Genomic DNA, 72089 nt, shown 5'->3' on the forward strand with positions numbered 1-72089 from the left:
CATTCTAGATACCAAGATCATCCAAATGTATGAATACGTCGGCCCCGGGTCAATTAAGGCAATAACATTTATATCGAAAAGAGAAAAAGTACCTGTGATAAAATCAGGAGCAGTGGCTTCCTCTCGGGCACGTATCACATACGTTCTTTCCAGGGCTCGAGCCTCTAGTTTTGTAGCGTCTTTAGATGCAACTCGACTGCCACTGGCACCTCCAGGATATCTCAGTGGTTTACCTCATGAAATGGGAGTACTCGACTTCGGGGCTACTTCCACTTCTTTCTCGACTCGCTCTGGGCAGTCCCTGAGGAAGTGGTCAAGAGATTCACATCTAAAACATGCACAGCTCTTCACTTGGCATTATCCATAGTGAAATTTGTTGCAACTCTTACACTTCAGCTTTTGATCATCTACACTCCCCACACTAGTTAACATCGGGGAGGAAGACTTTTGGCTTCGTCGTTTAGAGTCTCTCGCTTTACCGGAATATCCTATTGATGAAATGGAGCGTTCATGCTGGCTCCTTGATTTCTTTGTGGGAAACAAGAGTGTTTTACCACTGAACCTCTTACTCGCGACTTGGGCATCTCTCTTTGCTTGCTTTCTTTCGTTGTTAAGCTCCTCGGCCTTCTTGGCCTGATCAGCTAATGCGGCAAATTCCCGTATTTCCAGGATCCCAATCAACAACTTAATTTCCTCATTCAGACCTTCCTCGAAAGGTTTACACATTTCTGACTCAGTTTGGACCCATTCAGTTGCGTACTGACTTAGCCTCATGAACTCTCGTTCGTATTCTGCTACAATCTTGTTCCCTTGTTTGAGTTCCAGGAACTCCTTTTGCTTCAAGTCTAGAAATCATTGGCTAATGTATTTCTTCCTAAACTCTGCTTGGAAGAAATCCCAAGTGATATTTTCCTTTGGCACTACTGAAGATACAGTCTTCCACCAATGATGCGCAGTATCTTTCAGGAGGGACACATCACACTTAAAACACTCCTCAGGTGTACACCCGTGTGGTGTTCTCGAGCCAAAACTCAGCTCTTTCAGCATCATCATCAACTTTAGCTTTTAATTCCTCAGCCCCATACTTTCTAAGCTTATCAACAGGGGCTTTACCAATTCTTACTGATGCTATACCTTGTGGCACATCCTCATCAGGTTGGTTAGGGGGCGGGGGAGGTCTTGGTATATTTGGGTGATTTCTCAAATAATCCCCAAACCATTCGTCCATCATATCAAAGAAGGTAGCTCGGGCCTTTTCCCAGCCTTCAGACATAAGCCTTCTACTACTACTAGATACAGCTCGTTGTATGGAAGCTGAAGCATGGCTCTCGGCTCCCGATTCCCTTAGGCTCATCTTGTACTTGATTGGAAGACATTTACTATATTCAAAACAATTTAAACAGTCAGGGGACGTCACACTATCAATATTCGAATAATAAAATGTATAGCAAACCTCAATACTGTAACGCCCCCATACCCGAGACTGTTGCTAGAGTCGAGCACGATGTGTTAACGAACTTAATTCATTAATTAAACAGCTCAAACAATTTATTTTTAAAATTTCCAGACAAGCTGGCTAACTGTGTCACAGTCACTTAAAAATTCATATCTTGAGTTCTGAAACTCGAAATTAAGATCCATAAATTTTTGGTAGGGCAAATTAGTACAGTTTATTAGTTAAAGTCTCCCTTATTTCAGGGTTCGACTACTCTGACCCCTGTGTATTACGAATCAGATATCTCCCTGTACAGAGTTTCAATGATTATGACGTTTGTTTCTCATAAAACTATACTCAATAAGGATTTCATACATGTAAGATAAAACTCCTAATTATTTTTTTACAATTTATGGTAAATTTTTAAATTTAGAATAGGGGATTTAGAGACCACTCTGACCCTATTCCACCAAAACTTAAATATCTCATAAAATATAACTCATTTACCTGTTTTGTTCCATCCATATGAAAATATACTCATCAAGATTCAATTTCATAACTTATTCATCATTTAATTCCATTTATAATATTTTTAGTGATTTTTCAAATTCACGTCACTGCTGCTGTCTGATTCTGTTTTGTGGCCAATTTTCCCTTTCCAAGGATTTTCATGGTTTAGTTAAGACATAAAGCATACATGTTATCATATATAAACTTGATTAGCCATTCCAATAGCTAATCATTTACAAACCCTTTTCTTACCAAATCATAACCATATCATATGATCATTTACACAAAGTGGGTATAGTGCTATACATACCACATTCAAAATATACAAGCCATTTTACCAATTTAGGTCTTCGAATAGTGTGAACGAGCCATCGACCTATCCAGATTCTCAAGCCATCTTGTCAAAACTACAATAAATGAAAAGGAGGGAGTAACCATAACTGCTTAGTAAGTTCACATGCAATTAATAAGTAACATGATCATGCAATCCAACATAAACATCATTAAGACACACATAACATAAGAATACTTACTATCTTACCACAATTTTGTCTCACTAAGTTCTCGACCAAGAATTAAACTCATACCTGTCCATTTTCACTTCTTCAACACATTCATCATTGAATCACTTTCATTTTAATTATTCTCCATATTCTCTTAGGATTCTCCCGTTGAACACATCGGAATATAATTTCGGATACGCGGATAGTGTGCACGTAAGTGCTATACTCATAACTGAACAAGCTCAATAGCTTTTGAAATCTATGTAGCCAAGCTACCATGTAACCCGCCCGTAAAAGAACTCGGACTCAACTTAACGAGCTCAAGCGTTCGCATCCATAAGTGAACTCGGACTCAACTCAACGAGTTCGGATGCCTAGTTACATCTCACGAACTCGGACTCAACTCAACGAGCTTGGAACTCAACCGTCCTAGTGACATGTCACTTATACCCTAATATATTCCCAAGGTTCAAACGGGATTCTTCTCAATTACACATTTTAATCACCTTCTTCGAAATGTAGAAACCGATACTTGCTAGCATATCATACATATCAATCAAGTTATTCACATAATTTGCATATTACAAATTAATAATTCACAAAGCATAATATTTCATGATAATAAGTATCATATCATATAAATATCATTAAATCACTTAAAATAAAAATTATGTTACCTTATTTACACATGAACTTACCTCAATACAAAATATTAGCAATCGAGCCTATTCCTCGTAAACTTTGTTTTTCCCTCGATCACGACTTGAATCTTATTTCTCTTGATCTATAATACCAAATTAATTTTATTTAATACATACATTCATCAAAATAGCCCTTAGTACGAACTTTGACAAAATTACCATTTTGCCCCTAAACTTTCACATATTTGCATTTTTTCCCCAAGGATCGTAAATTAAACCTCGTCCTATTTTCTTATGTTTTATGAAATGCTGATCATTTTTTCCCTTCTATGGCAACATCAAATTCACACTCTAACATGTACTTGTGAATATTAGGTATTTTTACCGATTAAGCCCTTTTACTCGTTTTCAACTTAAAACCGAGTAGCACAAGTTGTCTAACATAATTTAAAACCTCATATTCTATCATAAAACACCAAAATACACAAATTTCACCTATGGGTATTTTTCCAAATATGAACCCTAGGTTGAATTATTGCTAGCATAAGCTAAATCGAGCTACCGGGATTTCAAAAACATAAAAATCATTAAAAACGGGGCTTGAAATCACTTACTATGAATCTTGGAAGTTGAAGAAACCCTAGCTGTGGAGAGAGGTAAGATTCGGCCAAGGCTTGATGAAGATGAACACATTTTGGCCTTAATTTCCATTTTAATTAATTTTAATTACAAAATGACTAAAATACCCTTAATACCTTTCTTTGAAAATTTTCATGTATAAGCCCATTTTTTTCCAAAATTTTAGAAATTGGTCAAATTGCTATTTAAGACCTCCTTATTAATATTCCAAAGCAATTTCATACTAAAAACTTCTAGAATACAAGTTTTGCAAATTATTTGATTTAGTCCCTAATTTCAACTTATGCACTTTATACATAGAATTTCGTCACGAAATTTTCACACAATCATCCAGTCATATCATAAACCCCAAAATAATTATAAAATAATTATTTCTATCTCAGATTTGTGGTCACAAAACTACTATTCCGATTAGGCCCTAATTCGGGACATTACAAATACTCTCTACGGTAGTCCTAAAACCGACTAAACCGTAGCATTGATACCACTAAATGTAACACCCATCACCCGTATCCGACACTGGGATAGGGCTCGAGGCGTTACCGGGATGATTTCACATTCATAAACATATTAAACCAAGTCACTAAGTTGCGCTCTAATTTAAAACTTTTCAAATATGTATATCATTTCCCTTAAACAGGCCTTCGAGACCTAAAACATGCCTAGAGGCAGTGCGAAACAAAATCGAGAATGTTTGATAAACTTTGGGCACCTTGGAAAATTTCTTTTAACTTGAAGTGTCACACGCCCGTGTGACTTGGGACAAGCCCATGCAATCACCCCGTATCCAAGACTTGAGCATCCTGTTAAATTCACACGGCCAAGACAGACGCCCATGTGTCTAGGCCGTGTTCATTTAACAGACTTAATATTTTAGATGTATGGGACACACGACCATGCCACAAGCCCACGGGTGTGGCCCGTGTGTCACACACAGCCTAGGCACATGCCCGTGTACCCAAACGTGTAGACCCTATTAGGCTATTTTCTAAGCCTATGGTCACCCCCTTTTAACACTTATACTTAAGGAATATTAAAACAAAGTAAAACATAATTATTCTCTTATAAATGATCTTTGCAAAAACTCATTGCATGGAAACCTCATATCGTTGGTTTCATGCATGCTAGGTTATTTCCCATCTTGTATTTATGTGTTGTCATACCACTTTAATACATCAAGATTGGCTCATTCTTATGACTCATTGCCAATTGGAATTCAACCATCGCACATGATTATAAACTTGCATGGAAATTTTATAGATCATAACCTACTTCAAAACAAGTCAATCTCTGGTATTCGTTTCGGTGTCGTGTTTCGGTTATTCTGAAACCTTTCGTTTCCTCGATCGACCTCCGGAATTTGTTCCTCAGGGTTAATGAGCTTGAAAAGCTTGGAAACCCTAGCTATGGTGGCTTAGGAATTTCGGCTGGACAAAGGAGAAGAATGACTGATTTTTTCCTTCTTTTTCCCATTTTATTTCATTAATATGCCAAATGACCAAAATGCCCTTAAGCCCTTTCTTTGAAATTTCATCCATGCAAGCCCATTTTTGTCCAAAAATTTAGAAATTGGGAAAATTACTCCCCAAGACATTCTATTTTATAATCTAAAGCAATTTCATGCAAATTACTTCTAGAATCCAAGTTTTGCAATTTATTCAATTTAATCCCTAATTTTCCAATTGGGCACTTACTCAAAGAATTCCTTCATGAAACTTTAACACATGCATATTCTCATATTCTAAGCCTCATAATAATCATAAAATAAATATTTTAATGTCGGATTTGTGGTCCCAAAACTACTATTTTGACTGGACCCTATTTTGGGATGTTACATGCAGGGAATACACGGCCAAACCACACACCCGTTCTCATGGTCGTGTGTCACACACGGCTGAGACACACGCCTGTTTGGATAAAATAAGGTCATTTCCAAGCTTTATTTCTCACCTAACCTAGCATCAACCTATCCAACCAATTTTTGTACCACTACAAGTCACAATAATACCTTCAATTCAAGCCAATTTCAAGTTTAATACATGTCATAACATCCTATTTATCTAAGTATTTAATCTTACTTAACTAGCCATATAAACATATAAGTATATTTATGTAACTTCCACCATTCAACCATTTCAATACACACATCAAGCATGATAAGGCCTTATATAACTACATCAAAATATGATTAACACTAGCCATTCCTATGGCTAGTTACAACCAAAACATTTCATCATTATGCCTACTTAGCTTATACATGCTATTATACCAAAAGTTAGCTTGCTTTATATACTGGGAAGTCCGAGGGATAGTTTGATATGTCTTCGACCAAGTTCCAACCTTCACGAGCTTCCTAGTACTATAAAACAGAGGAAATAAAATAGAGTAAGCATATTATGTTTAGTAAGTTCGTATAACGAAAAATCAACTTACCAATCATTTATATTTAAGATCAGCATACAAAATTTATCCAAAGAAATTTGGCAATTTGTCTAAACACATATAATCTCAAGAAATTTGTTAGTCATATATTACATATAAACATCAAGAATCAAGGATGAGCTCATCATTTAATAACTTTCATAAACATATGCTTTTCATATCATATTTCCATTTAACATGTGTCTTTCCATGACAAATCATCTTAAGCTCAGTTTAACCATGTCAGAACTTTACTCGTTGAATATATTTGAAATTTTGATGGATACACATGTAGTACACTCGAACTGTACAAAACTATAATCCGTCAATTCATATTCAGGGGTACCCATTAGGGCACATAATCAGGAAGCACTCTCTCAAGCCATATAACAGGATGCTCCTGTGAGCCATGTAACGGGAAGCTTATTCAGGCTATAACAGGAAACTTGTAAGAGTTTAACATAGGAAGCTCATTAAGCTTAACAGGTAACTCTGAAGAGTTATTTTCAGGGAGCTCCAGATAACCATATAACATGAAGTTCAAGCGAGCTATATCAAGAAGCTTAAAAAGAGCCTATATCAGGATGCTTATATAGAGCTGCATTTGCGTCCGCAGTATATGCAGGATCACAATCGATCATATAATAGGATGCTCACAAAGAGTTGCGTTAGTCCGCAACATATGCAAGATCACTACCGGTCAAGATGCTCGCAGGAACCATATAACGGGAAGCTTGAGAGGGCTTCTAACGGGATGCTCGTAGGAGCTGTGGTGTGTCCACAACACCTGCAAGACTACAACCAATTCAGGAAATCCTGTATCCATCGAATTTCAATATTCAAACGGGATTTAATATTTATCGGGCTTTGTCGGATATGTAACCAATTTCATAAATTTTGCATTTATACAATTCACATACACAACATTCAATTCAAACATATTAAAATACATAATTTATTTATACGAACTTACCTCGTCACTTGCTCTTATACGAAGATTTACTAATCCGATAGTTTTTCTTTTCCTCGATCTAACTCTTTATTTGATCTTTTTGGATCTATATAAATGAATTTAACATCAATTTAATACCTTTCATATTCAATTCAATCCAACTTATTTCCTAGGAAAAAGTATCATTTTGCCCCTATACTTTTAATTAATTATAGTTTCGTCCCTAGTCTCGGAAAATGAAATTCATGCAATTTAATCCTTATTCCAAGCCTAACCAAATTTTTTCATATAACATTTACAGCCCATGAAATTCATAAAATTTAGAAATTTTCCATGAATTTTACATCTTTACAATTTAATCCCTAAATTATAAGTTCATGAAAATTTCATTTACAAAAGTTGTTTATCTATCAAAAACCTTTAATTTTCTACCATAAATTTCAAAATTTCAGCATACTCATCCATGAAAAAAAATTTATACTTTGAGAACTTTACAAATTAATCCCCAAAATAGGTAAATTAGGTTACTACGATCTCAGAAATATAAAAATTACTAAAAATGAAACAAGAATTCATACCTAATTGAGTCAGAACAACTTGCTTGAACTTACTTTCTCTTAGGTAGGGTTTTCATGTATTTTAATTTGGGGAAGATGATGAAATAAGATGATATTAGCTTATTTCCATCTTTAATTAATTCAATTTCCAATTTAGTCCTTTTCTTTTTCTAATTTTCCATCGATGAATCATCATAAATATATACTAACTTTTCTTAATGGTCTATTTGCCTTATAAGGACCTCAAATTTTGAATTCCATAGCTATTTAATCCTTCTAGCTACTAGAATTCAACTTTTTCATTTTATGCAATTTGGTCCTTTCTATAATTAAACATGAAATCGGTAAAAAAAATTTAATGAAATTTTAATATGTCATTCCTATCATAATGCAGACCATGCAATAATATTAAAATAAATTTCTTTCTGACTCGGATTTGTGGTCTCAAAACCACTGTTCTGATTTCACTGAAAGCGGGCTATTACAGTTGTGGCCTTTGGGATGTAAAAAAACATAGCTTTTTGTTGGTTTCCCACATATGAAACCATTGTTATAACTCTAAAGTTAAACAAGATGTTGGTTAATGTAATTGAGGTCCATAAAAGGTGTGATGAGACACTAGGCTAGGGGTGGTTCACAACGTAGATGGTATATTGAGTCGTTAGAATGGTGGTTTGAGAAGGTTAAGCTTGAGTTTTAGTATAGGGTAGACTATATAGGTTTTTTGTCCTTTTGTCTTAATGCTTTGGGGGTAGATGCCAACTATTGAGTTCCCTATTCCATTTAGTGAAGTGGTAATGTGGTGGATGTAAACTAAAAGTACTATTAGAGTGAACTTTGAAGGACTAGGCGAGGCATTCGTTAGGTCGGGTTGTGATGGATTGATTAATTATGTTAGGAACTCTTCCCTAAATATCTTCTTAGTGTTGTGTGGGCTCACTTGGTGTGACAAGATGTTTAGGCAAGGAATATTGCTTTCTTAGCAAGCCTATAAGGCTAAGCTTCACTATGTATAAGGTTATGCTTCAACAAGTTTATGTAGTAGTTGAATGATTCAACAAAGAGGTCTAAGACAAGAGTATAATAGAAATAATTGCATACCTAGTATAAATATTAAAAACTGCATTTATTTAATGTTTACAATTTAAAGTAAAATTATATACTTAAAATCCAATATAAATGAGGAAGCAGGGGCGTAGCTAGTGTTGACAAATGTACCCATATTGTAGTAAACATGTAATTATTTTCTATTTATTTGAACGATGAATAAATAAATTAAGTTAATTTCACATTTCACTATTATGACTTTTGTATTTGTCTTTTATATTTTGCATGCATAGCGAAATTATGACAAGCAAATATTAGCTCATTGATTGTCTAAAGTTCAAACTGAAGATAAGTGGCATTGTAAAGAACATTTATATTACAAGAAAGACAACTTACTTCAGTAGATAATGTAAATAAGTCTGTAATCCTGTTAAAGAGTCAAACTGGGCATTTGATTCAAATACTAAGAAGGATTATTATGTCGTCTAAAATTTCAATTTGGGGGATGGCTAGTCTTGGCTATCGGAGCAGTTGACTCCACGAGTAGAGACATAGATGTATTCATTGGTAGAATTATACATTGGACTGAACCCAAGATGAATTAATTTTGGATCCAGTTGTGAATTAATTCACTTGTGTGGTGTGATTTACCTAAATCCCGAGTTAGTCACTGACCATATGTATACAACTCATGTCCTTTGATATAAGTGGAGGCTTATACTCTAAACATGATTGAGCCTATAGCCGGTATGTTGGGTACATGACCTGTGTATAGCATGGCTTTACTAGCAACAGTGGAACTCATAGCTCAATTAAAAAGTTAATGATATCCTCTCATTGGCATTGCGTGGATTGATAAATATGAAACGTGGCCACGGGATGCTTGTTCTCGAGCGAGCAATTTATTACAGTCATTTGTTGACAGTGATCATATTAGTCATTAAGAAGACACAATGGTGACAATAAGATAAAATAGGATTGTATTAAGTGAACAAATTTAACTCAAACGAATCAAAGATATCATATAAGGGTAACATACGTATGATGAGGTCATTGGACAAAGCAGTAGGATGAATTGTTTTCATAAATAGTATACAATAAAGAGTTTTCAATCATGACACTTCTTGTGAACTGACTCTATGATTAAGTAATTGCAAATTATTGGAACAATGCTTATAGACATAATTGCAATCGCTAGAGCCTAATTGTATATGTATGACTGGTCCCTCTACCAGCTCAACAAAAGCTCGATCGGACTGCATTTCAATCAGAAGAAAATTCTACAACTTTGGGAATAATTTAATTGAGTCGATTTATTCAATGTGGAATTAAATTAGGTGGTCGTGAGAATTGTTCAACTAGAGAATTTGATTAAAGAATTTTCTTGAAAAATTAATTTGGAAAATCTAAGTGATTTTTGGAAAAATTAATTTTGATCAAGTAAAATTAAATTAATCAAATCAATTAAAATTAATATGATGTTTTTGAAAATTAATTTTCAAGTCAGGCAATTGGCCCAATAGGTAATTGAACTTGAAAATTGGACTTGAGATTGTAAATTGAGCTCGGGAGCCCAAAACCGAAACCAAAACACAAAAATTGGTCGAATCGGGCCCGATATGTGAAACTAGGCCGACGGTCCAACCGGTGGCTAGACCGAACTGATCAGGTTGTCATTAACCCAAATCGAACTAGTCGGGTTGTAATTAACCAAGACCGAATAGGTTTGAGTGCCGTAGGGGTGTCACACCGCATCACCAGACATGGCAGTGTCGATGGCTGCGACGACAGCGTCCCAATGGCTGGCGGTGGTTGGTCATCAGTGGTTGAGTAGTAGAAGAGTTACACTCTTATTGGGACTCTAGTAGAAATTTTGGTTTTAAATTAATTATTCCAGAAATAATATTATTTTAATAGTTTAATATTAAATTTAATTTAATACTTATTTTAATAGTATTTTATTAATTTAATATTAAAGTGGTTATCTTAATATTATATTTAATTTAATGTTTATCTACAAGATAAAGATTCTATTATTTTAACAAGATTTAATATTAAATTAATAAAATTATCTATTATATTAATTTAATATTAAAGTGATTAAGTTTAATCATAGTTGAAATCTCTAAACTATCCCTATATAAAAAGAGTATTATGTCATTATTTACACACACTTGAATTCAAGAGAAAGTTGTAGAGAAAAAATTCTTTGAAGAGACTATTCCTGAAAATTTTTAAAAATATTTTTTTATTTACAACTTGACCCAAAAGTTTAGAGAAATTGTAAAATTACCCCACTGATAATTTTTGTGAAAAATTTACTGATTCAAGGCGAGCCCACACTCAGCAGACGTGAGCTTGAGGATAGCGAAAAAGACTACTCGATCGAAGCGCTTATCTTAGACGAATCGAAAAGGTAGAATTTTGATTATGTGTTTATTACTTTAGATATCACAACCAAGATATTTTTTTGGAAAAAAATTAATACTCTAGTTTTTCCCTAAATTTATTTTCCACTGCGTTTTTCAAATCCCCTTTTCCAACAATTGGTAAATAAAGGCAGGTTGTGTTCTATCTAAATGTATAAACAGATAATCAAAATAAATTTCTCTTCTTCTTGAATGATTTGATTATATAGAAAGTGGCATTCTTTAGATCTTATGCATATTTTGAGTTACATATGGGAATGGATACGATATTATATATTTGTTATATAATTTTTTTTGCCGGTGTTGTGGTTCTTAGGAAATAGACCACGGACTATCATCTCCATGTAGGGGCTTTTTTAAAAAAATCCATAGGATTCTTGTGAACTGGAAATGAACATATGGCTTAAATGTAATTTTTCCAAAAGGAGTCCATGACGAGAAAAAGATGTGATGGTGGTTTAAGACCCAAGGAATGCCTTCTGGTTAAAAATGATGTAATTTTATTTTTCCATTTATATTCTAGAAAGAGAACCATGGAAACCTTAGACAATTTTATTTTAATTACCTATCTCATTATATATATGTTTTATAATTGTCTATAATATTTATATTATGCAATGTTATAATTGTGATATATATATGAGATGATCCATAGTTGATCGATTAAAAATAAAAAGTGTGGTAATGAGAAAATACATGTATTGTATTGCTCTATTAACTTATTTAGGTTATTCGATAATTGTAAGAAATGTTGTAATGAGAAGGTGCATGTCTAGGATTGGCTCTAGCTAGGAGAGGCTTGGTTTTTAAGTGATCAAATTTGACACACCTTCATTTCCTGGGACCCTACCTGGTGTATAGTTCTCATTCACTTCTTCGGTTTTTCCCTTAAAATAAAAATTTTGGAAAATCAAAATTGGTTAGATATTATTACCATTGCATATCATGCATATATTGGAAGCATGTTTTTAGATTAGGTAAGAATGTCACTAGGACTATTGTACGATCATTCTTGAAATTTGGGATAAAAAAAACCCTTGCATGTTTTTAAAATATTGAGTGGGAGAAGGTCCCTGAATAAGACCTACGGCCTCCATTGATGGTCCCTAAGTGATAGCATGATAAAGTTTCGAGCGGTTCCTACCCTGGCTGCACACTAAGGTAAACTTTGTCATGTGGGTTCACTAAATGGGATTTCCTTTTAAGGACAACTAGTCATGTATAACTTTCAGAGAGATTGTCCTAAGATGACTCACAAATGAGAGCATGTTAATGATGGGTGTTAAGTCAATGGTTACACATTCAAGATCATCTCTTATTAAATAGATTCCCAAGAAACGATATTTAAGCTAGAGATGATGGTTAAACGTTAAATGGTCATTAGTTCGTGTGGAGTCTTGAGAATTAAGATTTACGAACTAATTGGATGTAATCTATGTTCTTGCTGGTTAATCATGGACCCCAAGGCAACATGGTTGATGAGTGTGAGAATGATTTTAGCGACAATTTTTTTTCAAGGTTTTAATACAAGACACATGCATCATACTACATTCTTGATATGTTGCTAAAATGAAAAATATTTGCTTAACACAAAGATATTAATTAGTGAATCTTTATTCTTTTTTTCAGTTCAAATATGTCTCCTACTCTTCTTATTAGCATTGTTACTGAGAATAAATTAAATGGGGATAACTTTCAAGATGGAACTTGCTAATATTTATCAACTGTGAGAAACACAAATTCGTTCTTGACGAAATGTGCCCTCCTGAAGTTCAGCCTAAAGCAAGAAATCATTGTAGAGATTCTAACTCAATTGCTTGATGTTATATGTTAACGAGCATGATTAGTGTGTTGTAAAAGCAAGATGAGAAGTTTTGTACTGCCAAAAAGATCATGGAAAATTTGGAGGATTTGCTCGGAGGCCAAGTTCATTGTCTCGACAATCTATTATTACAAATTTGATGCATTCTCAACAGAAAACCAGCACTCTCGTCAAAGAACATATGCTTAAGCTTATGGGATTCTTTGCAAAAGCAGAGAACAATAGGGCTGAACTAGACGAGAACACGCAAATTGAAATAGTGTTCAAATCCCTAACCACGGAGTTTGTTGGTTTTAAGGTCGCTTACAACTTGGGGAACAAGGCACTTACCTTGACTTAGCTCATGAAGGAATTACAATCCTATGAGTTGATGTTGACTGGTGGTAAGCCGGTTCAAGAGAAACTTGAGGCAAACTTAGCTATGGGCCCCTCGTCTTTCAAAGGGAAATAAAAAGCTAAGGGAAAGAAGAAATAGACTAAGCCTTTGGTTCCACCTCGTGTGAATAGGAAAAAGGTTAAGAAGTCAAAAGATCCTAAAAAGGTCAAATATTTCTTCTGCAACAAGAAAGGGCATTTCAAATCAAACTGCAAAGAGTATTTGGATTACCTAGACGAAAAGGGCAAAGGTATGGAACTCTTTGTGGTTGAAGCTTGCTTAGTGGAAGAATCAATTAACAATTGAGTTATTTATTCTGGAGCCACTAACCATGTGTGTGTTTCTTTACAGCGGTTCAATAAAATGAGAAATCTGCACGGTAGGAGCATCTCGTTGTAGATCGAAGATAAAAGCTATGTTTCAATCGAAGTAGTGGGAGAAGTTATTTTACACTTGGATAATTTTAGGAAGATTATTTTAAGGAATGTGTTTTATGTACCTCATTTTTAGAGGAATTTAATTTCTGTAGCATGTTTATTTTAAGATGGTTATACCATGACATTCAATAAAGGTATTGTTATTCATAGAAAAAAAATTTTAATCTATAATGGATGAATGGAAAACAATCTCTACTTTATCAAACCAAATAACTACTCGATGCTTCAAACTTAAATAGTGAATAAAAAGCTTAAAACTTCTTACTCTAATGAGGGGTACCTATGACACTGAAGACTTGGTCATATTAACCAAGAAAGAATCATTAGACTCGTGAAAGAGGGTTCCTTAAGTATGCTTAAGGAAGTTAATCTTCCACAATGTGAATTTTGCTTAGAAGGTAAAATGACTAAGAAGTCTTTTAATGTGAAAGGTACAAGGGCCAACCAACCTTTAGAACTTGTGCACACTGATGTATGTGGTTCCATGAGCATCAGTTCCCAAGAAAGTTATAATTATTACATGACTTTTATCGACGACTATTCTCAATATGTATCTAACGAACCACAAAAGCAAAACCTTTGATAAATTTCGAGAGTTTCGTGCGAAAGTGGAAAAGCAATTAGGTTTATCCATAAAGAATCTTTGGTCTGACCGAGGTGGGGAATATTTGTCCGATGAGTTCTTAGAATACCTCATAGAGAATGAGATTTTATCCCAATTGATTACGTCAAGCACTCCACAGTAGAATGGCGTAGCTAAGAGAAGGAATAAAACCTTGCTTTACATGGTTCGTTCAATGTTAAACTATTCACAACTTCCTACTTCCTTCTAGGGATATGCGATACAAATGACTCGCTATATTCTGAATGATGTTCCAACCAAGTCTTCTTGTAAGACACATTATGAAATATGGCATGGAAAGAAACCCGCTCTAAATCACTTTAGAATATAGTGTTGTCCAGCACACACTTTGGATAAGGATGTAAAGCAGTTGGACGCACGAACAGAATTATGCATTTTTGTAGGATATCCAAAAGGAACAAGAGAATGATTATTCTAAAATCCAAAAGATATGCTACCTTCCTTGAGGAAAGCTACATGGATGACTTTAAGCCCCAATGTAAAATGGTACTCGAGGAACTTTTAGGGGTGGTAGACCAATCATTAAATTCAATTCTCGAGAAAGTTGTATAAAGACCTACAAACGATCAACATTATAAGGGAATTCATTGTAGTGGGAAAGTTTCTAAGAAATCGAACTTCTTCATCTATGATGGTAGTATTTATAATACAGAAGCTAATCATGAGGATGATGATCCATTCACTTATGAGGAGGCTATGCAAGACGTTGATTTCAAGCTCTAGAAACAAGCCATGGATGCCAAGATGGATTCTATGAAATCCAATATGATGTGAGAACTTGTAGACTTACCAGTTGGGATTAAACCCATAGGGTGTAAGTGGACCTACAAGAAGAAGAGAAATACGGAAGGGAAAGTGGAAACATGCAAAGTTGGACTTGTAGGAAAAGGCTACATACAAAAAGAAGGCATCAATTACAATGAGACCTTTTCTCTGGTAGCCATGCTCAAGTCTATCTGCATACTCTTATCCATTGTCGTTTCTCTCGATTACGAGATTTGGAAAATGGATGTCAACGTACTAGCTATGTTGTTAAAGGAAAGGAGCAAAAAGTTTGCAAACTGCTAAGACCCATTTATGAACTTAAGTAGGCGTCCTGCTCATGGAATAAAAGATTTGATCAAATGATTAAGACTTGGATTTGAGAAAAACATTCATGAGCCTTGTGTTTATAAGCGTATAAATGACAAAAAGGTCATCTTCCTTGTTTTGTCTATTGATGATATTATACTTATCGAAAATGATGTAGAAGAATTATCATCGGTTAAATTGTGGTTAGTTCAACAGTTTAGCATTAAAGACTTGGGTGAAGCTAATTTTATTCTTAGAATTCAAATCCTAGGGATCGAAAGAATAAAATGAGCACTATCTCAAGCTTCATACATCGATAAGGTATTGGAAAATTCTGCAATAATCAATGTGAAGCTAGGCATTCAGTCGACTGCATCAGGTTTTCCATCTTTCTTTAGATGATTGTCCTGAGACAGCGAAAGAAAGAGAGCATATGAATAAGATTCCATATGCTTTAGTAGTTGGAAACCTTATGTGTGCAATGCTTTACACACGTCCAGATATATGTTTCACAGTAGGCATATTTAGTCTATATTAGATGAATCCAGGTCTCAGACATTGGCAAGCTATAAAGCATATATTAAGGTATCTTAAAAAAAACTAAGGATAATATGCTTATGTATTCTTGGGAGGACCTTACTCCTGTTGGATACATTGACTCAAACTTCCAAACATGTAAAGATTTATGGAAATCGATGTTGGGAAATGTATTCGTTCTAGGCCGTGAAGTTATAGTATGGAGAATGTAAAACAAACCTACACTACTAACTTTACTATAGAGGCCGAGTATATGGCTATTTCTGAGGCAACGAAAGAATCAATATGTCTTTGAAAGTTCTTCACGAACTTGAAGTTATTCCTGGTATGGAAAAAGCTATAACATTGTATTATGATAATAGTGTTGCAATAGCAAATACCAAGAAAATGAAAAGTCACAAGAGGATAAAACACATTGATCGGAAGTGTCACTTAAAACAAGAGGTAGTAGCCGAAGAAATTATAGATATGATGAAAGTAAATTCTGAAAGTAAACTTGTGGATCCGTTTACTAAGAATCTTGTAACTAGGGTTTTAACAAACACGTCGAGGATATAGGAACGCGAAACATGACACATTTACTTCACTAAGGCAAGTGGGAGATTGTTGGGAAATGTGCCCATATTGTAGAAAAATGTAATTGTTTTCTATTTATTTGAACGATGAATAAATAAATAAAGTTAATTTCACAATTCACTATTATGTCTTTTATATTTTGTATGCATAGCGAAATTGTGACAAACAAATATTAGCCCATTGATTGTCTAAAGTTCAAATTGAAGATAAGTGGAATTGTAAAGAATGTTTACATTGCGAGAAAGACAACTTACTTAAGTAGAAAATCTAAAAGAGTCCGTAATCCAATAAAATAGTCAAAATGAGCATTTAATTTAAATACTGAGAAGGATTATTATGTTGCCTACAATGCCAATTGGGGAGATGGCTAGTCTTGGCTATCAAGCAGTTGACTCTTCGAGTAGAGACATAGATGTATTCATTGTTAGAATGATATATTGGACTGGACTCAAGATGAATTAATTCTAAATCCGTTTGTGAATTAATTCAATTGTGACATTCATAGTGTGATTTACTTAAATCCTGAGTTAGTCACTGATCATACGTGTACAACTCATGTGCTTTGATATAAGTTGAGGCTTATGTTCTAAAGATAATCGAGCCCATAGATGGTATGTTGGGTACATGACTTGTGTGCGGCATGGCTTTACTAGCAACAATGGAACTCATAGCTCAACTAAAGAGTTAATGACATCCTCTCATTGACATTATGTGGATTGATAAATATGAAACGTAGCCACAGGTTGCTTGTTCTTGAACGAGCTATCATAGTTATTTGTTGACAATGATCATATTAATCATTAAGAATAAACAATAGTGACAATGAGATAAAATAGGATTGTATTAAGTGAACAAATTTAACTCAAAAGAATCAAGGATATCATATAATAGTAGCACACACATGATGAGGTTATTGGACAAAGCAGCTGGATGAGTTGTTTTCATAAATAGTATACAATAAAGAGTTTTCAATCATGATACTTCTTGTGAATTGACTCTATGATTAAATAATTGCAAATTATCGGAACGATGCTTTTGGACATAATTGCAATCACTAGAGCCTAATTGTATATGTCTGATTGGTCCCTTCGCTAGCTCAACAAAAAGCTCAATCGGACTATATTTGAACCAGAAAAAAATTCTACAACTTTAGGAATAATTTAATTGAGTCGATTTATTCGATGTAGTATTAAATTAGGTGGTCGTGAGAATTTTTCAACTAGAGAATTTGATAAAAGAATTTTCTTGAAAAATTAATTTGGAAAATCTAAGTGATTTTTGAAAAATTTAATTTTAATCAAGTAAAATTAAATTATTAAAATCAACTAAAATTAATATGATATTTTTGGAAGTTAATTTTCAAATGAGACAATTGGCCCAATGGGTAATTGAGCCTAAAAATTAGACCTTGAGATCGAAAATTGGGCTCAGGAACCCAAAATTGGGACTAAGACCTAAAAACTAGTAAACTTGGACCCAGTATGTGAAACTAGTCCGACGGTCCAATTGTTGGCTAGACTGGACCAGTCAGGTTGTCATTGACCCGAACAAAACTGGCAACAGTCGAATCAGTTCAGGGTGCCGTAAATGTGTCACACTTGCATCACCGAACACGGCAGTGTTGGTCGTTGCAATGATAGCATCCCGGTGGTCTGCGGTAGTTGGTCATCAGTTGTTGAGCGATGGAAGAATTACACTCTTACTGGAATTCTCGCAAGGAATTTGATTTCAAATTAATTATTATAAATATAATATTATTTTAATAGTTTAGTATTAAATTTTAATGTAACACTTATCTTAATATTATTTTATTAATTTAATATTAAAGTGATTATCTTAATATTAAATTTATTTTAATGTTTATCTTATAGGTAAACATTCTATTATTTTAATATTATCTTGATAATTATTATATTAATTTAATATGAAAGTGATTAAATGTAATACCCCAAACTCGGCCTAGACATTCTGGTCGAATCTGGAGATGTCACAAGGTAGGGTTTTGAAAACGGAGTTGTTTCTTCAAACCATTCAAGTTTCAAAACTCATATTCGTTTATATCTATATTTGAAAGTGTTTGCTTAACTTATTTATTCACCAAAATGTAAGTTATAGTTGAAGCCATAAAACATTTAATTAGGAAATCTCGTTTGTATTCTCTGAAAACCTTTGTTTTGATAAAACCATGTTTTATGCTATTCGTCTCAAATAAAACATTTAAATCAAAAACTCAAATCCAAAATAAAACCAAAAGTCCGAAGAGTCCAATTTTTACAAAACTCCCAAATTAATCCTTAATTTAAATTTAAACCATAATCATAAGGTCGGTTCTTAGACAAGTAGTCACTGCGAGACTCTGCCGCTCCGATCCACCTAAGTCTATGGATTACCTGAACAAAACAGACAAACAGTAGTGAGTTTACATAAACTCAGTGTGTAACCTATAGAAATAGATATGCAAAACATACAGAAATCCCTAATATAGTCAGATTCAGATTTGGACTCATGTCCATTTCAGATACAGATAATAGTTACAAATATGTAGCTCAGATATACAAAATCTGACCCCTAATCCTCCACACACCAACTCTGACCATCCCATCACACCATGTGGGGTTAAAAACACCTACCCATCCCTACACGTCATATCGTGCCATTACGACACATATCAGATAAAGTGTAGCCAAGCTGCCAAAATATAGGCAAAGGTCGCCTTATAGAACACTTCCTCCATATATACAATCCCACCCCAAAAACAGACACATAATACAAATTTAACATGCTTATCATACTTGTATACAGATATCAGATATACATATCGCAGAATAGTCAGACATCCATAATAGTGTCCTACTCATAGCATACTATCAGAATATCAAATCACATAATCTAGGGTTTTGTTAGCCCTTACCGACCTTACGGTAGGCCCACAGTCGATCGGAACGACCCGTGCGACCCTAGGAAAAATTTCAAAATTATGGGCCCACATACCCGTGTGGCCCACACGCCTAGATTGGCCTTACTTGTGTGGCCCACACGGCCTGGCCCAAAACCTACACGCCTATGTGTCATGCTCATGTGGGCCCATACGCCTGACCTGGCCTAGCCTTGTGCATAACTATGCCTTCATCGACTACACGGCCGTGTCTCGCACACGGCCCCACATATTGCTGGCCACACGCTCATGTGGTGTCAACAGAATGGTTTTTCGGCTTTTGCTGAAGTTTGTTTTTCTAAGTTTCGAGTACACACCTGGTACAATTTTGATGTGGAAAATCTCCTGAGTCACAACACCTTCAAACGAGTAATGGAGGTTTCACACAATTAAATGGCTAATTGGAAACCCCCCAGCCCCTTGATATTTTCCAGTAACGCAAAAAGAGCACTGAAATAACGAGATATAGAAATTCAATAACAGATAAAAAAACAAAATCGACAGCAAGGAAGAGAAGGAGAAAATGGCAGAGAGCAGAAAGAAGAAATTAATGTCAGGTTCTTTTGGGAATTTTGGAAGAGAAAGGAAATTTTGAAAAAGAAAAGAAAATAAAATAAAAATCAGATATGTTATCAGGCATCCCTCAAATTCCTCCCCACTATCCCACAACAACCACTTTCTCAGAATTTAAACTTAACTGCGCCAACGCAGGGATTCAAACATAGGACCTCCAACACACTAACCCCCTTACCACTCAAACCAGTAGGCTCATTCTGATATGAATTAATAGACAATTTTATATAAGCCCACTCAACAAGGGTAAGGCTTGGATTAGAAAATTAACGAAATTAGCAAAGGGGAGACTTCAACCCAAGACCTCACACACACACTCAGAACACTTAACCACTGAAGCAGATACACAGTTGTGTCAGATATTTACAGAAATAAATTATACAGGGTGTTACAACTCTACACCTTAAAAGAAATTTCAACCTCGAAATTTACCTAATCAGAAATAGATGAGGATACTACTGACGCATCGAGTCTTCAGGTTCCCATGTTACTTCCTTAGTGCCATGATTCTTCCATAGAACATTTACCAATGGTATAAACTTCCACTTCAGAACCTTAATATCATGATCCAAAATCTGAACTGGCTCCTCCTCAAAAGTCAAGTCCGGTCTAACCTAGATCTCCTCAACAGAGACAACATGAGATGGGTCAGACCGGTACCACCTCAACATCAAGATGTGAAACACATCATGGATACGGTCCAACTCTAGAGGTAGCTCTAACTGATAAGCGACCGGTCTCACATGCTTCAGAATCCAAAACGGCCCAATAAGCCTAGGGCTCAACTTGCCTTTATGAACAAATCTCAAAACTTTCTTCCACAGAGAAACCTTAAGAAAAACGAAGTCACCCACAGAGTACTCGATATCTCTCCTCTTCAAATCTGCATAAGACTTTTGCCAATCAGAAGCCGACTTCAGATGATCCCAAATCAGTCTAACCTTATCCTCAGTCTTAGAGACCAACTTAGGACCCAAAACTTGACGCTCACCCAACTCAATCCAATACAGCAAAGTACGACACTTACGACCATACAAAGCCTCGTAAGGTGCCATCTAGATGCTAGAATAAAAACTGTTACTGTAGGCGAACTTGGCTAGTGACAGATAATCCTTCCAACTACCTTGAAATTCTATTACATAACTCCGAGGCATATCTTTTAGTATCTGAATCACCCTCTTAGATTGACCATCGGTCTGAGGATGGAATGCAGTGCTGAAGTCCAATCTCAAACCTAGAGCCTCGTGCAATTTTTTCCAGAACTGAGATGTGAAGCGAGAATCTCTATTAGAAATTATCGAAACAAGAACTCCATGCAGACTTACAATCTCGGAGATATAAAGCTTCGATAACTTCGGTAGATAGTAGTTGTCGATCGATCCACGATGACCCAAACAGAATCCTTCTTAGTGGGTGTCAAGAGTAACCCACTAACGAAATTCATCATTACTTGCTCTCATTTCCATAAAGGAATCTTAACCAGTTAGAGTAAACCAGAAGGCAACTAGTGCTCAACCTTAACTTACCAGCACGTTAAGCAACGAGCAACGTAATCCGTAACCTCACGTTTCAAATTAGCCACCAATACAGTTCACAAAGATCTCGATACATCTTATTACCACCAGGATGCATAGCATAAGGGCTACTATGCGCCTCCCTTAGAATCGATTGCCTTAGATCAAAATCATTCGACACACAAATTTGATCTCGAAAACACAAAAACTCCTCCTTATTCAGCCCAAAATCAAAAGTATTGTCACTCTCAATCTGACGAAACCGTAAACCTAGAAACTCATCCCCTAACTATTTACCCCGAATCTGCTCAATCCAAGTCGGCTTAACTTGCAACTTAGCTAACAGACATCCATAATCAAACAGACTAAGACGAGCAAACATCGCTCTCAAACCAGTTATCACTCTACGACATAGAGTATCAGCCACCACGTTGGCCTTACCAGGATGATACTCTACTGTGCAATCATAATCTTTGAGCAACTCAACCCAACGATGCTACCTAAGATTCAATCCTTCTAGGTAAGGAGATACTTGAGGCTCTTGTGATCAATGTAAATAATCCACCTCTCACCATATAGATAGTGCCTCCAGATTTTTAAGGCAAAAACCACAGCTGCTAACTCGAGATCATGCGCCAAATAATCCCCTTTATGTGCCTTAAGCTGACGGAACGCATAGGCCAAAACTTTACCATCTTGCATCAATACACATCCCAAACCAAAGTGCGACACATAACTGTAGACCACAATTTCTTTACTAGGTTCAGGCTGTATCAGCATAGAAGCCTGAGTCAGAACAGACTTGAGCTTCTTGAAGCTCGATTGTTGCACATTAGTCCAGACAAAAGGAACACCTTGTGTAGAAGCTTAGTCAAAGGAGCTACAATTAGAGAGAACTCTTCAACAAATCACCGATAATAACCCGCAATACCCAAAAAACTACGGATCTCAAATATGCTCTTAGGATGTTTCCAATCAAACACCTCATCAATCTTTCTAAGATTAACCCGGATCCCTTCAGTAGAAACTACGTGTCCTAGAAAAGTTACTTCACGCAACCAGAACTCACACTTGCTCAACTTAGCATAGAGTTGTTTCTCTCTGAGTATCTGAAGCACTACTCTAATATGCTTATCATGATCATCCTCAGTCTTAGAGTAAACCAGGATATCGTTAGATGGAGACCAGGATGAATTGATTCAAATATGGCTGAAACACTCGATTTATCAAATCCATAAATGTCGCTGGAACATTCGTCAGACCAAGAGGTATAACTAGGAACTCGTAAGTCTATAACGAGTCTTAAATACAGTCTTATGAACATCAGCTTCCTTAAATCTAAACTGATGGTACTTAGAACGGATATTTATTTTCGAGAATACTGAAACCCCTCGAAACTGATCAAACAGACTGTTGATCCTCAGAAGTGTGTATTTATTCTTCACAGTCAGTTTATTCAGTTACCGATAATCAATACACATCAACATGGTCTTATCCTTTTTCTTAACAAAAAAACCAGTGCCCCCCACGGAGACACACTAGGATGGATGAAACCACGATCCAGAAGCTCTTGAAGTTGAGCTTTAAGCTCTATAAGCTCCTTCAGTGCTATACGATGTGGAGCGATAGAAACCGAAGCTGTACCCGGTAGAAGTTTAATGCTGAACTCAACTTCTCGATATAAAGGTAAACCCGCTAACTCTTTAGGAAAGACATCTGAAAAATCCCTCACTGTTCTGATATCCCCGTTAGAAGAGTCCTTAGAAATAGAAACACTAACATAAGCTAAATACGCTTCACACTTTTTTCGAACTAGTTTCTCAGCCACAAGAGTAGAGATCACATTGGACAAATAATCTTGATGCTCACCGATCACAACCACCCCCTTATCATCTTCAGTCCTTAGAACGACGCTATTAGTCGCACAATCCAAACTAACTAGGTGCTCAACTAACCAATCCGTACCCAAAATCAAATTGAACTCTCCAAACGGTAACTCCATCAGATTCTCCAGAAATACAGCCTATTGCACCTCTGACGAAACATCCCTATAAAGTTTACTAACCCGAACAGACTGGCCCAACTGACTTAGTACAGTAATCTTACTAGAAGTGCTCTTAACAAAAATCCCTAGGTTTTTAGAAACAATACTAGCTACATATGAGTGTGCAGAACCTATGTCTATCAAAGCATTATAAGGTACATAAAAAATAAAGAACGTACCCGTGATAATATCAAGAGCGTCTCTACCCTCTCAACGTCGAGCAGCATAAACCAACTCAGACTGTCTTGCCTCAGTCTAACTAGCACATCTGCCCGATGCTCTCTATCTACGACCCATACCATTACCACTCCTAGCCGATCCACGAACCCTAGGTGGCTGCTGAATTACCCTCTGAAGCTGTATAGAACCCGGCCCTGAAGCTTGCATCTGACTATCCTACAGTGGACACTCTTTAATACGGTGCTTCAAAGATCCACACATCAAATAAGCCCCTAACCTCCTCCAACACTCGCCCGGATAGGGCCTACCACAATCACTGCATGACTGAATCCCAGTAGGAGCAATAAGAACCCCCACTCTAATAGGTTCATTAGGTCTAGCCCGTTCTTTAGGCCTCTGAACAGAACTAGAAGGCTCCGACTCTATCTTATTATTGCCTCTCTCTATCTCTATTTTGGCACTCCACGCGCTTAACCTCTTCAGTGATCTTCGCCTTATCTATTAGAATCGCGAACTTTTGCTTCCTCTGTGGAGCAATCAGTACCCTCAAATTGTCCCTCAGACCGTCCTCAAAGCGGACACATTTCTTGTACTAAAACGCCACTATGCCTCGAGCGTAGTGACTCAACCTCAGAAACTCGGCAACAGATCTATCACCTTGCGTGACATTCATGAACTCACATCTACGAGTATCCACATACCTTGTGGCCACATACTTTCCCTGAAAGTCAATCTTAAAGAAGTACCAGTTCAGACAATCAGGCTAAGTACCCTCCTCAATCGATAACCACCATTGATATGCCTCGTTGCGAAGTAAGGAGACTGCACCCTTAAGTTTCTGTTGAGAGTACAATCTATATCATTCATGATCCTCTCGGTGGCCTTTAACCAATACTCGGTCATAGTAGGGGCGACTCTAGTGACACCCCTAAACAGCTCAGCACCATTAGACTAAAGCCGTTTAGTTACCGACCTACGGCCCCCAGATCTAGAATGGGGTCCAGCGACCCTCTCCAATAGCTCAACATAGCTTGCAACAGTGTGCCGTCCCTAGCAGAGCGGCTTTGAGACCCAATCTCAGTGGCAGGCGAAACCGATGTCTCACTCATAACTAAATTTGGCATACTGCCCAAAGAGGAAGACTTAGCTTGAGCCCCCCTACGGCCTTTACCACGGCCACAAATACAATGTCCGTGAGTTCCACAAGCGCTTATTGTGAATTTTAAATTTTTATCTACATTATAGAGTTTTATGTATTAGTTCAAGTATTTATTAGCAGATATTTTATGCATAAATTATCAGAAGTTCAGAGATATTTTCAGAGGTTTTAGTTTCTAACTATTTCAGTACAGTTTCAGAAAGTACTAATTACAATATTTTTAGGGTTTTCTATCTAAAGTTCAAAAATACTTACAGGATCGACGCTGGAGACTCGGTGTACCACATACTTTCTCAAATTATTCAAATTATTTAAAAACCAATTCTTTTGAAACAAAATTTTAGAACCCAAAATTTATAGCCTGAGTTTTATAACCTGGCTCTGATACCATAAAATACAATACCCCAAACCTGGCCTAAACATTATCTCTGAATCTAGAGATGTCACAAGATAGGGTTTTGAAAACGGAGTCATTTCATCAAACCATTCAAGTTTTAAAACTCATATTCGTTTAGATCTATATTTGAAAGCGTTTGTTTAACTTATTTATTTGCCAAAACGTAAGTTCCAACTGAAGTCATAAAACGTTTAATTAGGAAATCTCGATTGTGTTCTTAGAAAAACCTTTTTTTTTATAAAACCATGTTTTATGCTATTTGTCTCAACTAAATTATTTAAATTGAAAACTCAAATCCAAAATAAAACCAAAATTCCTAAGAGTCCAATTTTTACAAAACTCTCAAATTAATCCTTAATTTAAACTTAAACCATAATCATAAATTCAATTCTTAGACGAGTGGTCACCTCGAGACTCCGTCGCTCTGATCTGCCTAAGTTTGTGGATTACCTGAATGGAACAGACAAACAGTAGTGAGTTTACGTAAACTCAGTGTGTAACCCACAGAAATAGATATGCAAAACATACAGAAATCTCAAATACAACCAGATTCAGATTCGGACTCATGTCCATTTCAGATACAGATAACATCTATAGATATGTAGATCGGATATACAGAATCCTACCCCAATCCTCTACACACCAACTCCGACCATCCCATCACACCATGTGGGGTTAAAAACACTCATCCATCCCTACACACTATATCTTGTCATTATGACACATATCAGATAAAGTGCAGCCAAGTTACCAGAATATAGGCAAAGGTCGCCTTACAAATCACTTCCTCCATATATACAATCCCACCCCAAAAATAGATATAGAATACAAATATAACATGCTTATCATACTTGTGTACAGATATCAGATATACATATAGCAGAATAGTCAGACATGCATAATAGTTTCCTCCTCAGAGCATACTATCAAAATATCAGATCACATAATTTAGGGTTTGGTTAGCCCTTAACAACCTTACGGTAGGCCCACAGTCAATCGAAACAACCCATGCGACCTTAGGGGAAATTTCAGAATTATGGGCCCACATGCCTGTGTGGGCCACACCCAAAACCCACAAGCCCGTGTTTCATGCTCGTGTGGCCCACACGACCACACTCAGTTGTGTTTTATGCACGGCCATACCTTCGTCGACCACATGATTGTGTCTCGCACACAGCCCCCCACACGGCCGACCACATGCCTGTGTGGCGTCGACAGAATGGTTTTTTGACTTTTTTCAAAGTTTATTTTTTTGCATTTCGGGTGCACACCTGATACAGTTTTAATGCGGAAACACTCCCGAGTCACAACACCTTCGAACAAGTAATAGAGATTTCACACAATTAAGGCCTTCCACCTAGATTTCACACAATTAACTTCCTCACAATGATAAAGGTAGAAATTTTTTTTTGCGAACACAAATATTTTATGTGGAAAACTCTTAAAGAGGGAAAAACCAAGGGTAAAGGAGGCTTCGACTTTTCACTAAATGAGTAAACAAACAAGAGTATAATATGGAGAAAATGAACCTAAATGTACTAAATTTACATTACCCAACACCCCGAATACAAAGTTTAAATCCCAAAGAGCAAATAGATAAACAAAACCCTAAATCTCACATGGCACTCACAAAAGGGGTATAAAAGACTATCCATAATTACCACGAAACTCTCACCAAAACTCATATGCCGAGTACATCTTGTCACCCCTAAAGAAAAACCATTTGTTTAACTAGGAAAAAATAACAGAGTTTAATTGGGAGAAGAATACGAGGCACACCCCACAAATTAAGATTAAATTAATAGAATGTGTAAAGTTGAGGGCTAAATTTATTGAATTCTTTTATATTTAGGACTAATTGATAAAAATTATAAATATTAGAGGGCTAAATTTATTGTTTTTCTAATAAAACAGGCCATTATTAGTAACTTAATAGGAGAGTGGCCAAAATATTAAATTTCAATAATGTTAGTGACCAAAATAGAAATCAACTAATAATTATATGACTATTTTTATAATTTACCTAAAAATACTTGTTGATCAAATAAATTCAACACAGCATTTTGTTTTTCTTTTAACATAGGGGCAAATTATTTTTTCATAATTCAACTATAATTTTTTTAGATTAAAATATAATTTTATTTATTGTATTAATTTATAAAATTTCAAATTCTTTAAGGGACTAAATTTTAAATTTTACTGTTTTTGGCCTTCTTTACTCAAATGTTGCTCCTATATAAGCGCAGTTTAGAGTTACTTGTGTGAAATCTAGTAGGTGGAAGGCCCTGTCAGTAGCCCCAAAACCAATTCCTAATCCGATGGTGTGATGATGGAGGATGTGGAAATCAAATAGTTCGAATTAAGAGTTATTGGTGTCGATGGTGCAAAGCGCTTGACAAATTTGATGAGGACTAAAGAGCAATGCCAAACATATAACTTTTATTATTTATAAAACAAACTAAAAAAAAGTTTTAATCTAGTTTAAGTCCTATTTGTGGAGGGTTTTTTTTTAAACAATATTTTATTTATAAAGTTATTATTTTAGTAAATAAATTTCATGTTAGAAAAAGAACAAAAAGAATTTTCATTTATTTTTAATTCTATACGTATTTTTTATCAAAAAATAAATTTTTAAATAATTTTGAATTTTGAATTTTGAATTTTTAAAAATACCACTAAATTGATAGATTTATAAATATTGAAAAGTTAAATTTATTATTATACCAATAAAAAAATCATCATCAAAGTATTAAATATTAAATTTAGATGAGGTTAATAATTAAAATAAAAAAAAATAAAGTTAAATAGGCTAAGTGATGATGATCCTTGGGATTGTATTTTGTGATTTTGGCATGAAATATGTATTAATCATATGTATCAATTAATTGAGGTTGCCGAAAACGAAATGTGCATCCCCCTCCTTGACTCTTTTCAAACAAATCTATCAATCTTTTCTGAATTTTCAGAATTTTGAAAGTTGACCATTGCGTTTTCGGAATTTTCCCTGTGGGTTACCTTGGCCTGCAATTCACGTCTTTTTTCTTTGCTTGTGTCAAGCTCTCAATTTTCTAACTGAGATTCTCTCAATTTTCTAACTTAGATACTCTCTTGCATACTTTTCCAACTTCTTATTAACCATACAATTCTTCCCTCTCTCTTTCCCATCAGTTCTAGATTACTGTAGCATTTACTTTTTAAGTTATGGTTTCTTCTTGTTCATACACTTTCTTTCTTCTTTCTTTTTTCTTTAATTAATTTCTGCTACTTTTCAAACCCCTCTTGGCCCTTGGGTCTTCAGTTGGCTTCATTTTAGTTTATTTTCCCAAGTGTAATCCCCTTAGTTATGATTCATTTTTTTTCTTATGGTTAAAGTAGTTTATTAGAAAAATAAAGCAGACAAAAGAAGCAAATGACATGAAAGCCAATAAACCCGGCGCTTTAGTACTATAGAGATCCAAAAAGGGATATCTATGGATGCTGTCTTCCACCTCAATGCAGTATCCCGTGCTGAATACCTACAGTTAATCACGCAGTCAATAGGCTGCTCATACATTTGTCTTTGGTCTTACTCCTCCCTGAATCCACCCAAGTATACCTTTCTTCATTCACTTTCACTTTGCATATATTCATAGTTTTTATGATTTGAGGTAACCATTGTTTTAGTTTTAGCAGCTGTTTAATTGGGTGGGATGGATATTACACTGAAGAAAACACTCAACCCGTTGCTTTTGGGCTCTTCCTTCAACATCGGCAACTAATATTCCCTCTTGAAAATAATCAGTATGGCGAAAATTTTCTCTCTTTACCCTTTTTTTTCCCCAACTTTATTCTGGTGGTAATGTATGAGATTTCGGCGCTACAGTAGCCTGGTTCCTGGATTTACTTTCGCCAACAGTTTGCCCTACATTGAACTAAGGGAATTAGATCTTCAAAATCGAGGGTCCAATCAGACACAGCGACAGTTTTATCAGGTAAATATTTATGGAAGCTTTAATGACTGCATTATTTATTTTTGCAAACTAGGAACTAACCTAGTTCTGTGTTTATTGCAGGAAGCAGGAATTAATCACTTTGTCGTCAAAAACTTATACGACGCCTTTGATACTGATAGTCTCATACTATATAATAGTATATTAACCCAAATTCACAGGGGTTTCTTTTTGTCTGCTATATATTGCAGAGGACTGTTTTCATGGGATGCAGGAGTGGGGAGATTGTTCTTGCCAACAACCCATGCAAGCCTTGACTCAAATGCAAAGCAATATTCAATTACCTATCCTAGGAAGAGAAAATGTTTCCATAACCAGAGCAATACTCGCTGTTCTAACCTCTTCAACATCCCATCTTCCCCGAAAAAATCAAAATTTACCGTACAATTACCTACTAAACCCCAAAGCTACGGCGTTCAAACGTTATGTCCCCCGGTCGACACCGCCGGTGAGGGCGAGTTTACGATCGCAAAGTATACTGAAACGAGCCACTTTGTTTTTTAGAAAGTTCACTTTAGTGAGACGTGGTGAACAACTGGTGCTAAGCCGCCGCCCCACTAGCAACCAATTGCACCGTATGATGTCAGAACGAAGAAGGCGAGAAAAGCAAAATGAATATTTCATTGCATTGCGATCTCTTCTTCCTTTTGGCACCAAGGTATACCATATATATATATATATATATCGTCCTTTCTAAAATTTACTATTTAAGTATCAATAATGAATTTATTAGGTCCGCTCGGGATTTGTTGTAGAAAGACAAGGCATCAATCCTCTTTAATTCCAGGCAGTACTTGACCTCATTGAAAGCTCAAGTTGCGGAGCTTAGCAAGCAAAACCAGTTATTACAAGCTCGGCTTTTGCCTGCTGCCGCAGATGTTGGTGGTTCATCAAATGAGAGTTTAAATATTCGGATTATACCTCTACATGAATCGACATCGGAACAAAGAATAGTCGACCTGAGAATTAGTGTTAGAGGAGAAGTGTTGATAGAAAATATCTTAATGCGACTGCTGGAATTCTTGAAGCACGATAGAAATGTGAGCATCATGTCCATTGAAGCCAACAACCAGTTATCAGAAGGCTCAGTTAATTATATTAACTTGAGACTGAGAATTGAGGTATGCAAGAGAAAATTTTGCTATCACAATAAATTTGATAGTATCCCTTTTAACACCGGTTTAATATTCAATTTAAATATGTGTTATTGAAGAAAAAAATACCTTAATTCAATAAAGACCAGACCGAGAAGGTTCACTCAAGAATAATTTTATTTAATTTTAATTTTGATACTTAAATATTTTTACCTCAATTTAATTTGCTTTAATAGTCAATCTAAATATATGTTCTTCAAGAAAAAAAATAAAAGCCTTACAATAAATCAGTAAAGACCAAGAAAGTTCACTCAAGAATAATTTTATTTAATTTTAATTTTGGTACTTGAATATTTTTTTATCTCAATTTGCTTGGTTTTAATATTTATTTTGATATTTGAATTTTCTGTTTGAATTTTTTTTTCTCTCAACTATATAGTTAAGTTTAAACAATGTCAAATTCAGAAAAAAAAACAACTTAAAAATTAAAAATCAAACTCAAAAATTAAATAATATATTAAAAAAATGTGCAACGCATTTAGGCTCCTAATGTGCTATTTTGGCTAGTGATTTGATTTTTTTTAAGCATTTTATAGAAAGCAAATAATATGAGCTTCAAATTTTTGATATTACACTTATATAATTTTATACATTAAATGATGACATACTATTAAAAATAAAGTTGAGTAAAATTAATTTTGATAATATATAATTATCTGATTTAGCATAGAATTATACACTTTGAACCTCCATTTATATTGTATTAAAATCTTGATATTAGGAATTAAGCAGTTCTTGTTAAGTTTTTTCTTTTCTATTCTAGATGCTAAATCAAAGTTTAATACAACAACTTCACTTTTATCTTTATTTTTTTCCTTTCTTTCAATTTCAAAAATATAAATCGGGGTTTTTTATATAGTTTTTATGTTTTTATATATCATGCATATAAGATTTTTTTTTCTTTTTAACATTTATACTTTAAATAATTAATTTAGAACTTGAAAAGAGCTAGGTAAGATGATAAAGGGCATCTCTTAGCTTAATTAATGGTCGAGAGTTTGATCCTCCCCTAAATATGAAGTAGCTTTAAAATTCATGATGAACATCTACTCTTTTTATGAGCTTACAAAATATGAAACGTAATTTCTTTTTTATGGTATGTAGGACAATATATGGGATGAATTCTCCTTCCTGGAAGCTGTGAGAAGGCTAGTTACTAATTTTACAGTGATTATATATATATATATTATTGGACCAATTTTGCCCAGAGAAATTTTCAATGTATTATTTGTTAAGAGTTGGTGAACTCTTTAATAGGTCGAAATTGTCTTTAATATTGATTTTGTCTCCTGACTTGTGAGTACCTAGAGAGACAATAAGTTTATAAAGTAAGAGTGCCTCATCAAGTATAAGATAAGGTGAACTATCTAAAATTTGAATATAGCTCTCCAAGTGGCAGCATTCTCATCCATAAGTGTTTTATATGTTACAAGGCATGGATTAAAGTTTTGCATGGTTCATCTTATTAGACACCCCATAAGGCGTTCCTATTCAATGAACTATTTCTTCTTCGATGCTCACAAAGGGAAAAAGAAAAATCCATTAAAAATAATATCAGTTTAATAAAAATTTATTAAATCTCAAAAGACAAAATTTCATATATATATATTAGAGTAGAGTAGAGTAGAATTTTTTACCATTTTGGCAACAGATATAATCGATTACTAAATTTATATATATTTATATTTATATTTCTTTTTTTTTACTTTATTTTTTAAATGCATTTATTAAACTGTTATGTCCCCTAAATTGACTACAAATTTTGTTAAATTGAAAATTATGCCTGGGACCCCCTTTTTTTCCTTTTTGAAAGTATTTTCTTTTATTTTTTGATTAAGCTAAGAAAAGCCCTTTACAATCCCAACAAAAAGAATCAATGACATATGCACAAATTCAAAGTTGGTCCAATGTCAAACTATAAATATATAAAATTACTTTTTCAAGAGCACTACACCAAGTTGCGCCAACCATTTCAAAATAAATTTCTTTGAGTAGTTAGCGTATTAGTTTTTTTATCTTGTGTATATTAAATTTATTTATGATTGTTAAAAATCAAAAATAATATTAAATAATGAATTGCAATATGAAATATTGTAAAATATGTACTATTCAAATATTATATTTTAATATTGTAAAAATAATATATTACCTTGCTTCATATCTTAATATTTCCAAACGTGCAACAAATTCTTGCTTTATAATATATATATATGAGGTTGAATATCTATTTTTATCTCGTGTGTGATGCATGAATTAGGTTATATGTATCAATGTTAAAAATTTATATTTATTAGATAAAAAGTTTGTAACATTTTAGTTATACTTGCACTACAGGGAAACAGACTTTTACCGCTAAAACTATTTGCGGCGTTTTCACAAGCGCCACAAAAAACGCCGCTATAGAAAACACCACAAAAATTTGCAGCGTTTATGTGAAGAAAAACTCCGCTAAAAGTCATGGTTTTTAGCGGCGCTTTTGTTACACGCCGTTAATTTTGGCAGATTTGCGATGTATATTTTTCACCAATATTCAACCTTTCCTGCATTAAATCCAGCCCAAAACAGCAAATATAGCATTGAATCCAACCAAAAACAAAAAATGTAGCATAAAAAAATACAGCAAAAAACGTTAAATCTAAATGATACTTCAAATTCAACGAAAGATATATGATTTAAATTAATAAATGAAGTATAACTCAAAATATTCCTACAATAATGTTAAATATGACAATATTAAAAATATTCTTACAACGAAAAAATAAATGTCTAAAATGGCTGTTTTTGCGACTGCTGAAACGTCTGCATCATATGCTGAAGCTGGAGCTGGAGCTCATCATACTTTCTACTCTGCTCTGCTGCCATCGCTGCTGCCTCTGCCTCCCTCGCTACTGCCGCTACCTCCCTCGCTGCTACATCTGCTTTAAGTTGTTGCTGGAGTTCTTCATATTTTCTTTCAACCTCGGCAATTTGCTCAACTGTGCTCACTTGCGTCTGAGCTATCTGGTCTCTTAACCTCTGAACTTCAACTTGAGCTTAACTCCCGGAAGGCATGTATTGCTGGGAGCCAGATCCAAAATATTGGGTCGAGGTAACACCAGATCCTTGAAATCGAACCCGACCATACCTTTCAGGACCCAAAACTTTAGTAATAATTCAATTTCTCAAGATTAACAGAACTATCAGTTGAAGCAATCGCTTTATACTCCGCCTTCTTCTCCTTTAGTTTCTCCTAATAAATCAATCAAAGAGTTAGAAACGAAATATATAATAAAAAAGAATGCAACATAAGTTAACATTATTTAAAACAACTAACGACGAATTAAACCATTATAATTAAACATTATAAATATTTATAATAAATTAAATTTTATTAAGTAAATATACCATAATTTCTCCAGCTTCGATGTCATAGAAGATCCATCTTTCTTCCTATGCGTAATCTCAAAAAGCTGAAGGCGTCCAACTTTTTGACCAGATGAGACTTCCTACAATATAGTAGTAAAAATATTATTTAATAGTAGAAAGTCATTAATATTTGATAGAATTAATAAATTCATAATACCTCGACCTCAGCTACAGAAGCAAAACTTCTCGACCCTACCGTGTGTGTGAATTTTTGTTTTTGCCTGCTGCTTGTTCCAGCTCGCTCACGATCCTACATAATGTAATTATTATTACATATATAGTAAACACTATATACCGAAAAATTTATAAGAATTTAGAAGTACGTAATACCTCTCCTTTCTTTGAATTCCAAAATCTAACCGCATCTTCCCATTGGTACCTCAGCATTCCTGGCGGGACATTTCGCAATTTTTCTTCGGGCTTATGTCTTTCTTAAAATATTGTTTTTTCAAAGTGCTTTTATGGTCTCTCCATTTTTGATATAGTCATCTGAGACCTTTAAAGCAAATCTCTCCTAAAAAAACACAAGTTTAGAATGTAAATATAAATGAAACTTAAACCAAAGTATTATAAATAACAATTAGATGTTTTGTTACCTTAATATTATCAAGAGTTTGATTTTTGTTGCTATCAGGCATGTGATGCCATGATTCGTAGTTGATGAGCAACATATTGGCATTTCGTGCTATAATGCCCAAATAGCTTGCTAAAAGTCAAGCTTCAGATCCAACAGGCTGACCATGACTGTTTCTAGTTACTTTGACACGCTCGACAGGATTTAAGTCGTATAAATCTTTAAATAGCGTACGTCCTCGACCTCTGCGCGTCCCACCACTTTCAGTTGAAAAATGATATTTTATTATTTATATTAAAAATGAAAAATAAATCAATAATAAAAGTCAACACACATGTAAAATAAACTTAACATTACTTTGAAATTCTGCAGGCTTGTTAAGTGTCTCCGGCACATTCGAAGATCCAATAACTGTCTACTGTTCACTATTTGCTTCTTCCGAATTCGGAGTATTCTGGACAATACTTAAATCTCATAATCTTCTTCTACGCATTTTTCCTGCAATACACATAAAATAGTTGAAATTTTAGTAACAAATTACAACAATAATAGTACATATAAATTAGTTAAATTATATAACATGAGTAAGATTAAAATTATAATATTACATATAATTAAAAAAATCGTAAAATCTTACTACATCATAATTCGTAAATATCTTCATCCACATCCTGACGAACCGATTGAAATTGTGTACTAGTACTAGGGATATTTTCATTTAAGTTTTGTTCTAGAAAAGGTAAAGTTTCTGATCTTTCTACGATGTCATCTCTACTTCCATTGCCTATGTCAAACAAGTCTCTAGGGGTGTTTCGGAGTACAACGTACCAACCCTCATCAGTTGGATGTTTCAAGTAAAAAACTTGTTTCACTTGAGAAGAAAATACATACCACTCGTCTATCAATTGTTCTCCAGTGTGAATCAATCGAGAGAAATTCACCATTGTAAAACCAAATTGATCGTTTTTAATTCCGCGAGCAGTATTAACATCAGCCCAATCACATTGAAATAAGACAACTTTCCATTTTCCATAGTAATCTAACTCAATAATATTAGTAAAAAGTCCGTAATACTCCACATTTCCCTTAACGGGATTACTGTCCCTAGCACTAGCATAACTTGTAATTGAAGAATTAACAACTATTCCACAATTTTGAGTTCTCCTCAATCTTTCGCGATATTTTGTATGAAATCTGAATCCATTGATGATGAAGGCACTATATCTTTTTACTACTTTATCCGAGCCTTGGGAAAGCCATTTAACTTCGTCATTAATGTCCTTCCCACTCCAAACCTATTGAATCGAAAGTAAATTGAGTAATTATAAATGTTATGAAAAAACATTATTATTTGTCAATAAAAGGTTAAGTTGCATACCGTTTGGCTTAACCATTCATGGAAAAATTCTGTGAATAACTTATTAATCTCTCGTTTTTTTAATCTTTGGGAGCGTGAACGAGATCTCAAGATTTGTTTGTACTCACTATGTTAAAAAGAGGTTTAATTGGTTAGAAAATAAACAAATAAAAAAGATGAATATTTATCATATTCTAGAACTTACTTGCGTAATGGTTCAATTGAATCATGGTGAAAAAGAACATATCTATGTGCTTGTACCCAAGATCTTTCATCTAATTCTGCAATTTCAACTTTACCGATTGGTTCTCCATAACTTTGAAATAAATAAGTTTCGGCAAAGTTGGGATCATTGAGCCCAGCATTTCTACTTGGTCTATTCAATCTTGTTTCAACATCTTCTAAATATTTAGAACAGAAGGTCATACACTCCTCTGCCAAGTAGCCTTCAGCAATTGATCCTTCTGGATAACGCTTATTTCGATAATAAGACTTCAATTTGCTTAGGAACCTAAACACGACATACAATATTATCAAAAGTTGTAACTAAATGTATAGAGGTGAATGAGTGAATACTTTACAAATAAATTAGCACATTTCTATAGGATACATCCATCGATAGAAAATCGGTCCTCCAATTATTGCTTCATGAAGGAGATGGATTACCAAGTGCACCATAATAGTGAAGAAGGAAGGTGGAAAGATCTTCTCCAAATTGCATAAAGTCAACGCGGATCGATCCTGTACTTTCTCAAGTTCTTCAACATCCAAAACTTTGCCACAAATAGCTTTCATTATATTGGAAAGTTCAATTATACAGGACGTAACCTTTTTTGACATACAACACCATAAAGCAAATGGCAGTAAATCTTGCATCAAGATGTGATAATCATGTGATTTTAAAGAATATAGTCTTCGATCTTTAAGACTCACACATCGAGATATATTTGATGCATACGCATCTGGGACCTTTATATCCTTCAACACCGTGCAGAACACTTCTTTCTCTTCCTTCGACATTGCAAAAATTGGAGGCGGCAACCGATATTTCCCATTCAGAAGTACCTGGGGATGAAGATCGCGGTGAATTCCCATGTCTACTAAATCAAGTCGACTCTGGAGATTGTCTTTTGATTTTCCATCGACATTCAAAATTGTCCCGATGATGTTCTCGCAAACTTTCTTCTCAATATGCATGACATCAAGATTGTGTCGTAAAATGTGATGCTCCCAATAAGGCAACTCAAAAAAAATACTTCTTTTTTTCCACAAGTCCGCCTCATTAGGATTATCCTCTTCATCAGATTCAACATCGAATTCATCTCTCGATCTTCTCCTTTTTTATGGTGGATGGTTGATTCATCTTCCCATAACTGAAATCCATATCTTTTAACATGAACAAGATTTTAGATCCAATGGTCTGCACAGGAGCTTCTCTAAACTCTTCAGTACCGTCAAATAAAGTCCTCTGAAATCTAAATCTATGATTTCTATCCAACCACCAACGATGCCCCATATAACAGAACTTCTTCCCATTATATAACCATTTCGAACATGTTTGCGCAGCACAACAAGGACAAGCATAACGTCCTTTGGTACTCCAACCAGATAAATTGGTATAAGTTGGGAAACCATTAATTGTTCATAATAAAGCTGCACGTAAATTGAAGTTCTCCTTTCTCAATACATCATATGTCTTAACCCCCGACCATAATTGTTTTAACTCTTTAATAAGTGGCTGCAAATAAATGTCGATATCATTTCTGGAACCTTTCTCTCCAGGGATAATCATAGATAATATAAAAGAAGATTGCTTCATGCAAATCCATGGAGGCAAATTGTAAGGAACAAGCACTACAGGCCAAGTACTGTAGGAAGTACTCATGATTTTAAAAAGATTAAAGTCGTCAGCTGCTAGCCCAAGCCTCACATTTCGAGGATCGCTTGCAAAGCTTGGAAATTTACTGTCAAACAATTTCCAAGCTAAAGAATCAGCAGGAGACCTTAATAATCCATCATCGGTCCGTTCATCATTATGCCACCTCATATAATCGGTTGTCTTTGACGACATAAAAAGCCTTTGAAGCCTTGGTATTAGGAGAAAATATCGTAAAACCTTGACTGGCTTCTTTCTTAACTGTTCCCCACCTTCATCCGTATTCATATCTTCCATATTCCTATTTATCCAATGAGACTTACCGCAAACATGACAAGACTGTTGGTTTTTCTGATCACCCCAGTACAACATGCAGTCATTTGGGCAACTATGAATTTTATCATACCCAAGGCCTAAATCTTTTATTAGTCTCTTCATATCTTGACAAGACTGGGGGATTTTTGCAAACAGAAACATCTCTCTCAGAAACTCTAGCAGCATTGTAAAAGAGTTTCCGGTCTACCCTCCCAAACATTTTAAGTGGAATAGATGAATGCAGAAGAACAATTTCGAATATTTTGATCCCTCGTAAAGTTCTTCGTTCATTTCATTAAGTAAATTGTAGAACTTCACCGCTTCTTCATTTGGCTCCTTATCAGGTGCACTTGTTCCTATTTCGTAAAAAACATTTCCACCAATATTATAATCATCGGATGCAATAAAGTCAGGTGGAAATGATTGCTCACCATGACTGTGCATATTAAATGCATCCCGCAACATACCTTCCATGTTATCTTGTCTAACATAATGATGGTAAGCAGTATCAGGATAAGTCGGATTAATCGTTGAAGAAGTTCCACTAGATGTACACTCTCCATGAAAAATCCATTTTTTATACCCCAAAATAAAACCATCAACAATTAGATGTTCGTAGACAACTTCACGAAAATGCCAATTGATGTTGCCACACCTCTTACACAGGAAAAGAATCATATTCTCTTGGCTTGCATTTTGAAATGCAAAATTTAGAAAAGTTTGAACTCCATTTCGATAGTCGTTGCTTACTCTTGACAAATTCATCCAACTCCTATCCATTTCGTTGTTCTTGAAGTCTAAAGTTGACAATAGATTACACGAGTAAGTTGTTTATTTATAAGTATAATTAAGTTATGTAAATTATGATATGATATGATATATATTTATGTATTATATATGTAAGTTATGTAAGTTATGTTAGTTATGTAACTTATGTGAGTTATGTAAGTTATGTAAGTTATGATATGATATATATTTATGTATTATGTAAGTTATGTAAATCATGTAAGTTATGAAATTTAAACTTTAAACTATATATATTAAATTAAATTTATTTAAATTATATAAGTTATGTAAGTTATGAAATTTAGATATATATTTCTGTTTTGGTTATAATATGTTTAGAATTTATATATATTCTTATGAATTAAATTTATTTTTTTTACACAAATAATAACACTTCTTTTATTTTAATATTTATTTTAATTTAATTTTTTTTAATACTTAAACTATCATTTCATTATATATTTTAATCCATACGATTAAAAAAATTAGCATGTGAAGCTATTAAAATGAATCACATCACTTTCTTTTTATTTTTTATATTATGTAAATTATATTAATTAAAGAAATTAAAATATAACATATAAATAATTCAAATAAATGTATATTTATTTTTTAAAATTTCAAAATATATAAATGTTAATTTTGGAAAAGTCAAAATAGTATATAAAAACTTCAAATATTTATAAAAATAGAAAAAAAATAGTTAAATTTTAAAAAAATTGAAAAAGATTTAACTTTGGAAAATTGAAAAAAGAAATCTAGAAAAATTGAAATATTTTTTAAAAAATTGCAAAAATATATATAATTTCTATAGAAGAATTTGAATTTTTTTAAAAAAGTATATTAAAATTCAAAATAAAATTTGTACAACGATGATCAACGCCGGCCAAAGTCGATGGTATTTTAAAAAATATCTTAACGTTTTAAAATTAATAATAAAAGTACAGGATCTTTACGTGTGTTTGGCGTAAGTTTTATTATAATCAGTCACTACAATAATATTTTAAGATGAACTAAATGAAACCCAACCTATGAGTCAATGAAAACTTTATATATTATGATTATGTACATTCAGGAAACCTAATTTTAATTAAATGTTGGTATTGATAAGATTGAAATATTTAAAATAATTGTAGGAGGAGGTGAAACTTAGTTTTATAATATAAAATGAAATTAAATGAAATAACTATAATATAAAGTCTCCCCTACAATAAGAGACAAAACATAGGATAAATAGTTTTGTTCAAAAAAAAAACATTGTATAAACAGTGTTTTATAATATAATATTAATTTTAGATACAAATATAATATTAATTTTAGTTACAAATATTATAACATAGTATTTTGTAAGGTAAAATAAGCATTTTGCATGCAACTTGACTAAGAAATTAGTAGCAACTAGCAAAATAAAACTCCAAACAAATTTAACTACGATCATTTGGTCCAAACAGATTTAACTCCAAACAGTAAATATATAAATCGTAATCAATATAATATAGAAAAAATAAAAACCTGAGATCGTGTGTTTCAGCAATCTGCTTCCTAACAAGTTATTTCAATAGATAGTGCAGCTAAAGATCAAAGCACATGGTATTCAACAGTTAATATTCAGTAGTCATATAGGAATTTCACTTTGAGCAAACTTAGAAAAGAATCAATAGACTTGTTGGCACAAAAATGAATTCTTTTTTCTATATGTTATTTCTGAATTTATGAACTGTGAATTTTAATTATACATACAATAGAGAGACATCAAATAAAGATTTAGCAAATTAAATATACATACCTATTAGAAATTGTAAAATTGGATGGTAGAGTTGATTCCAGCAAATTAAATTACATCAGCAAGCAAAGAACAACCATGAAATTAAAAAATAATCCAAGGATAAACAAGAATTAAATAAGAATTAAAAACATGATTCATTAACGAATTTTCCAAAGCAAAAAGCTATAAATTATTTAATTTAAGGATAAAAACCAAATTTATATAATTGTTTATGTATTATGAAATACATAAATAAATTAATGAATGCTTTGGATAATTTCTTTGTTTCTGCTTGTTTGGTTACTGTAATATTACTGAGTTGCTGCCAATTTCAAACTCATAAATAGATTTTGCACTAATTATTTAATGTGGATCATAAAGTATGTTCTTCTACTGTATTTATTGTTAGGAACATAAAAGTACAAACATCTTTCAACTTTAACAAGACTGTGGTGTCACTGTTTAATGACAGTAGGGGTTTTCATTTTGGTAGAAATGAAGTCTTGTAACCTAACAAAGGTTATCGTATAAATTGTCAGAACTAAATGCATACTTCATACATAAATTGGTCGAGATTCCATATGATTAATATTTGAAAGTCACAAGGAACAAATCTCAAAATCACAAATACCTATAGGTTTTTCAATTTCAAGACTAAATAGGCATCCAACAAATCCATGATAGAGAACTAAACATCAATGTTGCACAGAAATCATCTTGGTGTAACATATGCATATTCAAGATGTAAATCAGCTTCGAACTAAAAGGGTAAAGCGACATTGCAACCATTGAATTCGCAGAAATTAACTTCCAACAATGAACCCCATATCTACTTCACTGATACTCATGTTATGTTATTTAGACAATTCACTTTTCTAAGAGTGTCATTGTCTATCTATGGTCAACACATGGTCAAACATGATTAAGCATATGATCTTTGAAATATTTATATATATACATATCCTACCCTTACCATGAGCTAAGGTAGCATAGCTCCAATAAAAATCAAACTTTACTTTCCTAAAAGAATCGGAAGGATAACTAGAATTCTATATTTATACAAAGGCAAAGAAAGAAAATAAAAAATTCCCACAATTTCATTGAGATTCATTTTACTTCAGTACCATCCATTAAAAAAAATACTAAAATGCTCAAAAATCCCAAACAAATCTCTAAATTCATTCAACTCCAAATATATATACACAACAAAACTAGCTAACTCCAGACCTGTTAGATACCATCTATTACAAATAAATACATGAACCAATATAGTTAAGCTTTCATCAAATTTGAATTGTTTTCAATCAATTCATCAAAGAATGCACACTACTGTTATGTAACTCATAATTCGTGGCCATTAAACTATTTGCCTCCACCAATTCAAACACTCACCTAATATATAAAAAAAATCTACTCTTCAAAGCGAATGTAAAATCAGAATTCCTCTATTTTCTATCATTCCAACTTCCACCATTCAAAACCAAATACAAATTTACCTTTTCATACAATATTAATTTATTCAAATTGTCAAGCAGGCAATATAAAATTGATAGAACCCAATCAAACCACACAAAAAATCGAAGCTTACCGTCGTCCAACAGTAATGAATTCTATTTGGGTATTTTACCCTAATTCTTGCAGCCTCAGCGAGCCTTTCCTCTGTAACAAAAACAATAACAAATTAAAAAAGCCAACCAAAAAATAGCTAAATCAATAACAAAAACTAATACTAAAACACAAATATCAGTAAATAACCTAATTCTTACCTTGAACTATTTTCTTCAACCCCAAAGCCGACTTCTGAAACCCTTGCCTTTCTTAATCCGATTTTCTATAGATGGGAAATCAATGGCCAGTGGGAAGGGTGAATTTTAAAGATTTCAAATTAGGGAAAAAAAGGGTTATTTTCGGATGTCAAATTGGGGAAACAGACCCGATAATACTTTAAGGATTTGGGACTAAGGAAAAGAGGGGAAATGAACTGGGGAGAACGGGGAAATGTTAAGTGTTATCATGTGGGTAAAAGAGAAGACAACAAAACAACGCTGTTTTGCCCAAAATAATTTAACATTTGCGGCATTTTTATGATAGCGCCACTAAAAGGGTAACCTATTACGGCGTTTTACAGAAACGCCACTAATAAACCAATAAAACATCGCCGTTTTGATTTAAACAAAATAATCTTTAGCGGCGTTTATACCCTAGCGCCGCTAAATCCTAACCTATTGCGACGCTTCACAAAAAACACCACTAAGAAATCCTATAAAACGGCACCGTTTAGTTTAAAACATGATGATCTTTTGTGGCATTATTTTAAAAAATGCCGCTATTGCATACCTTTTGCGGCGTTTATAAAAAAACGCCGCTAATGACTTTAAAAATTAAATTTATTTAATATATAAATTATAAACAATATAAATTAAAAAACAATCAGTTATATACCCAAAAAAACTTTAAAATTATTTTAAATAATAGTATTTTAATTTTTTTCATTTAAATAAATAATTTTTTAAAATTTAACTAATATTTAAAAGAATTAGATAAAATTTGAAATCTTGAAAATTATTGAAAATTTGAAATCTTTAAAATTTGAAATTATTTAATATATAAATTAAAAAATCAATCATATACCCCAAAAAACTTTAAAATTATTTTAAATAATAGTATTTCAAATTTTAATTAAATTTTTTTAACACTAATTATCCTAAACCCTAAATCCATAACCCCTGTCCCCTTAATGCCTTAAACTACTAACCCATAACCCCTAAACCCTTAAACTACTAACCCATAACCCCTAAACCCTTAACCCTTAACTCTTAACCCCTAAACCATAAACCTTAAAACCCAAAATCTCAACCCTTGAACCCTAAAACCATAATCCTTAAATCCATAAACCTTAAAATATTAACTCTTAAACCCTAAACCCCTAAACCTTAAACCCTAAACCCATAATCCATAAACCTTAAAATATTAACTCATCATAAACCATAAACCCTAAACCATATACCCTAAACCATAAACCTTAAACTATAATGATAATTAATTCAATATTTTAAAATGAATATTATCTCTTTTACGATTATATAAGAATTTATTTAATATATAAATTGACAAACAATCAGTCATATACCCAAAAAGCTTTAAAATTATTTTAAATAATAGTATTTTAATTTTTTTCATTTTTAACATATATTTTTATATGTTTTTATTTTCAAACTTTTCTACGTGTCATTATTTTTTTCTGAAGAATTTAAATATTTAATTAAAAATAAATTGCATTTTAATTAATATAAATAAACCATTAAAAAAATGTTTTTTGCGGCGTTTTTTGGAAAAGCGCCGTTAAAGCTCGATCCATAGCGGCGTTTTTCAAAAAGCGCCGCTAATGCCACTAAGGCTAAAAAAAAGATGACGGTGTGTTGATGAATTATTTTGTGGCGTTTTTTAAAAAACGCCACTAATGCTCGACCTATAGCGGCATTTTTCAAAAAGCGTCGCTAATGCTCGATCTGTAGCGGTGTTTTTGTAAACGCCGCTAATAACACTAAAGCTCAACATAAAACGACGGCGTTCTGCTTTATTTTTGCGGCATTTTTCAAGAAACACAGCTATAGAGTGAGCATTAGCGGCGTTTTTCAAAAAGCGCCGCTAATGCTCAATCTGTTGCGGCGTTTTTTGTACAAACGCAGCTAAAAACGCTTCAAAAAACTTGTTTTACTGTAGTGTTGAGAAAGTAAAATAAATAATATAAATGTTTTTAAAGTAAATATTATAAATGCTTAATTTTTAGAATTAAGATAATTTTTATTATGATAAATATAAATTAAAATTTTAAAATAAACTTAACTAATTGTTGATATTCATCAAAATATAAAAAAAATTAGAATTTTAAAAATCTAACTTATGATATCATTGTTTCATATATTCAATCTCTATCTAAATAGTTATTTCAAAATATTGTTATAAGTATGATTTTAGAAAATAAAACTAATAATTAATTAAGATGTGCAATATCTTAAAAATGCACGTTTTCTTTAATTAAAATTTAGAAATCAATTGTAAATATAAACAATAATTAATATAATATTGATTTTAAAATTCAAAGACAACGATAATTAAAATAATATTAGTTACCATAAATTCCATTTAGAATATAAATAAAATTATTTAATACAATTAAATGCAATATCAAAGTAATTAATATAATTAAAAAAGAAAAATATTTTGGAACCCAAAAAACAACTTAGAACTCAATGTTTCATATTTGCTTGTGTGCCTTCTTTTATATATATATATATATATGCATTTTTTTTTGGTGAATAGCAAATTACACAATTGAAATTAAACTAGGTCCTTTAAGAGAGAATCTTCAAATAATCTTAAGCCATCTACCATCACCATCATGATTTTCAAAAAATTACTCGGTTCTGTACGCTTCTAGCACAGCTTGAGAACCAATAAATCTAGCTATGGAGTTTATGGTTTCTGGAAAAGGAACACGAGAATTACCAACAACATTGAAACATCTCCCACTGTCACAGATATTTTTGCTTTGGGTCCTATCACGTCTGCTATTTCTCCTTTTAGAATCTGCTAGAGAATTTCCACTCTCCAAAACCCATTCCAATTGAGAGTTAAAATTCGAATTTGGATCTAACTTCTCTTTAAAAGTCATGGTTGTTTGTCATTAAAAGTCATGGTTGTTTGTCATTTGGATCCATGATTTTGGGATTTAATTCCACCACTGACTTGATGGTTCCTTCAAAATCAATATTAAAATTAAGTGAGGAATTCTCATGAGTCTTGGCATGTGACTTAATTCACTGTCATTTCATATCGATCTGCTTAGTGGGAGCTAAATCCCCCACATTTTGACCATCTAAATTAGTCAAACAATCAGCATAGCCCTGCGAGCCCTCAACAGCCACTGTCCCAAGATTTTCACCTAGCTAAGTCTTTAATTTACCCTATTTTTTACCATTACAATCCAAACTAGGCCCAACCTTCCTCAAGCCCGAATTCATACTTGGCATGTAATTATAATCACACTCAATTGGCCCATGTTACAGTCACAGTCTTCATATTTTCTAAAGGCTTAGATTTTGCCCCTCCCTTCAAGCCTTTTAATTTCTTTAAAAATTAACCCTTTTGAAACCTAATTCTTGAAATATCGAGTTTAATTCATCAATGACAGCAACTTCTTTTTCCAGCAAGGCCACGCCTCAAATCTAGACTTTCCAAAATCCATTTATAAAAGTTTGCTTTTTGATTGCGAGTATCCTTCTAATTTTGGTGAAATCTTTGCTCAACGATCATCCATGGCCCAAAGTGTAACACCCTTAACCCGTAATCGATGCCGGAACAGGATTACGGAGTATTATCAGACTTACAAGTCAAACAATCATACATTTCATATATATATTTATCAATCATAACAAAAACCATTCAAATACATTTATATAGTCCCTAAACCAGCCCTCAAGGCCCCAAAAAGACATTAGAAGTGGTTCGGGACTAAACCGAATTCTCTACGAATTTTTTAAAAAATATGAACAATTTTTCAAAGTGCAAGGGTCAAACGTCCGTGTGGACAGGGGATATGCCCGTGTGGCTATGGAACACCCCCGTGCTTCCGGTTGTGTCTGACCCCATGTAACACTCTGATTTGGGTCACACAACCAAACCACACGCCCGTGTGCCAGACCGTGTACCCTTTGAAATGGCCTCACATGCCCGTGTGCCAGGTCGTGTGTTAGACCGTGTGAAAACTGAAGAGTATAATGAATTGTACCACACATCCAAGCCATACGCCCGTGTGAGGCTACTGACTTGATTTCAAAAGAAACATCAGCGGACACACGCCCGTGTCTCTGCCCGTGTGGACAAAAATAGACCATTTTCCAAGCCATATTCCTCATCCACATTAGTACCAACCTATACACATCAATTGGCAAACAACCATGGCATAAATAGGTACTCAAGACCAACTAATATCAAGTTTATAACATAAAATTTACACTACAACATAATATAACAAACAAATTCATTCGACAACTTTAAAACATAACCAAGACCCAAAATAAGCCAAATCACATGGCTATACATATAACCAAAACAACATAAGACATATAAGCCACATTAGCAAAAACACCTATACATGCCATTTAACATCAAAATATAAAGTCCAAAGTACCAAAATGAGTATTTGATAGTATGACGCGATCTCTGATGATTTTTGAATCGAGCGAGCTTCCAAAATACTATAAAACATGAACAAGTAAACAAAGTAAGCAATTAAGTTTAGTAAGTTTGTAATTCAAAGAATAAAACTTACCATATAACTACAATTTTAGGTAAATAACTCGAAACATAACTTAATTCAATTTGGCCAAAGCCTATCACACAACCCATAATCAAGTTATGAGTTAAAGGACTTACTTATACGTGAGAAATTTACTTATGCTATGGATGAATTTACCTATGTCGTGAATAAACACACTAATTTGTGAATTGATAATGTTATTTAAGCTAATGCTAAGTAAATGGAATGGAAAGTAAGTAAATGAAATGTAAAGTAAGTAAATGGACTGGTAAGAAAATAAATTGAGTGGTTCATAGTCTTATGGGAAGGTTAATGATTGTGTAATACATCTCTAAATCATTTGATTTGCACATACACGAAAAAGAAAAGGATCCTCTCAAAAATAATTTTTTTACTTCAGCAAAGAATCGTTTCTTTTGATGATATGTCAACCCTTTTGGAAGGATGTTAACAGCTAGGTAATTCGCAATATCCGCAAACCAAAACCAAAAATCATATATGAATTCATCAGTTTATCAAATTCCCTATACATGTAACATCTATGCTATATAATCATATATCAAATATCAACCATTTCCATGCAAATACTTGTACTTGTCATGACTTGTATAATCCCGTAGTAATACTATGCTCATTGAACCATCTAGAATATCATAGGATACGCGGGTGGTACACACAAAGTGTACTGAATGGTAAACCATCAATTTTTATACATTTGTGCTCATACGAGAGATAAACAGTAAGCTCATTCGAGCTGAATATCAGTAAGCTCCTCCGAGCTAAATAGCGGTAAGCTCTTACGAGCTGAGAATCGATAAGCTCATACGAGCTGTGGTGAGTCCGCAACACATGCAAGACTTCAACCAAAATCGGTAACCCTAATGACATGACACCTCATTTGTATCTTACAAATTTCTAGTGTTCAAATGGGGCCTGACACTTATAGTACGATATTAGTTATGCATTCCATATATATATCATAATTATTAAATTCACATACATATAATTCAATTAAAGTATATAAAAACAAAATGTGATTATATGAACTTACCTCGAATTAGTACGGAGTAAGTTGATCAATCAATCCACTACTTTTTCTTTTATCCGGTTTAAATTCAAACGTGGCTTTTCAAATTTTAAGCTTAAAAAACTCCTATTTTTCTGCAAATTTCTGTAGAGAAGAAAATGAACATTATTCTTCTTTTTGTTTTATTTTTTTATCAAATAAATCACCTAATGCCAAACAACTTTGACAGTTTCATCATTTTTTTTACTCCATGTACATCCAATAACTCCATTAGTGGTCTAATTACTTAATAAGGACCTCTACTTTAAAGTTCCATAGCTATTTGACACCTTTAGCTAATAGAACACAACTTTCACATTTTATGCGATTTAGTCCTATTTCACAAATTGAGCATACAAATAGTAAAATTTCTTAACAAAATTTTTATACCATAATTCTAACATGTTATAGACTATAAAATAATATTAAAATAAATTTTATGGCCTCAAATTTGTAGTCCCGAAACTACTGTTCCGATTTCACTAAAAACGGGTCGTTACAACTTTTCCCCTTAGGAATTTTCGTCCTCAAAAATCTTACCAAAAAATAGGTTAGGGTACTGTTTTCTCATGGTTTCCTTGGGTTCCCAAGTAGCCTCCTCAATCCCGTAACGATTCCAAAGAACTTTTACTAGAGCTATTCTTTTATTCCTCAAGTCTTTGAACTATCGTCCTAAAATTCTGATCGATTATTCGTGATACGACATGTCAGGCTGAATCTCAACTTCAGTTGGAGAAATTATATGCGAAGGATCTGATCGGTACCGTCATAACATAGATACATGAAACATATTATGAATCTTTTCCAACTCTAACGATAATTCAAGTCAATAAGCCACCGACCCAATTCTCTCGACAATCTCGTATGGTTCGATAAATCGCGGACTCAACTTTCCTTTACGACCAAAACGGAGAATTTTCTTCCAGGGCGATACTTTCAAAAACACTTTATCTCCGACCTGAAACTCAATATCCTCACGCTTCTTATCCGTATTTGATTTCTGTCTATCAGAAGTGGCTTTCAAACTATCATGAATCACTTTCACCTTCTCTTCGGTTTTCGGATCAAGTCAACCTCGTGTATCTTTTTCTCACTAAGCTCGGTCCATTATAATGGAGTTCAACATTTACAACCATACAAAGCTTCATACGATGCCATCTTAATGCTCGATTGAAAGCCATTATTATACGCAAATTCAACCAATGGTAAATATTTTTTGAATTACCTTGGAACTCTAGAACACAGCAACACAGCATATCCTCAAGAATCTGAATTACTCTCTCAGACTGACTATCGGTTTAGGGATGAAATGCAGTGCTAAAATGCAACCGCATACCCAAAGCCTCTTGCAATTTCATCCAAAACCATGATATAAATCGCGGATCTCTATCCGGAATGATGGATATCGGTACTCCGTGCAATCTTACAATCTCAGAAATATATAACTCAGCTAATTTGTCCAGAGAGAAATCCGTACACACCGGAATAAAATGTGCGATCTTCGACAACCGATCAATAATGATCCAGATAGCATCTTTCTTTTTCGGAGACAGAGGTAATCCTAATACGAAATCCATCATAATTCTATCACATTTCCACTTCGGTATCATCACTGGTTGCAGCAGTCCCGAAGGTACTTGATGTTCGGCTTTGACTTGTTGACAAATCAAGCATTTTGATACAAACTCCGAAATTTCAAATTCATACCTGACCACCAATATATCTGTTTCAAATCACCATACATCTTATTACTCCCCAGATGAACAACAAGCTACCACTATGAGCTTCATGTAAAATTCTCTATATGAGCTCAGGATTCTTTGGCATGCAAACTCTACCTCAAAATGATAAACAATCATCGAATCCGATTTGAAACTCTAAATCAGTAATCGACTCGCACTGTGCTCTTTTAGCTTGCAAATCCTTATCACATTTCTGAACCTCACAAATTTGCTGTAAAAATGTCGATTTAGCTTTTAACTCAGCTAAGCTCTAACCATCATTAGATAAAGTCAACTGCGTGTTCATCGCTCATAAAGCGAGTAATGATTTTCTACTCAAAGCATCCGCGACTACATATGTTTTTCCCGAATGGTAATCAATCACTAGCTCATAATACTTCAACAATTCGAGCCATATTCACTGTCGCAAATTCAACTCTTTCTAGGACATCAAATATTTCAAGCTTTTGTGATCAGTAAATATGTGGCACTTCTCACCGAACAAGTGGTGCCGCCAAATTTTTAACGCAAACACAATTGCAGCCAACTCCAGATCGTAAGTTTGATAATTCTTCTCATGCATCTTTAATTGCCCTGAAGCATACGCTATCACCTTGCCTTCTTGCATTAAAACACATCTTAAACCGTTCAACGATGCATCACTAAAAATTAGAAACTCTTTTCCTGACTCCGGTTGAACTAAAACTGACGCTTCAGTTAACAGTACTTTCAACTGATTGAAACTTTGTTGACATTTCTCAGACCACTCAAACTTTACGTCTTTTTGTAATAACCGAGTCATCAGTGTAGCTATCATTGAGAAATCCTTAACAAATCTTCGGTAATAGCTCGTTAATCCCAAGAAACTTCTGATCTTAGAAATATTTCTTGGTGGTTTCCAGTCAACAATCTCTGAAATCTTGCTCGAATCAACTCGGATGCCATCTGCCGACACAATGTGTCCCAAAAATCTAACTTTTTGAAGCCAAAACTCGCATTTGGTAAATTTAGCAAACAGTTTCTTATCTCGCAGAGTCTGTAATACAATTCTCAAATGCTTGGCATGCTCAGATTCATCCCGAGAGTATATCAATATATCGTCAATGAACACAACAACAAATCGGTCCAAAAACAGTCTAAAGATACGATTCATCAAATCTATAAACACCGTAAGAGCGTTAGTTAATCCAAATGGCATAACAAGGAATTCATCCCTACCTTACAATTTTTGGTACATCTGAATCTTTAACCCACAATTAACAATAACCTGATCGCAAGTCAATCTTTCAAAATGTTCTTTCTCCTTTCAACTGGTCGAACAAATCATCAATCCTCAGCAAAGGATACTTATTCTTAATCGTAACCTTGTTAAGTTGCTGATAGTATATACATAATCTCATTGATCCATCTTTCTTCTTTACAAATAGAACCGGCACACCCCAAGAAGAGAAACTCAGTCGCGCAAAACCTCTGTCTGTTAACTCTTGCAACCGAGCTTTCAACTCTTTCAACTGTGAGATATCAATATTAGTAATGTTCCCGGTACTAACTCAATAGCAAATTCAACTTCTCTGATTGGTGGTAACCTGGGTAATTCTTCTGGAAACACATCCAAATATTCACAAACCACTGACACTGATTCAATCTTTAATTCTGATACTTTAGTATTCATTACATACACAAGGTAAGCCTCATAACCCTTTTTCACATACTTCTGTACTAACATCGTCGATATCACGACAGGTAAACCACTCAATCAACAGATTCAATACGAAGAATTTCACCATTCTGACATTTCATCTCAATAATCTTTCATCTATAGTTCACAACAACGTCATGTAGAGTTAACCAATCCATACCCAAAATTTTATCAAACTCATCAAATGATAAAAGCATCAAATAAGCTGGAAAACTGTAACCTCGAGTCATCAAAGGACAATTCTTGCAGACCTTATCAACTAAGACGTACTGACCTAAGGGGTTTGATACTTTAACCACAAATTCAGTGTACCCTACAGATAAACTCTTCCTAGACATTAATTTTGTACATACGTAAGAATGGGCTGACCCTAGATTAATCAAAACAGTTACATCAGTATTATAAAAAGAAAAAGTACTGATGATGACATATGGCGCTGACGTATCTTTGCGAGCACGAATGGCATAAGCTCTGGCTGGTGCTTGTGCCTTTGATCTCACTGCGGTAGTGGTCTCCCTCTATAAGTTGTATTGCTCGGCCTCAAGATTTGAGCTTTTTCTTTCTCAGACTTCTCAGGGCAATCTCTAAAGTAGTGGTCGAAGCAACCATACCTGAAACATGCCGTGCTCTTTACTCGACACTCGCCATAATGTGGTCTATTACAGTATTTTCACTCAGGTTTAGCATTTCTAACACTACCCACGCTAGCTACAAATGTAACCTAGGATTTAGAACTAGAGTATCTCGCATCTCTATCTTGACTAAAATGCCCTGCAGAAACAATAGGTTGATAATGATGTTCTTTAGATTTATTTGACGTCGATTGATGAGACTTCCCTGTAAATCTCTTCCTCGAATCTCTAGCTTCAAATTCGGCCTTTCTGTTTTCTTTGCTAAGTGTCATGGCTTTGCAAGCTCTTTCAACTAAAACTACAAGTTCTTTCAACTCAAGTATCCCAACTAAAAGTTTGATGTTTTCGTTCAACCCATCTTCAAATCGTTTGCACATAATTACTTCCGTGGAGATGCACTCTCGGGCATACTTACTTAATCGGACGAACTTTCTTTCATACTCAGTTATGGTCATACGACCCTATTTCAACTCTAGAAATTCCTTCTTCTTTTGGTCAAGAAATCGCTGGCTTATTATTTTTTTCTAAACTCGGTCTGAAAGAATTCCCACGTGACTCTATTGCTCGGTACTACGGATATCAAGGTATTCCACCACTGATAAGCTGAATCTCTCAGAAGGGACACAGCACATTTAACACATTCGGTTGGCGTGCAAGACAGCTCATCAAAAACCCTAATTGTATTTTTTTAGCCAAAACTCGGCTCTCTCAAGGTCATCATCAATTGTAGCTCTAAACTCTTCGAACCCATATTTTCTAATTTTATCAACAGGTGGTTTGTTCAAACGCATCGGTTCTAAAACTTGATGAGCCATGGGAATCAGTTAGGGAAAAGGTGGGGGTGGAGATTGCTGAGTAATCGGATTCACTCGAACATACTCAGCAAACCACTCGTTCATCATTTGGAAAAAAAGGCTTATTTAGTCTCTCCTCCACAACTTTCAAACATGGGTCTAGACCCAGACGACACTACCCCTCGAACTGAGTCCGGCGCGTTACTTTCAACATCATCAGAATTTGCTCGATTGGTATCTATTGCTATATGAAAAATACAATTTAAATTATCAAGAGATGTCACACTATCATATACTAATAAATGGCATGTATAGCTAGACTCACACCCTCTACTTCAGTCTTAGAATCGACTAAATCGTAGCTCTGATACCAACAAATGTAATACCCCTAACCCGTAATCGATGCTGAAACAAGGTTACAGAGCATTACCGAACTTACAAGTCAAACAATCACATATGTCGTATATATATTTATCAATTATATCAAAAACCATTCAAATACATTTCTACAGTCCCTAATATGAGCCATTAAGGCCCTAAATAAACATTAGAAGTGGTTCGGGACTAAACCGAGTTCTCTACAAATTTTTAAGAAAACATGAAAATTTTTTCAAAGTGCAGGGATCACACGCCCGTGTGGACAAGGGACACATGTGTGTGGCTGTGGATCACGCCGATGCTTCAGGCCGTGTCTGTCTCCGTGTAATTCTCTGACTTAGGTCACATGACCAAATCACACGCTCGTGTGCCAGACCGTGTGCCCTTCAAAATGGGCTCACATGCCCGTGTGTCAGGCTGTGTGTTAGGCTGTGTGAAAATTAAAGAGTATACTGACTTGTGACACACGGCCAAGCCACAGGCCCGTATATTAAACCGTGTGAGGTTACTAACTTGATTTCAAAAGAAACATCAAGGGACACACAGTCGTGTCACCTGGCCAATGTCACACATGGCTGAGACACATGCCCGTGCCTCTGCTCGTGTGGACAAAAATAGGCCATATTCCTCACCCACATTAGTACCAACCTATACAAATCAATTGGCAAACAACCATGGCATAAATAGGTACTCAAGACCAACCAATATCAAGTTTATAACATGAACATTTACATTACAACATGATATAACAAACAAATTCTTTTGACAACTTTAAAACACACCCAAAAGATCATTTATACATTTTTACAAACCAAGTATACCAAAATAAGCCAAATCACATGGCTATACATATAACCAAAATAACATAAGACATATAAGCCACATTAGCCAAAACAACTATACATGCCATTTAATCTCAAAATATAAAGTCCAAAGTACCAAAATGAGTATTTGATAATGTGACGCGATCTCCAACAATCTCTGAATCGAGCAAGCTTCCAAAATACTATAAAACATGAACAAGTAAATAGAGTAAGCAATTAAGCTTAGTAAGTTCGTAATTCAAAGAATAAAACTTACCATATAACTACAATTTTAGGTAAATAACTCGAAACATAACTCAATTTAATTTGGCCAAAGCCTATCATACAACCTATAATCAAGTTAGTCATATATTCACATAAAACCGAAAATCATATATGAATTCATCAATTTATCAAATTTTATGTATATGTAACATCTATGCTATATAATCAAATATAAAATATCAATCAATTCCATGCGAATAATTGTACTTGTCATATCAGACTTGTATAATCCCGTAGTAATACTATGCCCATTAAACCATGTAGAATATCGTAGGATATGTGGGTGGTACACACGAAGTGTACTGAATGGTAACTGTCAATTCTTATACATGTATGCTCATACGAGAGATAAACGGTAAGCTCATTCGAGCTAAATATCAGTAAGCTCCTCCGAGCTGAATAACGGTAAGCTCTTAGAGCTGAGAATCGACAAGCTCATACGAGCTGCGGTGAGTCTGCAAGACATACAGGATCTCAACAAAAATTGGTAACCCTAATGACATGACACGTCATTTGTATCTTACAAATTGTTAGTGTTCAAATGGGGCCGGACACTTATAGTACGATATTAGTTATGCATTCCATATATATATATCAAAATTATTAGATTCACATACACATAATTCACTTAAAGTATATAAAAACAAAATGTGATTATACGAACTTACCTTGAATTAGTACGGAGTAAGTTGACCGATCAATCCACTACTTTTTCTTTTCCCCGATTTAAATCTGAATGTGGCTTTTCTTGATATGCAAGGGAACTATGTGGCTGAAATTTTAAGCTTCAAAAACCCCTATTTTGCTGCAATTTTTGATGGAGAAGAAGATGAACACTATTCTTCTTTTTGCTTTATTTTTTTATCAAATAAATCACCTAATACCAACCAACTTTGACAATTTCATCATTTTTTTTACTCCATGTACATCCACTAACTCCATTAGTGGTCTAATTACTCAATAAGGACCTCTACTTTAAAGTTCTATAGCTATTTGACACATTTAGCTAATAGAACACAACTTTCGCAGTTTATACGATTTAGTCTTATTTCACAAATTGAGCATACAAACGGTAAAATCTCTAAACGAAATTTTTATACCATAATTCTAACCTGCTATAGACCACAAAATAATATTAAAATAAATTTTATGACCTCAGATTTTTGGTCTCAAAACACTATTCTGATTTCACTGAAAAGGGTTTTTCTCCCACCGCTGTAGTTGACCCCTCGACCATCGAAATGGAACTTTTTGAGTTACCATTCTCAGTGCACTGATCTGGAGTGATAGAGGGGCAAAGGTTCTTAAGGTGTTCATAACAACCATAAGCAACATAGGCCGCTGGTAAGGCTTCAAATTCTATCCTTTGAATTCTACCATTAATCAAGGGATACGAGCGGCTTCTCCAAATCAACATAAACTGCCATCCTGGAAAAAGGTCCCCTCATTCTATTATTTGTTTTGATGTCCAATCTTGCTACTTTTCCCACCAGGCTTGTAACACCCCACACCCTGCCTAGACGACAAAGCCAAGCCTAAAGAGCTACAACGAACGATAATCAAAACACGTTTTGCAATTTGTGATAGCACACATTTAAAGTTTGATAAAAATTAATAAAGAAAAATTGGTATCTTGATATAATCTTCCAACCACTAAAACTATGAATATAACTAACAAGGTTCATAGTACTAAACAGTTTAAACATAACCTAGCTTCTCATCTGCCGACCTAATCAAGTCTGTGACTTACCTGAAATTCATTCAATAATAACTGGGTTAATATACCAGAAAAGACCCAACTATTTACATATTCAATAGATTATCGATAAAACCAATATATTCAAGTGCAGATAATGATTCAGAATCAGAAACAGTTCATTTGGTTACAGATCCAAGTACTGACGATAACAGATCAAAGTTAAAATCAAATACAGAACAAATAAAATAGATGCAGTTACTTAATACCAACTGCTACATACCATCTCTAACCCACTTAACACACTTAATAGGGTATTTCATACCCATCCAACCCTACACACCAGTCAGTGTCGGCCTGACACATTTTAAAGATTGAAGTCTAGCAGCCAGATGAGTACATAGATACTAGGGATTTAACCGCTAGCTCAATAGAATACTTCCTCTTAATTCAATCCTCAACTCATGCATATACACATTTCACATAACAGTTATCACAAAGTTCTATACATGTATACAGAAGACCAATTTTAGCAATATTAGTTATCTACAATACACATATTGACAATTGGTATTCAAGTTCCAAATCACAGAATATTAGTTTATATGGTTACATTCAGTTCAACGGCCTCACAGAAGGCTTGTATTCAATTTAGCGATGCTCAGAATATGGCAAAATTTCATAAATTGGCTTACATGCACGTGTGGTCTCACATGGCCTGGGTAGTTGGCCCGTGTGGCTTCACACAGCCTAGCACATGCCAGGGTGCTCGCTTATGTGTCTTACACGACCTAACATACAACCGTGTCCTCCACCCGTATGGCCTTATCTGGCTATCAGAAAGTTACACGGCCTAGACACACGCCCATATCCTTGTCTGTGTAATCATTATCTTGCAATCAGTGAGTTATACGGCCTAGACACACACTCATGTCCTTGGCCTGTGTGAACTTTGCACTAACATGGCCACACACGGTCTAGACACGCTTGTGTCCCTTACTTGTATGGCTCTTACTTGATAGACAGTGGGTTACATGATTTACCGCATGGCAAATCACACGAATGTGTGACATCGACAACCATGTTTTTCAGCATCCAAAATTCATAAAAACTCGAGTTTTCGGCACACACTTGAAATAGTTTTAACGTAGGAACAACACGGAGAAATCTCATAGCCTAAATTAACCAACCAAAAACCAATTAAACGACTAAAATGATGAAATTTGCACAATTTAACACTTATTGAACTGTGTCAAAAAATTCGACATAAAACCTCCAACGAAACCAACGCTTACCAGCGAATCAGCAACAACCACTCAAAATAGCCTGTTAGGAAATGTTACTTCCAACACCTACGTATAAAATGAAAAAGTCAAAGATAGTTTAACTGAGAGAATTCAACCCAACTAAGACAAAACCATTGGACAGAACGAAACCGTTGATTATAAGAAATTCACAATAAAACTTACACAATTAACTTTCAATTGACAACACAAAAAATGTACTTACCCAAATATACCGCAAAGGATCTAACAACAACCAAAAGAGGAAAGATGTAAGAAAGGAAAGAAAAAGAAAAGAGGAAAAAAGAAAGAATGATAGAAGGAAGAAGAAAAGAAAAAGGAAAATAAAATAAAATAAAGAAAAATGTTAAGTTTATAATCAAACAACCAACTAATTATACGGAGCAGCAAAATACATCTTTACTTCACTTACGTAGAGACTTGAACACAAGACCAGAAAGTATACAGAAGCTTAACCATTGAACCAACAGGTTTATTCCTGACACAGTTTTACACAAAATTAAACTTAAGCCAACAAGTCAAGGATAGAAGTTAGTTTAGAATAAAGTAGCAAAAAATTTTATTAAGATGCGACTCAAACTCTTAACCTCGAACACATAGACAAAACATTTAACCATAAAAATAGAGACTTAGTTACTATAGAGTCCCACAATAAAACATTTAATTTTTTAGGGCGTTACAACTCTCTTCCCCTAAAAGAATTTTCAGCCTCGAAATTTACCTGACTCAAACAAATATGGATATTGCTGACGAATCAAATCTTCAGGCTCCCAAGTGGCTTCCTCGGTGCCATGATTCCTCCAAAGAACCTTAGCCAAAGGAACAATTTCCTTCCTCAATACCTTAACATCTCGATCCAAAATCTGAATAAGTTCCTCCTCAAAAGTTAGATCCGGTCATATTTCAATCTCCTCAATGGGAATGGTGTGTGACGGATCAGATTGATACCGTCTCAATATCGAGACTTGAAACACATTGTGAATTTGATCCAACTCAGGAGGTAATTCTAGCTGATACGTGACAAACCTGACACGCTTCAGAATACGATAAAGTCCAATAAACCTCAGGCTCAACTTGCTTACGACCAAATCGAATAACTTTTTTCCATGGAGGCACTTTCAGGAATACCTGATTTCCTAATTATATATATAATTGCAATTGTTTTCCGTTGAATAGAAAATTACACAATTGAAATTAAACTAAGTCCTCTAAGAGAGAATCTTCAAATAATTTTAAGCAGCTAGGAAGTCACCTCGGATCTACCATCACCATTATGATTTTCAAAAAATTATTCAGTTCTGTACGCTTCTAGCATTGGTTGAGAACCAATAAGTCTAGCTACGGAGGTCATGGTTTCTGGAAGAGGAACATGGGAATTGCCAAGAACCTTGAAATGTCCACCACTACCACAGATAGTTTTGCTTAAGGTCCTATCACGTCTGCTATTTCTCCCTTTAGAATCTGCTAGAGAATTTCCACTTTCCAAAACCCTTTCCGATTGAGAGCTAATATTCAAATTTGGATCTAAGTTCTCTTTAAAAGTCACAGTTGTCTGTCGTTTGGGATCCAGTATTTTGGGATTTAATTCCAAGGCTGACTTGATGGGTCCTTTAAAATAGGATTAAAATAAAGAGAGAAATTCCCATGAGTCTTGGCATATGACTTAATTCCCTGTTGTTTCATACCAATCTGCTTAGTGGGAGCTAAATCCCTCACATTTTGACCATCTAAATTAGTCAAACAATTAGCATGGCCTATGACCCCCAACAACCACTGTCCCAAGATTTTCACCCAACTGCACCTTTAATTTACCCTATTCTTGACCATTACAATCCAAACTAGGCCCAACCTTCCTCAAGCCTGAATTCATACTTGGCCTTGTAGTTTTAACCTCACTCGATTGGCCCATGTTACCAGCCACAGTCTTCTTATTTTCTAAGGGCCCAGATTTTGTCCCTCCTTTCAAGCTGTTTAATTTCTTTAAAAATTCACCCTTTTGAAACCTAATTCCTAAAATATTTGGTTGTACTTCATCAATGCCAGCAGCTTCTTTTTCCAACAAGGCCATACATCAAATATAGACTTTCCAAAATCTATTTACAAAAGTTTGCTTTTTGATTGCGAGTATCCTTCTGATTTTGGTGAGATCTTTTCTCAACGATCATATATGGCCCAAAGGGCTCCTCTCCTACCACAGTAGTTGACCCCTCGACCATCGGAGTGGAACTTTTCGCATTACCATTCTCAGTGCACTGATCTGGAGCGATAGAGGGGCAAAGGTTCTTGAGGTGTCCATAGCAACCACAAGCGAAGCAGGTCGCTGGTAAGGCTTCAAATTCTACCCTTTGAATTCTACCATTAATCAATATTTGGGATACGAATGACTTCTTCAAATCAACATAAACTGCCATCCTGGCATTCGTTCCACTATCTGTTTTGATGTCCAATCTTGCTACTTTGCCCACCAGGCTTCCTATCTCCTCAAAAACCCGTTGTTTATAGAAATACCCTAGCATTCAAGGGAATCAGATCCAAGTCAAAACTATAGTATGGAAGGCCTCAAAGGATCAAAGTCCGCCGTCCACGACTATCCAGTAAGGTAATGCCCAAAAACAATCAATTACTCTTGAGTCAGAACCATTTCATAATTTTTCTTATTTTAAAACCTAACCAAGTAATATCCATTTTCCACATCCATCAGATGGAAAGGTTGAGGAGGCCTCCAGAGACTAGAGATATGGTTGTGTAGCACTGTATATCCTATGTTACGTCCCAGCAAATTCACCACTATGGTGTTTTCCATATCTTGGACTAATAATTTCTGAATTTTCTTTAAGAAATCGATGGCTCAACGAAATCAAAATTCTCCTCATTAAAATTACTTGTATTCGTCAAAGACGTCTTGGGAACAACCTCTGTCCCTCCCAAGAGTTTGTCCTTCCAAGAGACTCTAGTTTCAGTGCTTAAACCCACCACCATGTTCATAGCAGTGTCATCCTTTAACTCTTTGAGACGGACTTTCTTGGTGATTCAATCTTCATTAGAGTATTCTCCTCTACCATCTTAGTAGTCGGACGAGATCACGATTGTATCCGTTTTGAGAGCTTTTCCTAGTACATTTCTATATATTCTAGTATCTTAATTTTGACTATTTTTTATATATAGTTGCAATATTAGCATAACAATAATTGTACAACCAGATGTATAACATCTATGGGTATTACACATTTTGTATAAAAAATTTAATAATTTTTGTGTTTATAAAGTTGTTAATATTAAAATAGTTATAATAGGTATGGTTACTATGAGAAAAAAAAATAATTGTAATCTGTATGGTAATGTTATGAATTTCTTGTAAGAAGGAAATTTTTAAAAGAAATTATACGTATGGTAATGAATCTTTTTATTTATTAAGTAAATGTAACATAAGAATTGACTAGAATTTTGTGTAGTTTTTAATGTTAATAAAATTATGTTTTCCATAATTAAGGATTATGTGTATATATTAGAAATTAAATGTGAATATAAACAACAATTAATATAATATTGATTTTAAAATTCAAAGATAATAATATTTAATATAATATTAGTTACCATAAATTTAAATTTGAATATAAATAAAATTATTTAATACAATTAAATATAATATCAAAGTAATTAATATAATTAAAAAAGCAAACATTTTGAAACTCAAATAATTAATCTAGAATTCAGTGTTTTTATGTTTGCCTTTGATGTATATATGAGGTTGAATATCTATTTTACTTATTAAAATTGGATTCTAAATTGTAATTTGATATTAATTTTGAATTATATAATTAATTACTGATTTGCCTAACATTAAGGTAATATTATTTAAATTTTCATTATTATATTTATTATATCTTATTATTTTATTTTAGAAAACTCCTTTAATATGGTGTTTATTATTCAAAGGTAATTTCAAAAGGTATATAATTAGGGATCGCAATGGAGCGGGACAGAAGCAAATGTTGTTAAATTTACTACCATTTCATAATCGGCACGCTCTACTCCTCCACTTGCCCCACTTCATTATAAACATATAATCTTGAAAACCATTATCACTTCTAGGGGTAAAGTCAAGAAAAATTTTTAAGGGGCCGAGATTAAATTGTAATTTTTACGATAATAAAAATGTAATTTATCATTTTAATAGCCTATATCTTTATAATTTTAGAGTATTAAATCAATTTTCATCATTTTTTGAGGGAATGTGCAATTTTACCTTTACTAATTTAAATTTTTAAAATTTTTAAGAGTTTAAATGTAAAACTTTCAATTTTAAGGGGCTTAGGGCCTTTGCCAACCCTCTGGCTACTCCACTGATCACCTCTATGGAAGTTGGATGCATCCATCTCCGCCCACCCCACCTCGCTCCGTTTCAATTTAATTTTTGCTACTTATCTCTTTTTTTTAACTTGTTTAAAGTCAACTAAATATTTTTACATAAAATAAATGATTTTTCTATTTACATTATTAAATTTTTATCCTTTTAATAATTTATATTTACAAAAATAAAATGATAATTTTATAGAGTGAAGAGGGTTGAGTTGGGATAATCAATTAACATAACCACTCAATACCCACTATCAAAAAGAAAAAAATTCACCCCACCCTGCATTCACTTTTCGAACAAAAAAAAATTCACTTCATTCAGAGCAGATCAATTCAGAATCTATCGCGCAACTCGAATTTTGTCATCGCTATATATAATATATTCCATAAATATTCTAGATTATTTTTTATAATTTTTAAATCATAAATTAATTATTATTTTCATATTATTTTTTAAAATTACACTAACATACATTATACTTAATTTTAAGTTACGTGGAAATCTTAATATAGCAATTATAATTGATTAGTTTTTTATAAAAAGAATGGGCAGAATTTAATTGCATTTCAGATATTAATTATTAAATTTAACACTGATAGTCATTTAAGATATTTTATGCAATGAAATATGAAAATATGGGAACTTTATATTAAAGTAGATTTAACATTAATTTTACAGTGTGAAGTGGCAGCCATTTAATTATGACAACAAAGATTTTTTTTTTAAATTTTGTGTCTCTATATTACTTTAGTGTGAATATATATGTGGGGAATAATTAGTACATTATAAATAGAATTTTTAGATTTCACAAGTAAAATTAAGAGTTGATAAATATTTTATAAAAATATAGTAAAATATTAAAATTAAATATTTTTAAAATTATTCATGAAATAAAAAAATGTCGATAATTATTAGATATCATTAAATCAATTTCCATCAATTTCCATCAATTCCATTAATAAATGACATCAAGATTTGAATCAACTCATAATAATATGAAATAATTAATAAAAATAACATTTAGCAAGATATTTTAATTTTTAATTAATTTTATTTTTAAAATATTCTCGCATGTGAAAAAAGCCTGACAATTCTTTTTAAAAGAATTCAAATTTCCACCCAAATGCACTAAAATCTAATTTATTATAAATTTTTTGAGTACCAGCTCATTTGATGAAAGCATGACTTGATCGGTGAAAGTACCAAATTACTAAAAAAAAATCATAAATTTAAAAATAAAATAAGATAATTATATCTTTACCATTTACATATTTTTTTTAAAAAAAATATTGATAAAATTTATAGAATTCTCAACTTTGTCCCTCCATTTTTGAAGAAAATCCATAAACCCTTTTGATATGTTTTTACTAAGCAAATATTAAATAAAAAGATAATTATACCATTTTTATTATTTATCTATGTATTTTCTGTTTAGTTAATTTATTAGTTTATTTTAATTATAAAATAATAAAAAATTATTTATATGTTGAAGTGCTATAGAATTAAATATATATAATTTAGTTATATATTAACATTGATATGAAACCATTAATTAATTAGTTATATTTATTTAGAAAGTTTTGAAATTGATTAAAACATAAAGGTAAAAAATATATAATCTCAGAGTTAATATTACCATTAAATATTTAAAGATTTGCATCCATTTGCATAAAATAATATTAAACAAGAAATAGAAAGTAAAATAAAAGATGAAGTTCATGAGTGCGCTCCTGGACGAAGTATCTAAAGACTATAGGTTGACGTGGTTCTATTTGCCCAAATGATTTTTTGGTGGAAAAAGGTAAGGTGAATAGCTAGCTTAGGAGTAATGAGAAGTTTCTAGGAGAGGAATTTAGTGAGTTGTCAAGAAATTTTGAGTATTTGAGATATCGTTGAAAGGCATTACATGCTAAAATTATCTAGTACGATCCTGGTTATGTCCTAACAGGTGGTCATGAAAAAAAACCATGAAATGATATCACAAATATTTATATGAATATATAAGTGAATTGTCATACATGTCTCCTTACAATTGTGAACCACCCATACAGCAACTTGATTAGGATTGTAACACATGTCAAGTTATGATACGAACAAGGGTTGTTTAAACTGGGTGACCAGGACTGCAATGAGAGTTTTTCTTTCCCTTCTCTAATAAGTATTTTATGTTTGAGTAAAGAAAAATAGAACAGACCTTTTCTGTCTCTTCAAAAATCCTACTTTCTTCAGGTTAGAAGAATAGAGAGAAAATATTCCTTATACTAGAGTAGAAATCCTGAGCTTTATCAGTAATTTCTTCATACCAAGGCAATAGTTGCTGTAATCTCTGAGAGGAACTTAGAACTAGAGCCCAAGCTACTATTAAGGTTAACAAGTGAGTCTTTAGACTGACTCTTACATGTATATTTTTAGTCTAGATATTGTTGTGCTAAGTGACTAAAGCATGAAATTGAAACTAGTATAGCATAACTCTATGACTTTGATAAGGAAAGGAATGGTATGCATGCATATATGTCTGAAAGCATGAAAATGTTTGTAATGAGTTAGTAACTATTTGACTGAGTCTAATGTGAAGTGCATTGCATTTGTAAGCATGAATGCATTTATAATGGAGAATTCTAAAAGGAAAAAGTTTGTCAAGTATGAGTCTACGTGATAAGCATGTGTCTATCTCCGGAGTCATCTAAAGAGGTCCATCGGGATTGAAAACATGAATCTCTAATAAGGATAAGTAAACCCTGAAGGCCATATAGTGTAAGACCATGGCTCAACTATGGCATCATATAAAATATGTAAAGGATAGTTAGGTGAGTACCAGACGGTGAAGGGCAAACCTCACAATGGTGAGTTTAGGCAAATCCTTATCATCAGAAACACCAATTTTCGTAAAAGTGAGTTTGTGTAGTTGTTTCTACTAAAGAAATGACTTTGTGACAAATATTTTATAAGGAATGCCTTTGTGGTAATCTGTAAGGAGATGCCTTTGTAGCACAACATAAAGAAGCGTCTTTGTGGCAGTTTTTGTAAGGAAGTCTTTGTGGCTATCTCTGTTAAAGGAAGCCTTTGTGGTTATCTCTGTTAAAGGAAGCCTTTGTGGAAATCTCTATTTAAAATGAAGCCTTTTTGGGGATCTCTGTTAAAAAGGAAGCCTTTATGGCGATCTCTATTAAAAGGAAGCCTTTATGGCAAGACTCTAAAAGGAAAGCCTCTGTAGCTATCTTCGAAAAGAACACCTTCATTGCATAATCTAAAGAACGGTTCTCGTGATAACCATCTGAAGACAATGCCTATGGGTGGACTCTGAATGAATGGCAAACTCGGTATTCTGAGAATTGGCAAGTGCAAATTAGCTCTGAAAGAAAAGTCAGTATGAATGGTTATGGTGAAGTTTGTGCAATCGATAGGGTCAAATCTATGAATGAGAAATAAATGATGAAATCCTTGAATAAGGGCATGGGTAAAAGAGGGTTCTCTCACTAAGTTCTGTCGAACTTACCGTTGCGTGTTTTATGTCTCAAGTAATGGAGGCGCCGATAAGGATGACGCCAAGGCTACGCCAAAGGAGTGGTGAAGTGGGCACTTATGCATACAAAGCGGGGGTTACATGGGCGTGTTCAAGTATGATAGAAATGTTTCAAAAAAGCCTCTAAAATTTGTTTATAAGCCTTATAGAGTGACTCATATTAATAAATGAAGCTATAAGTACTATTTCAAGGTCAAATAAGGGAGATAGTATAGGACAATGTGATGTGTAATTATATTTGTAAGTTTTGTACACATTGTTCGCCCAAATGTAACATCCAAGACCTGAATTCGGTAAATTTTGTACACACTGTTACTAATAAGATGTATTTTTTTTTTGAAAATTTGTATGTCTTAAGCATGTATAAGTCGATAATAGTAATGTAACATCCAAGACCTGAATTCGGTAAATCAAGTCGGGTTGAGGGTGTTACAAGAATTATCAATAATAATCATAACAAAATTTGATCATGATCATTCTATATTAATACATATGTTCGAATCAATTCATATAAATATTTACACAATTGTATTAAAAAAATTTTCAAGAATTTTTGTATGCTTCCAGCATTCTAAGTCCTTCAAGAATTTTAATATAAACTTCCACTATAGAGTGATTTATATAAAGATTGTAATTACAATCACAAGATGCTTGTCAAATCTTTCATGAACTGTCAAACTAATAAGATATCTAAATGTTATTGTATCCACAACAAAATAATATTATATTTTCTTATAATCAATGCCAAGACTTAGCAAAAAACTTCATTTTCACAAAACTAATCATTTGTACCTCACTCGATTTATACCTTTAAATGTTTGGACTACTGGTCCAAAAGATTCACGAATTTAATTCTACTTTAATTGTATCTTTCCGTTTTGGCCAAGCTTTTCCATGTCTATATTTCTTGACAATTTTATTTAAGATCTTCATTTTCTTTCATTATTTCAATAATAATATCACATGCACAACTATTGTTGACAACTTTCAATTTTCAAAGTTCTATATTTTCTCATATTAACATAATTTATCGAAATCTCTTTATTTTCATTATTTTTATCTTTAATTTCAAGTACTTGAATCTTTTCTGGAGTTTTAATAATTAGTTATGTCTTAGATGTAACACTCCAAGATATATAAGGTTAGATGAAATAAATAACCAAGAAATGACCTTGGTCTGATAGTTAAGTAGGTAGCACATTCCTTAAAGGTCCTAGGTTCTATCCACACTTCTCCCATTACTTTCCTTTTTCTTTTTCAACAAACAAGGATGAAAATCACTCTAAAATAAATATTAGAGGGAGTAAAAACTTACTAAGTATGGGCAGCATTCTAATGGTTATGTAACGCCCCAATTTTCGGGAATTCTGTGAATGTTGGCTAAATTTCATGCTTTAATTTTGTCATTTGTGAGTGAAATTATGAAATAGGACCTATGTGAAAATGTTTGAAAATGCTATAGGCTAAATTGAAGTGACCAAATAAATAGGAGGATTTGCATGACAAACCTCCCATTTTACATGAAGTGGCCAGCCATCATGTTGTTGTAGACAAAATGTGCACTTGATATCCATAATTTATGGTACAAATTGATACAAATTGATAATAGGTTAGGTAAATGTTCCATGATAATAGGTTAGGTAAATGTTCCATGATAATGGGTTAGGTAAATGTTTCATGATAATGGGTTAGGTAAATGTTTCATGATAAGAATTTCATGTCTTTTGTATTAAAGAATTAAATGGATGAAATATGAAGTTTTATTAAAAGAAAAAGGGGTGAAAAGAACAAATTTTTGTCCATCTTTGTTCATCATAGCTGAAAGTTAGAGAAGAGAAAGGAGAGGAGAAAGCTCTTGAGTATTCGGTCATTAGGAGGAGGAAAATTGAAGGTAAGTTCTTGGTACCTTGTTTCTATTTTGAGGTTCATGAGTTCTTCTTGATTCTACCTTAACTCTTGAAGCATATTTTGGTTTTTGGTTGTGTTGTGAGCATTTGGTCATGAATTAAAATGAAGGGAATGGTTGTTGTTTCATGTTCTTTTGATGAAAAATGGAAGATAGGTGAAGTTGAGCCAAACAAATGAGCATGCATGTGCCTTAGATGCTAAGGGGAAAAATCGGCTAACATGTTGTGCTTTAAAATGATGAAATGGAGACTATACTTAAGTAAACTCATAGATATGTGATGATTGATTGGTGATATACATGTTTAAATAACATGCATGCAAGTTATGTGTGAAAGAGTGATTTGGTAATAAATCTGCTTGGGACAGCAGCAGTAACGTGACTTTGGAAAATCACCATAAATTGTGGGAGATGAGTTAGAAGCTGCATAAATTATGTAATTAAAGCTTAATGAGTCTAGTTTCTAATGAAATAAACAAGAACATATTTTGAATTCTTTACAATGAGAAATTTGATTCGTAATGAAGAGTGGTCAGATTAGTCAAACAGTGAAACATGGGAAACTTTGAGAAAAATCTGGTATTGATTGGCTAAACCAAAAATTCTGAAAATTTTATGGATAGAAGATATATGAGTCTATTTTCAGGGAAAATTAACGGCACTTGATTTGGAGTTTTGTAGCTCCAGTTATAAATGATTTAGTGACTGTTTCTCAGGAAGACAGTTTGCAGTGAAATTATGATTATGTGGTAAACATTGACAAAAATTTGTTAATGAGTTGCTTATTGATTTCTTATAATCTTACTATGATCTGTAGGTGTGGTTGGCCGAATATTGTAAGGGGTTAATATGTAGTTTGTATTTGAATAGTTAGATTAACGTGTTAGTAATCCAATTGTAGGCGGTTCGTGTGTGGATCTCGTCAACATATCGTCGCAAACAGGTGTGTAACTAACACCCTCTTTCTTAGTCTGGATCGGCAAAAGTCGAAAAGCCGAAAAGTCGAAAATCGGTATTTTGTAGATTTGCGAGTGTGCGAATGCTCGTGAGGTAAATCGATTAATGTTTTTGGTAAGCTGCAAAATTTGGACTGTAAAGTGCATGATTTCTATGCCCTCGATATTTTTGGGCTTAATGGGTCAAAATTGGAATGATGGGCCAACGGGCCCAATTCGGTAAGAACCCTCGGTACGTGATTCTGTTAGTACTTGAAAAGTAGGAATATGCATGAAAAACCTTAAAATAGATAAATTACTGAAATGCCTTTAAAAGTGGAAAATTTACAGTTTTACCCCTAGGAGATAAATTACCGAAATACCCCTAGGGTTAAATTGACCTAAATGCATGTTTGACTGTTGTTATTTACTGCATGCCATGTTGTTATTATCTGATGCATGGGACTGGGATATTGACGGAGGAAGTACTGAAAGTGGCTTGTCAATGTACTGGAGGCTTTGCCTCAATTTACTGTTAACTGAGCAGCAAGGCTGCAATTATGGAGTGTTGGGTTGGGTGGGTTGAGCTATCCCCACATACATGGAGTGTATGGCTGGTACGGGTGGAGTGTAGTGGTTGGTGGGTTGAGTAGTCTCCCCAAATGGGCTTGCATATGTTATTGATGTTGCATGTATTTTGAAATGGGCCTCTGGGCCATACTGTTATCTGAATAAGGGGCTAAGGCCCAGTTTATTGTAATCTGAAAAGGGCTCTGGTCCAGTACCACTGTTACCTGAATGGGCTTAGGCCCAATAGGCTTGAGCTGACTTGGGCTTTGAATGGGTTTCCCTTACACACTGAGTTTCCCCAAACTCACCCCTTTTATTTTCATCCACGCAGGAAATCGCCAACCATAGTGGGCTTGGAGCTGTGAGGGAATTCGGAGTGGCCACCCGTTCTGAAAGTTTGATTTTCTTCTGGTGAACTGGACATCCTTTTATTTACGTTTGAAGTTTTGAGTTTTTAAATGTAATAAGGCCGCTTAATTATTTTTAATGGTTTTAATATGTATTACTAAGATAGGTATTACTTATTTTAACTGTTGAAATTGGATAGCTTTAGGGCGCGTTTTCAAAAACAACAGTTGATTTCAAAATAACACGACAACAAGCAAAGCTTCCGCAATGAAAGTATTTTCCAAAATTAATCACTTTTCCTAAAAATGACTTAATCAAATCAGTTTCCTAGAAATATCCATGACGTTAAGGTGTGGCAATGACGGTATGCATGTCTAGGATTGGATCTGAAGGGAGCTTGGTACTTAAGCAGTCCGATGGACTCACCACCTCTTTTCCGGTTTCCTACCTGGTGCCCAACTTCCATTCACTTTAACCTATAATGAAATTATCTTTTAAAACACTAAGTAGGTTTTTTCCGGATCAACAATATAAAATGTTTTTAACGCTTCGATGTGGCATGTCGGATCCAGCCATAACGTCTGGGCCGGGTTTGGGGTGCTACAGGTTAAGCAATCTCTTTCTCCCTTGCATCTTAGGTTCGAGCCACGTCAGATTGTAGTACACAAAGATAACTTGTATTAGTAGACAAACCTAAACATGTTCTTAGTCTAATTGAAAATGAGGAAAACGATTAAAAGACTAATATGTTATCTATGAAGTCCAATTAGGGAGATGTCTTGTCTTGGGCATCGAAGCGAATGACTCCCAAAGTATAGAGACATAAATATCGCTGACTGGACTGACAGTACATCAAACATGACTCAAGTAGAATAAATCTTAAATCCATTTATAGATTTATTCACTTTTGAAGTTCATAGTGTGTGGCATACCTAAATCCTAAGTGGATGGAGGACTATGTATGCGTGACTTGTATACTTTGATGTAAGTAAAAGCCTGATTTCAAATAGATAAGGAACCGAAAGCTAGTGCATTTGGTGTACGACTTCTGTAGTATGTACCATTCACAACAATGAATTCATAGCCCAAAGCACGGGTAAATGATATCATCTCATTGGCATTACATGGTTGATGAAAAGTAAACTTGGCCACTGGTCGTCCGTCTTTGTGATGGATGACTTGATCACTATTTGATAGTGATAAAATTTTCATGAATAAAGATGTAATGGTTACCATGAGATAAAATAGGATCAAATTAAGAGAACGGATCTTATCCCAAAGAAATCAAGGATATCCTATGAGGGTAATACACTTACGATAAGATCATTGGATGAGAAGTGAGTAGTTGCTTTCGTAATGATATGTCGTTAAGGAGAGCTCAGTCACGATACTACAGTGGAATAGATTCGTGACTAAATGAGTTTATAATTAATAGGAAAAAAAACTAGAACTAAATTATAAATCATTTAAGCCTCAACTACATATGCCCAATTGATCCCTCCACTAGCTCGTTGAAACTAGAAATGAATTACGTGTTTGAATAGAAATGAACAGAATGAATAGAAAAAGAGAAGTGGGAAACATTCAAGAATTATTATGGTTTTCTCCGAAATAGAGAAATGGAATAATTTGGAAATGAATTAGGTTTCCAAAAATGGAAATGGAAATTTGCAAAATCTTATATAGGATTAATTAAAAATTATGGAAGAATGAGTTTATGTCTTTAGATTGTTTTGAAGCCCGAAAATGAAAATAAATCATTCAGTCATAGTGAACATGTTGATTTGTGACATATTAAACGGATTTTCTCAAAATTTTACTACGGTAAAATCATCAAAATTTTACTAGGGTAAAATTGAGATGAGAAAATTATTTAATATGTAGATATTAAAGTTAATTTTGGGAAATATAAAAATTGAATTGGGTTGGATCATATTACAGAGTACTAGGTCAGAAAGGCTCAGAAAGTACTCGTAATTAGACCCGATGCGTAGCAACCCTAGTAGAAATACAATGGTGAGTAGTGCACCCCTCTGCTACTATAAGTATGATGTTGTTTTTCTATTTAAAATAAACCTTACAACTCTACAAAAGTTCTACCTTCTCTTCCTATAAATAGATGACACTAGTAGAGCTCTTAACACAACATTTTAAATATTGTTATTATGCCAAAAAATAAAGAGATTTTGTTCTCAAATTGTAAATATATTTTTCAGAATAAAAATTTAACTAGTTTCTACTGTAGAAGAGAGAATTTTTGGTTTCACCCCCAAAAGGAAAACTTTTTCTAGTTCTGTGTTTTGATTTAATTGGTTCGAGCCCACACTCGAAGTAATTCATGGTACGAGAATAGTGAAGATGATCGTTTGGTTGAAAGTCAAAAAAATAAAGGATCCACTTATGCAAAAACACGGGTATGATTTCAGTTCAAGGTTTATTGCTATAAATATCACAAACTGGGTCAATTTTCTGTTGTGCAAGAAAACTGTTTTCAAACCAAATTTTTTCCATCAAATTTACCATTCAACCCCTAAAAATATAAAGCTATTTAATCTCTTTTCCTAATTGCAATTGAACTATAGTTTCATTTTCTAAATTAAACTAATTTTTTACCTTCTTTTCCCCTATTTCTTCCCTCTTTTCGTTTTCATCTTTTTCTTGGAAATTTTTTTTCTTCAATTGTTGAAATTGCTTTTGTTTCTCGAATCAAAATCAATCCTGAGCATGAATCATTTTCCATCGATAGTCGATCTTGCCATTGATAGTTGTAACACCCCAAACTCAGCCTAGACATTATGGCCGAATCTGGGAGTGTTACGAAGAAAGGTTTAGAAACCGATGATACCATGTTGATAAAAATGTCCAAGTTTCAATAAAACATATTTATATAAATTACTGAAACCGTTACATGTTGCATTTTAAAGTTAACCAATTATTTCACAGCGGAAGTTTGAAAATCATTAGCAACAAAACCACGCTCGTGTTTTCAAAAAAAATAACATTTGTTAGCGTAAAATCGGTATTTTGTCAAATCATCACGATTTAGGAATCGTGAAGCAATCAAACCCCAAAAGTTCAAACCAAAAAGTCCAGAGAGTCCAAAAATTACAAAACTCTCACAAAAACTGGAA

At 33.8% G+C, this 72089-nt stretch overlaps 1 protein-coding gene across 1 annotated transcript; it reads left to right on the forward strand.

The window, feature by feature from the left end:
* The first annotated feature begins 29240 nt into the window (after window positions 1–29240).
* LOC107895811 (putative transcription factor bHLH041) lies at window positions 29241–52918 on the forward strand. Its single transcript, XM_016821033.1, has 5 exons — window positions 29241–29369; window positions 29451–29508; window positions 29579–30045; window positions 30143–30508; window positions 52832–52918. Exons 1-5 carry the CDS (start codon window positions 29241–29243, stop codon window positions 52916–52918), a joined length of 1107 nt encoding a protein of 368 aa, XP_016676522.1.
* The last annotated feature ends 19171 nt before the right edge of the window (window positions 52919–72089 follow it).

This window comes from Gossypium hirsutum, chromosome A06 (genome assembly GCF_007990345.1).
Source record: "Gossypium hirsutum isolate 1008001.06 chromosome A06, Gossypium_hirsutum_v2.1, whole genome shotgun sequence".
NCBI lineage: Eukaryota > Viridiplantae > Streptophyta > Magnoliopsida > Malvales > Malvaceae > Gossypium > Gossypium hirsutum.

Coding starts and splice junctions, on each gene's coding strand:
- LOC107895811 (XM_016821033.1), top strand. CDS start 29,241: ATGAGATTTCGGCGCTACAGTAGCCTGGTTCCTGGATTTACTTTCGCC. Junction 29,370..29,450: donor CACAGCGACAGTTTTATCAG/GTAAATATTTAT, acceptor TGTTTATTGCAG/GAAGCAGGAATTAATCACTT. Junction 30,046..30,142: donor TTCTTCCTTTTGGCACCAAG/GTATACCATATA, acceptor GATTTGTTGTAG/AAAGACAAGGCATCAATCCT.